The following is a 72,089-nucleotide window of genomic DNA, read 5'->3' on the forward strand; positions in this document are numbered from 1 at the left end:
CACAATTCTTGCTACATCTGGCAGTGATCTCCCTGCTTACCTCACATGTAATAATTTATTTAGGGCATATAGAGAGGATTCTTTGGCAATATCAGTCCCTTCATTGAACAGTTTAGTATCAGGAGATACTATTCCATTCCTTTGTAATGACATCCAGAGTTCGATTGAACTTTCAGTGACAGCTTGTGTTCAACAGTTGTATACTTCTTTCTATGAAGAACTGATGCAGTCCAAAGACCAGTTGTATAAGGCAACCACAGAGTTAGCCTCTGCTAAAGACACACTTGCAGATCTGTTTAAGCAGATGGAGCAGCAGACCCAACTGATTGAGACCCAGAGAGAAGAAATATATTCTTTGAAGATTCAGAAGCTCAGTCAGAGGTCACTAGAGTCTCGGAGGAGAAAGAGAGAATGTCCAAAGAAGCTCAAGAGTTTCAAACTCTTTTAGATGCAAAACTGTCAGCCTTACAGACTGCTCATAATACAGTGGAATCACAAGCTTCCCAAATTAAGCAGTTGCAAGACCAACTAGCACAGTCACAGTTCATTCCTCCAAGCCCCAATGTTCCTATTATTCCTTCTATCTCTCAGCAAGACTTAGCAGTTCTCCAGAGACAGACCACATTGTGTCCATTGTTTCAAGATAAAGTGGAAAGATTGCAGTCCAGGATGGATTTGTTATGGTCTACATTTGAGCACTTTTAGGAGTATGTTCCTCCAGACCATTCTTTCTTTTTCCACTATCAGTTTTGCAGAAGTTGGCCTTCTATATGAAGCTTTCAATGATGGATCTTCCTCTTCCAGAGGATGGTTGGAATGGGGCTTGGTCTCCTGACTTGCTGACAGAAGTGGTCCGTATAGTGTTTGAAGATTCTGTGACGAGGGATACCATGTTGTTATCTTACATGTATCTACGAGGTGATCTATTGATTTTAGATTATGTAGATCTGACCTGGTATGTGGGGGACGTGGTTTTGCAAGCTGTTTTGTATGTTAACTATTTGGAGTTGAGAATAGATGACATATTCCAGTGTTATTCCTAAAAAATGGCTACTTGCCCTGACAATTCATGGTATTCAATGATTGAGTCTGTGGTCCTGAATCAACGTCAGAATACAACTTCTACTTATGCGCAGAGCACTAACCAACTGAGGGTGGATCTCCTAGCTCATCTTTCCAAAAACCATCCATTTGATTCATCTTTTTTTAATGCCTATCAGAGAAGATTTGTCTTAGGTCCCTCTGTTCCTAGCCTATTGTACTATCAACAAATGGCTCATCGCTATGATACTTATCTTTCCCTTTATCAAACCAACTCAACAGCAATCTTACCTCTTCTCCTCAAATTCTTATATTTACCTATTGTTCTTTCATCAAAGATAGAGTTTTTTTCCCTTCTCCACCATACCCTTCACCATCTATCCATATACCTTCTACTTTTCATGTTTATCAATTGATACCTTTCCTAACTGATTCACTTAAATTTTAAGCCACTCCTTCTTTAGCTTATTCCTCCTTTTATGATTTTGCCTACCCATCTCTTCATCCTCTTTTACTTATTTCACTTCCATCTCTTACCACTTCTATTTGTCAACCCCCTCAGTTGGTTAGTGAGTATGAAGGATTTGATCAGCAGATTTCGAGAAGAAGAGAATGGAGCTCAACTGATTCTCTCACAGGACCATAGATTAACTGGCCATTAATTCCAGGGGACTGGACTACTGCTAGTCAAGCATACCAGAATTATCTCCATTTTGCTCACCAATATTCACAATCTCTAGATCCTTCAGTGAGATTGACAGCTCATTTTGCTTGGTATCTAGCATACATGCATAGGCATTTCCATAACGATCAAAAGGCCATTCCAAAGCTTTATATGAATGTCAATGTGAACATTGATTCCCAATAGTTGGATGTCCTATATTTTCATGCCCTATGTCTCCCTAGCAGATACCTTGTTTTGCTAGAAAGGATCTGCTACCTTCAGTTCTTTCAAAATCCTCCAAAAACATTTGTGGATGAGTCCTTCTCCATGGATCGTTTTCAAAACCACCAAGCCTTCAAAAGGGGTCACCTTCATTGATGCCTTTGCAATGTATTTTGGATGATTCTTAATGATATATATATCTCTTTTTGGAGGCGTCATTCAGATGATTGTGTTAGTGTTTTGAGTTTGTGTTGTAATAATTGTATGTGATGAGTTCGTGCTGGTTGAATAATTTGTTTGAGAGCTTTTTTCAAACTATTGATGGTGGAAGGAAAGCCTATGGTGGAAAGCTGAAGAAGAACTACTTGTATCCTTTACAAATTTGTTATGACTTTTTATTGATGATCAGATGAGTTAATAAATAATGAAAGTTTTCCTTTAGTAGTTTTTTCTAGAAATATAGGTAATAAATTGGGGTCGTGGTTTGAAGGGATAATTAAAGATCCTACAGAAGATCAAATTGAGTTTTTTAGTGAACTTATATTCTTCTTTTCCTTAGGTCGCGAGGACGCTTCCTTTCTAAGTGTGGAGATATGTTGAGAGTGGAAAAAGACTGAATTTTTGACTGATTTTTTTTGTTTTTGAGGTCTGAATGATTGATTTTTGATGGATTTAGAGTGATGTATGGTTATTAAAGGAAGTGTTTGAGAGTGTTTTGGATGATATTGATTATGTTTTGGAAGCTCATGATGATTCTCAATGGAAATATAAAGCTCTGTGATGTTCTGATAGGTTATGTTGAGGTTCTGATTGGTTATGTATACCTTCTATATAGCTTCTATTTTGTTCTGATTTTCTTCTGTATGAAGCATGGATTGATGATTGATGAAGATTGAGATATTTTGGAAGCTTATTGAATAGTTTTTCATAGTTTGGAATGGTTTTAGTATGAGTTATGAGGTTCTGATGACCTTCTGTAACCCTCTGTAAACCTTTTGTAAAGCCTTTGTCTCTGCTCTGTAACTGTTTTGTATCTGCTCTGGTCCTGTACTGTACTGTTTTGTAGATCTTATGTAAGTGTTCTGTAAAAAGTATGTGTAACTTTGGGAAAGTTTTCTAGCTTTTGGAAAGGATGAATCTAAGTTCAAAAGAGCTAAAATAAATGGATGAAACAACTGCTGAAGACTGAGTGACATTGACAGTAGTGAGCTATGAAGAGACACTATAGTGACTCTGGTGCCTCTTCATATCAGGCATACCTCTTGGGAGGTGCATCCACGGCCTAAGAAGAATTATTGAGAGTCATTATGAGAGTATTGTAGTGAGGAGATGATGTACTATTGATAGAGAGAGAGAGAGAGAGAGAGAGAGAGAGCCATAGATAGCCAATTCTATCAAAACATTGTAACTGTATATGAGAGATTGAGAGAGAACTATGAAGACATTGAAGATGAATACTATGAGATTGATTTCCATTCAAAGATGGTGTATTCTTTTATGTTCCTTGTTCTATTGAAGGATTCTATGAAGATGTTGAAGATTATGGTTAATTCTATCAAATCCGTGGGAGATATCTACTATGATACTGCGTGAAGAATTGTTGTTTTCTTTGTTTTGATCATCAAAAGAATGAAATAAAAGCTTATTGATGTTACAAGATAGATTTTCTTGCAGTAGAATCCCCTTTTCCTTGGTGTTCCTCTTGGGGCTCCAAAGAGCTTAGGGTAACTAAAAGAACTCTGAGTAGTTGAAAGATAGACTTTTGACGGTTTTAGAGGGGTCTTCCTTTTATAGCCCGAGAAGTAGTCTGGTCAACAAGTCTAACCATATTATAAACCTTCCCTAGTCAGCCAAGGAATATTTACTTTACCATTGGATTGGGGGCACTATCCCCAAACCCTCAACAAAGGGGCCACTAACCCCCTGAAATCCCCCAACCAAGGGCCGCTTCCATGACCCCCAGATTCCCAAATTGGGGCTCCTAATAACTCCCACATCTTGCAACTCAACTCATTGTGCCTCGAGTTGCTACCAGTATAACTACTCTATCTAACCCAAAGGCTTGCTTGATCCACAAAGATCACCTTTTTGCCATCTAGTCACATAGACCTCATTTGTTGAAATACAAGTCAAGACTGTGCTCACACATGACTTCTCCTCATGCTACTAGGGCCCTCACAACTTAGAACACCATGGATCATTGTTGGTGGTGCACCTTACGAGGGTGGGGTATTTAACATATCTAACATGAAATATACATGCTTAATCTCTCCAAAAAAATGTCTAAGCTCAACAAGTGGATTAAAATAAGAGATTAAGATAGAATTAATATACCTCTTTAGTGCTTGAAATAGATGGATGAAGCATGATCCAATGATCCAAGTTCTCCATTGAGTTAGCCCAAGTAAGCAAAGCACTCTAATGGGTACAATATTCATGAGCTCGGTACAATATTCATGAGCTCAGTGCTTCCTTTGATGGTGGTGCCTTCAATAATGAATCTTGAGCTTGCTCTTGAAGAACTAAAAGCTTGAAGTGGAGCTTTCGTGGCTACCCATAAGAAATCCTTGCATGCTAAGCTCCATGTCTTCAATTCGGGTAAGTGTGGCCAATAACGGTTGAAGGAGCTCTTAAACATTGAGATTTCAGAGGTTGGGTGTAAAATATCAAAATTCATGGGATTTTTTTTTTCTCTTCTCACCGTTGGCGACGATCATGCTGGAAGGGGAGAGGGAAATAGAAGGCCAGCAAGCTCCTTGCTGGAGCTTGCTCGGCCTCATGGCCATGCCAATTGGCACGTAAGGTGAGGAGGGACCTTATCCCCTCCCCTACAAATTTGAGGAGAGGGGGGCGCAGGCTGGAGTATAAAAAATAAGGAAGGAGGGAAGGCTGATATACGTGAGGATGAGGGGAGCAGGCTGCCACCGTGAGAGGAAGGAATTTTGCCTGTGAAGGAAGGAGAGGGGGACGCACTCGCCGCGCTTGCCGACTGGGCGGAGGATCACGACGCCATTGAGAGAGGGAGGAGCTGCTGCCGTTCCGCCCCGTCGACTGATGATCCCCCCCCCCCCCCCCCTTTAAAACCCCTTAAGCCCCCTTTCACCCCCCTTCTTGTGCCTCACCAAATTCTCCCTACTCCCCCCCCTCCCCCTCGTGTTTTAAAGGATCATAAGCCCCGTTTTCCCCTATGAAGAGTGGGCTTAAAGGTCCTATTGAAACCCCCTTTCCTACAAGTTTGACTTACAGGTCCTTCGACCTTACTTATAACCTTTACGGTTACTATATCCCCTTAGAGTTCTCTTCTGCACCTTGTGTTTTTTCCATCCCTTTTCGTCCTCGTTTGAACGAGTCATTAAAAGGCCATTAAACCTTCCCCATGGCTTCAATGGGTCTTAGTCATAGAAGACTCTGAAACACCCTTTCAAATTTCCTGGACTTCCAAGGAGGGAGCCTTCCAAAAAAAAAATTACTATCGACGGGCGATGCAAGGGAGCGACGGTGGAATTCCTAGGAGAAGTTGTAAAGCTGCTTCCACGTCCGAAAAACTACAATTGCGATGCCTCCTAAGAAAGTCCAAGGCACAACCGTGGGAGGGTCATCTCCCGGTATCCATGTGGATATCTCACCCCAAACCTAGGTTTTCCTTCTTAATTTTTATTTGATATTGTTAATTATTAAAAATAGAATATATTTCGTCCTAGTTGTTCACGACGAAGGAACTTAGTCATCAATACTTTTAAATGAAACATGCAAATGAAAAAAGCATAAACACATTTCTAATAAATAGCTTATGCATTGAAATAAATTATAATACTAGATTATTATCCATTAATATAGTATACTTCAGTTAAGCCTTGAAGTATAAACTGCGTCTCGTACTATTAACACATATCGCAATAAATCATTATGGAAAGTGCAAAGCATGAAACGATTCTTACGGTGCATAAACTCTATGAAATTATCATTGTCAATAGCATAAATTATCAAGTAAAAGGTTGCTTGTTTAGCATGAATTCTATTCGCAAAGTGTAGGAGGATTATTTAGAATTAACTTAACCTCAAATCGATAAAGGAAATGGTTTCCTTGCCTGTTTTCCAAACTGACAGGCTTCACATACCTTATGTATTTCTGCAACCTTGAATTTAGGCAATCTTGCAACAATATTTTGGGCTTGCATTGATTTAAGTCGCTGTACATTAACATGACCAATGCGTTTATGCCAGATATCAATATCTGCAACTACACCGGTCCCATGTGCAAACATTGCTGCACTCAATTCAGGCATGTCTGAATCCAACGTAAACATTCTGCCCTTCTTCTTTCCTTTTGCTATCAAGCGACCTTTATTTTTCATATCCTCAATAAAGCATCATGAGAATTAAATCTGACCTGCAAGCCCTGCTCAACCATTTGACCAACAGAAACCAAGTTCGTGGTTATATTCGGGACATGAAATATATCCGACAGGTATTTCTTTTTCCCATCCTGCATAGATAAAGGAATTTTTCCAATCTGCACAATAGGATGTGCAGTATCATCACCAGTCTCCACAAATCCTGGTTTTTCCATTTTCCTTGCATCCTGCATCTATTCTGCATGACCTGTCATGTGGTTTGATGCACCTGAGTCAACATACCACACATCGTTGCTTTCTTCTGCACTTGTCACAGAATTGATCATGTGCTGCACCATAAACAAATGCTCATTTCTGTCATCACCTTGTCTACTAGAAGATGCATAATTCCCTTGTTGCAATTTTCCATTCATGATGTCATTTTGCTTTTTATAGCAGTCTTTAACCATATGACCCATTTTACCACAGTAGTAGCATTCAACATTGTTGTTTGCATTTTGACATCTTTGCCATCCACCATGACCTCTTTGGCTCCCCCTGCCTCTAGAGTTACCACGTCCTCCTCCATACGACTGGTTTTCTTGAGTTTGTTGCATATTCTGATTTCTACCACGACCTCCAGATCGGCCTTCTCTACCTCTGCCTCTACCTCTTCCATCATTTGAGTAGAAGACAGCTTCTTTTGAAGTTCCTCCTGAAAAAGATGCACCACCATTTCTCTGTTCCTCAGAAATTAGAAGAGCAATCAACTCCTCAAAATCAGAAAATCTTTCACGGACGGAAATGGATGTTCGGAACTGTGCATAATCCTTTCCTAGACCATTCAAGGTCACAGAAACTAAATCATCATCTTCCACTAGTGACCCAATGGAAGCAAGTGCATCTGCAATCTTCTTCACCTTCATGTAGTAGTCATTGATGCTCATACTTTCTCTTTGCACATTGTGCAACTCTTGCTTCAGCTACATTTTTCTGGCTTGCATATTTGTGCTATACAGTTTTGACAAAGTATCCCATGCCTCCTTTGGCATACTTGCATCCTAAATATGCACAATCATAGAGTCTGAAATACTGATAGATAGCCAGTACATAACTTTTCTGGCTCTCTCATGCCATCCTTTAAATCCCTGCATTTGCTGTTGACTGGGAACATCAGGAATAAATGGTTCTTCATTTCCTGTAACAAATTCCAAATATCCTTTTTCCATAAGGAAATTCGTCATTCTAAACTTCCATGCTTGGAAGTTGTACTTGTCAAGCTTTTCAGTGACAATCTTTGAAAGAGAATCAAACGCCATTACAGAACACTGCAAAAAATTATGTCACTGCAAAAAACACAGCTTCAGCCTCACAAGGGCAAATCTGCAAAACTGAGAAAGTGGTATTTGACCACACAGTCACTTCCTAGTGACGATTTTGCATCAACAAGCAACAAGGATGATTCTGTAACTCCCAATGTCTCTGTGCACAGGCATACGATGCAATTTCTATAGTAACTTTTCACTGACCTGTAGAACAGTGGTCGCACAGCAAAAAACAATGCATTTTTCTGAGTGCATGCGGAAGACTTTCGCCTCCAAAACAGGCCCTTAAATGGCCTCAAATCTGAGACAATGCACTCTTGCACTTCCCAGCTGTGCTACCTGTAGAGACTTGCTTCCAAACAGAAAAATGAAAGCAACACTGGTCCTCTTACCAGAACACTGCGAACTTGGTTTGATTTCTTGAGCTCCTTACCACGAACAAGGCTCTGATACCATGTCAAGATTGTGGGAGAGAAGGAAGGAGTCTCACTTGTAGCTTTCTTGCTTGCAAAATGGGGGAATACACACACAGATGGAGGCTGAAAATAGTTTTCCTCTTCTTAGTTGTGTAAGCCAAAAGAACTCTAGTATAAAAGAAATAGAAGAACCCTATAAGTGGGTCTCAAACCAAACTCAACTAACTAAGGTGGCATACTAACTGAGCCACGAACCAAAAACAAAAGTTGGGAAAGGGGGAAATGTGGTGTGAATGAGGGCTGTGTGTGTGTGTGTGTGTGTGTGTGTAATTTATGGTTTTTGTGTGTGTTTGGAAAATTGAAGGGGAAGTATGTTGGTTTTTTGTGCCTTTGTGGTTATTGTCTTTGTTGTTTTTTTTTTTAAGGTTTGTTGTGTTTTTTTTAAAATGTACATTGAATGTAGGCATGTAAAGGGGGTGGATTGTATTTTTTTCTTCTTTCGTTGTTATTTTTTATTTTAATAATTATAAAATGGTGGCTTGCTTTTTTTAATGGTTTTTTTTAATAACAAAAGGGGGGGTTGGGCAGGTACCTCTAGTGGGTAGGAGAGGGGAGAGGACGAGGTGGTGGAGGAGGTCAAGGAAGAGGAGAGGATGCAGTGGAGACAAGTGGGACGACGGCGTTGTAAGGTGGGAAGGACAACATCAAGACGTCGACAATGGCCAGGTGCTTGTGGCGAGCAGCATAGCACCCAGCACTCCAGGTAGGCGACGAATCTTACGGCGACGAGTGGGCCGATGTCAAGGTGGTGAAGATGCAAGCACAACATGGCCAGGTGCTTGTGGTGAGCAGCATAGCGCCCAGCACTCCAGGCAGGCGACGAATCTGGCGGCGACGAGTGGGCTGGTATCAAGGTGGAGAAGATGCAAGCACAACATTGGCAACTGCGACGGGCTTCCAAGGGCGTGGGCAGATGCAATGGCAGTGATGGCTGGCAATCGTGACAGTGTCCTGCAGCAAGGTGCCGGCTGCATGCGAGGGAGGAGGTAGAGGGAGGAGGGGGAGGAATAGGAGGACTGAGGTAGGGAGGGAGGAGGGGTGGGGCATGCAAGGAGAAGGAGGAGGACGGAGGGAGGGAAGAGAGGGGGGAGGGTAGAGGGAGATAGGAAGAGAGGGAGGGTACGGGGAGAGAGAAAGAGGGGGGAAGGGAAAGAAAGAGAGAGAGAAGAAAGAATAAGAAGAGAGAGAGAGAGGGGCAAGGTGGGGGGAAGTTAGAATCGGGAGGTGAGAGGGGGTAGTTTTTTTTGTTGTTTTTTTTTTTCATAAAAATTATGATTTTTTTTAATTGATGGATTGTGATTAATGAAAAAAATGAAGTGTTTGAAAATAAGAAAGACACCCCTATGGGATGGGGGTAAAAAACTTTTGCATTGTGGGGAACAAGAGGACAGGCAAGAGCACAACGGAAAAGATGAACGCGGCTGTGGGCATCAGAAGACAAAAACGAGGGCATTCATGCGCAAACCCGCACGACGTCAGGATGCAAAATCATACGAAAACTAATTTCAAAAAATGTGTTCATCGGAATGAAGTGCAAAAAGACGAAAAAAGAGACAAAATGGCGTGTCGAACAATCAACCATCCCAATCACGACAATGCGCAGCTATTGTCTTATCAGAATCAAGCAGAGGATGCAATTGGTAACTTCGACTTGGCCATTGGCTCTAGGATAATAGGGTGTGGACTTACAATGGTGGATCTTGTACAACTCTATCAATTCTTCCATAATCTTATTAAGGAAGTGCATACCTCTGTCAATTACAAGCTCTAGGGGACTGCCAAAACAGGTGATGATGTTTTCGTACAGAAACAGGGCCACATTGTTGCCATCATCCTACTTCAGAGCTTTGGCTTCACACCACTTTGTCATGTAGCCTGTACAAACCAAGATGTATTTATTCTGTTTCCTTCTGGTTGGAGGATCAATGGGACCAATGAAGTCAATTTTCCACTTCTCAAACAGCTTTAGGGAAAGGATAGGTTGTAGGGGCATGGCGTTGGATTTGGGAGACTTTTCCATTCATCACTGACAAGCATCACACTGTTTATAGTAGTCATAGGCATCCTTGTGGAGAGTCAGCCACCAACATTCTACAAGCAAGGCCTTTCAGGCTATCGCTTCTCCCACGAACTGTCCACCACAGGGCTCGTCATGGCATGCTTTCAGCATGATTCCAATCTCCTCTCCTGCAACACATCTACTAAGACCTCATCTTTTTCTTTCTTGTACAGAGCACCACCTAATAGGGTGTAGGGGGATGATTCCAACAGAAGCTTCTTCTTCTCATGGCTCGAGATACCAAGGGAATATTGTTGGGTTCCCAGAAGGTTGGCTATGTCTATGTAACATGGGGTAACACTTTCAACTAGAAAGAGGGAAGCATCAAGGAGGTTTGGATCATCCTGCTCTTCTTCATCCTCGCTTTGAGAGATTCGCGACAGATGATCAGCCAAGACATGAGAGCGATCGGGTTTGGTAACCACTTCAAAATCAAACTCTTGAAATAGAAGGAGTCATCTCATCATTCTTCCCTTCACATTGGCCTTGTTCATCAAGAAGGATAGGGCTTCATGGTCCATGTAGAATTTGAAGTGCATCAACAACAGATAGTATCAAAACTTCTCCAAGGAAAACACCATTGCTAGGTACTCAAGCTCCGTCACACTGTGTAGTTTTGCTCTCTGTCAGTTACTTTCTGGCTTGAACAGTAGATAGGTTGATCTAACTTCAAGGGGCCCTTTTGGCATAAGACTGCACCTAGGCCTTCAACTGATGCATCAATGTGCACATGGAATGTTTTCCATCAAGCAAAGAAACTAAGTCCCATGTACAGTTGTTCTTGAATCAAACTTAGACTACATAGCCCTCTCCCCAAAATGAGAATCATCTCTTCACATAGCCTTCTCATAGGTAAGTGGCTCAATAGAGTTTGTCACCATGACATATTTCATAGAGACCTTATAGTAATTAGGAGGGCATGAAGCTCTAGCAAAGCACCTCAAAGCTAGTTGTGGAGCCTATTCGACATATCCTCTCTATCTAACAACATGATCTTGCACAATGAGAAAATTATGGGCCACTACATCATCAACAATTGTAGTAGGCTATCTCACTAGAGCTGGCTATGCATTAACATGAGGCTCCTCCTAAAAGATTTCCCTACATACCTCAACTACTTACTCAAGATGCTTATGCATCCTCTCTTCATCAAACATAACATAATAGCTACGAATAACCTTCCAAGCCTACAGATCCCAAAGGTGATAGCGCGTCTCGCCTGCATCCCCATATCCAAGAAATATGCATTTGACAAACTTTGGATCCAAGTTATTATACTTGTATTTGGAAATATGACAGAAAGTCTCAAATCCAAATATCCTCAAATGAGCATATGATAGAGGTTTTTCAAACCATACCTCCTTTGCAACCTAACAACCAAGAGCAATGCATGGAGATCTATTAATAAGATGCACAACAATAGTAATGGTCTTAGTGCAAAGGTACTATGGTAAGCCTATCTCACTAAGTACACTACAGACTCTTTCTTGAATAGTCCTGTTTATGTACTTTGCAATACCATTCTAGGGTGGGGTGTATGGGGTGATCAACTGACGCTTAATATCTCATTCATCACAAAATTACTCAAATGTCTTAGAGACATTTTCACCCCCATTGTTAGACCTTAGTTATTTCAACCTATATCTAGAGACTAGTTCTCAACAAGAGCAACAAAGTAGTTAAATATAGCCAAAATATCTAATTTATACCTCGAGGGGGAGAGAGGGGGTCACTCGTGAATATATGTAAATATAATGTGTGTTCAAAATAAGGGGTTTTAAAAACACAATTTTTATACATCTTTTTACATATATAAGGTGTCGTATGAAGGAGTTACTTACATATTGAATTAAAAAGGATTGTGAAAGAGAATGAGTCTACCATCTTTTTTCAAAGTGTGTTGCCATGCATAGAATTTGCTCCAAATCTAAGGAAATAATGGTATAAGCAGGTTTTCACTGCATGATCAAGTGCAAACAAGTTCTTCTTCATGATATGAATCAAAAATCATGGAAGTTGCAAACCATAATTACAACAATTTTGATTAAGAATGTATGGGCTATTAGGAACACCAAAGTGTATGGGCAACAAGGAATGGGAAGGATGGCATTGATAGTGCTTTTGGTTTCATGTGTTCTTTTAAATAATGCATAAATAATATTATGAGAAAATATTTACATTGCCATGTAGGCATTTTCTAAGCTGCACCTAAATGTGAATAATCAAGAGGTAGAAGATGCTATAAACAAGTAAGTACTTTCATTCCTTTCAAAGACATGTGCCAAAGACGATGATGCCATAAAGATACATGTGGTAAATCGGTATCATTCAATACATGGTCAATAAACCTAGCTATAAACAAAGGATAGAGGTTGCCAACCTTGGCACCTCAAGCAAAAAAAAGGCAACTATGAGTAATCTTACATGCAAACTAAAAGAACATGATATCTCACATCATCCAATTATCCATAGGCTTCTAGTCAAAGCCAATATATGATGTACATTATGCAAAACAAAAGAGCTGTCTAAAGCAAACTATAGTCTAACATTCCCAATGCCAATGATATCCAATATAGTGTCACTTCCCAATCTCAAAGAACATGTAATGTTGTGATAGGTACAAAATCAATCTCGATGCATGGCAACATGAAAAGCGGCCCCAAAATCAAGTACCCAACATTGAGAGTAATTAGATGAAGCATAGTCAACTAAGTAGCATCAAGAGATAAGGTAGCTAAGAGATAGTTTGTTGAGAAAACATGGATCTAGAGCTAGTTAGCTATGGTGGACACAAATCAAACACACGATACATTATCAGAATGAGAGATTGTAACTCAAGTGAATTAGGTTCCAAGATAGATTAGCTTGGACTCATAAAAACAATCTTGAGTAACTCAAACAGATAGTTCCATATATTGAAATGAGTGTCAAGTACGTGCCTTTATAGTTTTTTGGATAGTACCACTTTTCTTCATTGTGCTTATGGGATTCTGGGCATCTCTCATAGAGCTTCTAGAGCATACATCTTTTCTCTATCTTCCATACTATAACAAAGCTGCCTCTTTTGGACACACATCTAGCCTCTACAAGCATTCATGTTAAGCATCATTTGCTATTCTCAACACCCCCCCGCAAATGATGAATCTCTACCCTTGTCGGCTTTTGCCCCCCTGCATGTAAACATGGACCAGGAGACTAGCTCTTTGGCAGCCTAGTCAAGTTAAGGCTTGAAACTTTACATCTTGGTAGGGTTTGTTATATCCACTATGGGAAGCAAATCCACTAAGGGAAAACAAGATCCATGATGGAAATTTTTTGAAAAACATTTTGTTTGTAGCAGAGGAAAGTATCTTCTTCTTCATGCTTCTTTGGCAACCTCTTGGTTTTCATGCCCTCGTCCCTTTGTTGATGCATGGTACTTTTTCTTATGCTCCGGTCTTCTTGGTGTAATCCTTTTGTTCAGTGAGTTTCAGATGGATACAAATGGGTACATTGCCTTGGCTTGTCGGACCCTTTTTGACATTCATGGTCTTTGAATGCATGATTTTTTTGGAATTTTGGCTTTGACTTACTAAAGGGAATGGCATTGAATTTTCTCTTGACATTGGATTCTTGAGCAAATTGCAAGCAAACCATCTCAAATGCGAGTATTCTTGGACAATGTCTAATCCCTTTTACAAATAATATTTGTGATCACTAATATTGAAATGACACACAACAATGCTAGTGTCAAAAGACACTTGATAGAGTAGAGTGAAGGAGATTGGAAGCATTAAGGTTTTAAAACTGAGATCAATGTGAATGGCTTGAGAAGGCTGCTTTGAGAGAGAGGGCTTAAGTGTGAAAAAGGTTTTTAGTGGAGGAGGCTTTTAACCTTAATGCTTAAGGTTTAAGGAAAGAGAGGGATAGTGTGATGCTGGCCGCTTTTCATCCTCACCTTTGAGTATGCAGTCATTGGTGCCAATTCAGCAGATTGTGTTTTCAACCTTCGAATCATCTACGTAGCTACTCGTCTACTACTGGCCTCCCTCAGAGAGTCCAACCCGGCCTCACAAACCCTAACAGAGTCCGCCTTCTCAAGGAGGCTGCATCATAGGAAGGCCTTGGCCCCGTCATCTACTGGATGTCGCATGAACAATGCTCGGGTGACAACTAGGCCCTGTTGTATGCTGTAGAGCAAGCTAGGAAGAAAATGCCCATGGCCTTCAAGTTGCCCTCAACAATGCAAAGCCCATGAAGCATAAAACTCAAGTGCCGAGCCTTGGCTTCAAGGAAGTGGTTGACGAGGTTGAACACGATAGCAAGGGGGGAGCTTTTCTTCTTCTTAATGGCTGCAATCCTGGCAACTTCCTGTAGACCTGTTTGTCTCTATTTCTGGATGCAACGCTTACATGTTGGCTATCTGCAAAATTTTCTCTGTTTGTTATTTTTCATTTTGTAAGCGGCTATATGTGGATAGCTATGGCAGTTATCGATTCTTCATCTCCCCTTCTTCACCATGCCCATTAGCAATAGATCCGATCTGGCTAAGTACTCTAGTAAGATTGCAAATTGAATCAGGTCGTGAAGAGCAACTAATGATGTAACAATATTCTTCTTCTTTTTGGTAGGTGCCAAACAATAGGGACCCAACCCCTACGCACTAGTTAGCACTAGTTAACTTGAGTGTATCCACAAAAGCGGTTCAGCTTAAATGGTGTTTTTGACTTGGTTCAACCAACCGGTACCATTCAATTGAAAAATAGAGCTCTAAGCTCTCTACAACACCCACTTCTTCTTTCTTTTCTCTATCAAACCAAAGAGCACACCCTTTCCTTTTTCCTCAAGGCAAAGCTCTTGCTTGCAATTGAAAGCAAGCCCTCAGCTTGGCCTTAAGCAGGCCCCTTTTCTTCTTCTTCTAAATGCTAGCTTCTGAAATGGGAAATGAACCTTAATACCTCTAATGTGAACTCCAAACCGAGCTTCTTGAGCAGCACCGAAACACCTTCTTTCTTGAGCTTCTTCACCTTGTACACAACATTGGATGTTGGCTTGAAAATTTGGAATAGAGACAGGAGTGTACAAGGAGAAGAACGAGATGGAATGGGTTTAGAATATGCAAGGAAGAAGGGAATGTTAAGAAGCTATGCTCACTAGCTATCTAGCTCATCCATGGCCTTGATACCATGTTGAGAAAACATGGATTTAGAGCTAGTTAGCCATGGTGGACGCAAATCAAACACGCGATATATATCAAATTGAAAGATTAACTAAAGTGAATTAGGTTCCAAGATAGATTAGCTTGGACTCATAGAGATAGTCTTGAGTAACTCAAACTGATAGTTCCATGCATTGAAATGAGTGTCAAGTACATGCCTTTATAGCTTTTTGGATAGTACTGATTTTCTTCACTGTGCTTATGGGATTCTGGGCATCTCTCGTAGAGCTTCTAGATCATACATCTTTTCTCTATCTTCCATATAAAGCCTCTTGTGTTGAGAAATGTCCAATCACATCCACCATAGCCTCTTTGTATGGGACAAACAAGGCAAAGAAACATATAGAAAATAAAGCCTTAGACTAGGTCATATATACACGATTTGTTAAAACCATAGTTGTTGAATACCATGGTCCCTTTCCACCTATCTCCACCTACCAATACCAACTACTGTAAGCCTATAAAAGGCACTCATCCCCACACTCATTCCATCAGACATTATCAATCAGTTGTACTTGCATTATGTTTGAATAATATTAGTTGTTCTTCTTTATCGATGCTTCTGCCTCATTATAATTGTCTATTTGCTCATCAATGAGGCATGCATTCTCAATATTTTAACATGATATCAAAGCAGGTTTTAAGTCAGTGAATCATCAAGACACTAATTGAGTCATTCCAGTTTGAATTTCTGACTCCCTCCACTTTTCCATGAATCTCTCCCCTACCTCTGTAGCTACCCACCTTCAGTGGAGGGCTTGAATCTCTCAAACCGGGCCATTTCAGCACTTACTTTCTTCTGGAGAACTCTTTCTTTTCTCTAGGAGCTCCTCCCTATCACTTCAAAGCCCAACATTGCTGCCTCTCTACTCCAGCATTGTGCCTGCAACAGCACACTGTCCAGATTGCGCCTTCTGTTGTTCATACGTTGAATTCTGCATGTATATGTCGCGATGATGACAAGCATCATAGGGCTTTGATAGCCTACTTCCTAATCTTCATTTCTATCAAGAAAGTTTTGGAAATGATCAAGTATTCAGTTCACAAGAGGTGAAAAACTACGTTGCCCCGAGAAACCCTAATGCAGACTCCATAGCCATCAACTTCAAAGCTCAATTTTTTCTTCATTTTCCTACTTCCTTTGGCTCAATAATGTCACTGACCCTTTGATCTACTACAACACTAATTTCCCAGCTAAGTCACCACTTTGAATCAGCAACAAGAAGAAGATTCAACATCAAGTGCCAACTACATTGCATCTCTTAATACTAGTGTTGATTAACACTAATCCTCTTGTGTCCTTTGACACACTCAAATTTAACACTTTTGCTGGACCATTCTTAGTTTTTTTTTGCAACTCCAGCATCAAATCAAGGAGGGGAAGACTCAAACTTACAAGATCTTGAAGATTCCAAATTCAAGGGCATCATAGTCACCAAATCACCTAGTATCTCTTGATACTAATCACCTAGTGCTTTGTGCTCAACTAAATTTTGAATTGTTTGGAGCTTATTTGCTATTCATCTTGCAATCTCAAAATGGGAAAGGACTCACTGACATCCCGATTCAATGGTGTTGGATTCCATACATTGGCAAACTAGGATCAAACTGATCCTAATGAAGAAAGGCTTGTGGTCAATCACAAGTGGTCAAGAGAAGAAACCAAGGGAAGTTGCACTTTTAGTCATACGAGATAAAAATGGTGATAAGGCTCAAGCTATTATCAAGCTCGAACTTGATGATAGCTACATTCATCATGTTGATGATTGTGAAACCTCTTACGCGACATGGGATTGATTAGAAACCCTATTTGGAGCTCATTCCAAATCCTCAAAATATGGTTTACTAATTTAATTTTTTAGGCTCGACATGCCAAGTAATATCTCACTTGCAACTCATTTGAATTATATGGAAAGCTTGTTGACACAACTTGCAGGAATCAACTTGAAGATGGATGAAGACATTTGCATTGAAGTGCTTCTTAAAAGTCTGCCACCTGAGTTTGGTCATGTGTCTACCACATTAATCAACATGCCAAATCCAAAACTTGTGGACATCAAAGCCTCTCTCCTGGAAGAGGAAAAGAAGATCAAGAACAAAGGAGAAACAAGAATCCCAAGAGGAGACCAACAACTCCTCTATGTGAAAGGGAAGAAGAGCGTAGTCTGTGACTTTTGTAAGAAATCTGGGCATATTGAGAAATTTTGCTATACTGAGAAAAAATCTCAAAGAGCATATCTTGCTATAGTCAAAGAAGATGAAGACAACATTGAAGAAGAAGGAGAAGAAGAACCCCAAGAACAAAAGGATAGGACTCACCAGTCCCTCTTTTGTAGCTCATTTTTTTATGATAGACTTTTTTAAAGTTTAACATGTGGACTTGCCTTATGTTCCCACCATAAGCTCCTAAACTCCTCATGTAGCCTCTACACACACTGCAACCTCTACACACTTAGTGAGGCCTTATAACAGCCTCTAGCTTTGTATGGTTGTTTCTTCTTACATGTCTACACTTAGCAAGGTTCTACTTATGATAGCCTCTATATACTCATTTTTTGGTTGTGATTGAGGAGGGGTGTTAACGTAGTAACGGGTTAGGCATGAAGATTGAGACAGTCAATAGTTACGCACAGTGAGGGATAGAGAGAGTGAGAGAGAGCAGAGCAGAGAGTGAGCACATTTTTAGGTACAATGACGAGTGTACCACTTTAGGTTTTTAGATAGATACGTAAGTACAAGTGCTAAGGGTGTGTTCACACCCGAGCACATTTAAAGGCACGAGGCCTTTATTCCCAACAACCTCCCATCTAAAGGCAATGTGCCTTAAGAGGAGAAAAGAATCAGCTAAGTCTAGGTATGTCATATAAAGCCGAAATACATATATCTATCCAACTCCCATTATTTGTCGACAATGAGAAAACCCCTCTACTGGAAGACCCTTCGTGAGAAGGTCTATAGGGTTATCATCTGTATGCACTTTGACAAGCTCAATGCTCTTAGTGTCAAGTACATCTCTAATGAAGTGATACTTCACCTGTATGTGCTTTTGTCTTTGCATGAAAGACAGGATTCTGTGCTAGCATGATAGCACTCTGACTATCACAGTGGAGAACAGGTAACTCTGTGATGCCAAGCTCTCCCACCAGATGTGAAAGCCATAAAGCTTCCTTTCATGCCTCAGGCAGCTACATACCCTGCCTCTGTAGTAGACAATGCAACACACTTTTGTAGTCTGGAGATCCAAGAGACTGCTCCTCCTGTGAAAGTAAACACATACCCAGAAGTGGACTTCCTACAATCCGCATGACCAGCATAGTTTGCATCCGTAAAGCCAACAACAGATGCCTTTTGCTTCCCAAAGTAGATGCACAACTCCTTTGTGCCTTTGAGGTATCTCATAATACCTTTCACTGCATCTCAATGCTTCTTGCCAAGGGTTGCCATGTATCTGCTGACCACTCCCATTGCAAAGGCAATGTCAGGATGTGTAGCAACCATAGCATACATCAAACTACAAACAATTGAAGCATAGGGTATCTTGGTCATTTCAGCCTTCTCATCATCAAATGTAGGGTTGTCCTCTGCACTAAGTTTCACATATGGAGGCAATGGAACCCCAATCATTTTCCCCCCTCCATATTGAAACAATGCAAAACCTTGGAGATATACTCCTGCTGAGATAGATAGAGTAAGCCTTTTGATCTATCTCTGAGTATTCATATTCCAATAATGTCATTTGCATCACCAAGATCTTTCATGTCAAAGCTGCTATGAAGAATTTGCTTCAGTGAATCCAAGGCATGAGTATCCCTGCTAGCAATCAGCATGTCATAAACATACAAAACTAAGATAATCCGGCTACCATCTATCTACCTTCTTGGTGTACAAGCAGTGATCCACTTGACTTCTATGAAAGCCTTAAGACTGCATGAATGTACCAAACTTATGATTCCATTCTCTTGGTGCTTGTTTCAGCCCATACAAACTCCTTTTGAGTTTACATACCATCTTCTCTTTCCCTTTTTCCACAAACCCTTCAAGTTGTTGCATATCTATGTCTTCATGCAGACCACCATGTAAAAATGAAGTCTTTACATCCATCTGTAAGAGTTCCATATCCTCAACTGCAACCAAGCCCAAAATGGTTCTCAATGTAGTCATCTTAACTACATGAGAGAAAATTTCATCAAAGTCAATTCCATGCTCCTATTGTACCCCTTTGCAACCAATCTTTCTTTGTACTTTGGTGAGGAACCAGAAGTGACCTTCATCTTGTAAATCCATTTGCATGGAAGGGTTTTCTGCCCTTTAGGCAATTGCACCAAGTCCCAAGTGCCATTTTTCTCAAGAGATTCCATCTCTGACAACATGGCTTTATACCATTTCTTGTTGTCCTGTCTGTCCATTGCTTCCTTGAAGAAAGACGGTTCACCACAGTCTGTCAACATAACATAATCAGCCACATTATTTGCATCAAGAACAAATTTGTCAGGTTGTCTAGTAGCCCTAGATGATCTCCTAACCCAATGATCATTGTTTGCTAGCTATTCTTGCAAATTTTCATTTTTAGCATGCTGTCCTGGAATTTTAGCCTGCAAATCAGCATTAATAGCTTGTTGTCCAGGCTGTTCCTGCACATGTAGTGGCTTTATCATGGGCAATAGCTGGTTGATCATTTCCAGCACCATTTTTTGCATTTACAGGTTCATTTACAGCAGGTATTTGCTGATGTACAGTGGGCACATTTTGCTGTCCAAAAGGTATTTCTTCCCACAATACAATCCTACGGACCTCCTCAGTCTTTTCGGGCTATTTATGCATGCGATCTTCCCAAAAGATAACGTCATTGCTGCGTACTAATTTCCTTTCTTGGGATCCCACAATTTATACCCCATTTCACCCTCATCACCATATCCTAGGAAAATGCATTTACAGGACTTTGACTCAAGTTTTTTGCATTCTTCTCTACAAATGTGCACGAAGTCCTCACATCCAAACACTTTCAGGTGAGCATGTGAAGGTGGCTTGCCCAACCACGCTTCTTGGGGAACTCCCCCCACCAAAGACCTATTTGGTGACCGCTTAATTAAGTGAATGGTTGTCATAACAACCTCTGCCCAAAAACCATGGGGTAATGCAGTATGAGACAGCATAGTATGGACCTTATCCTATATGGTCTGATTCATACGCTCTACAACTCCATTTTGGGGTGGATTATGAGGGGCAGTGAGCTTCCTCTTTATCCCTTTGTTATCACAAAATGCCTGAAAGGCATTGGACACATATTCCCCACCATTGTCACAGCGAAGACACTTAAGTGTCTTATCAATCTAATTTTCAACCAATGCCAAGAATATTTTGAACTTGTCAAGCACTTCATCCTTGCTACGAATAGGATAAACCCATACCTTTCATGTAGCATCATCAACAAAGGTGACAAAATATTTCTTTCCCCCTAAAGTTAATCCTAGCATCTGACATAAATCTTAATGTACTAACTCTAGAGGAGAAGATTTCAAAGATAGAGACTTTTTATGAGGCGTTTGTGCATGTTTACCATAAAATTAGTATAACAAAGATAAGGCAAGTAACCCAAACGAGAAAGCACTTTCATTCCTGTTTGACTCATATGTCCCAACTGGCCATGCCACAAAGAAACACTTGGTTGCTCAATCTCGGCAACAACATGGTCACGCACACTAGATACATGAAGTGGATGCAAAGTATCACTCTTGCAACCTCTGGAAATCACTCTAGATCCCTTACAGATCTTCCATTTTCCATCACCAAAGGTGGTATGAAAACCATCATCATCTAGCTCCCTTGTGCTATTCAAGCTCTTCTTAAGCTAAGGTACATATTATATATGTCGAAGTGTAAAGAGAGAGCCATGCAAACTGTAACTGCACACTGTCAATACATGCAATCTCACATCCATAGTTGTCCCCAAGATGAACAACACCATGCCAACCCCCTGTATAGGTGAAGAACCACTCACAATGAGGGGTGACATGAAAGGAAGCACCTGAATCGAGAATCCAGGTATGCATGTCATCATCTGTATCTGCAAGTAAAGCATGTGCACCAAAGTGTGAAGAGACAAAGAGTGTGCCACTCCCACTATCACTATCATGAGTGACTACATTCACCTCTTCAATTTTTACACTGCTCCTCTTAGGCTGACTATCCTTCTTCACTTCCTTGCTATCATCTATCTTCTTGCCTTTTTCTTTCTCTTTCTTCCATTTGTAGCAGTCACGTTAAAAGTGACCCTTCTTGTCACAATGATGGCATTCAACATCTTTGCCATGTGATTTACTACGTCCCTTACTATCATATTTGTCTTTCTACTGTGATCTACCTCTACTATGCAAAGCACTGGAAGACTTACTGGATGCATTGTTCTGTTGATTCATTTCTTCCACGAGTAGCGCACTTTCTACATCAGCATACAAAAGAATCACATTAGAACTACTCATAGCAGTCCTGAATGTATCCCAACTATCTAATAGAGTGCAAAGCAAGAAAGTAGCCTTAAATTCCTCATCAATCATGAATTTCAAGGCAATCAGCTGGCTGAAAATGGAGTTAAACTCACTCAAGTGAGTGGACATTGATGTACCATCTTTCATATGCAAATCCATAAGCTTTTTCAGCCAATAAACTTTGCTTGCAGTACTCTTTTGTGCATACAGTTCTTCCAGTCTAGTCCATATAGCATATGCAAAATCTAAACCTTCAATGTTGAATAGCAAGGCATCAAAAATCGATAGCTCTATGGTTGAGCATGCAAGCTCATTTAACTCATTCCAATCATCATGTTCCACGTCTGCGGCCTTTGCCCCTTTGGTTTTGATCGGCTTTGCTTGCTTCTTTTGCAACAGGATATTGTAGCACTGCTTTTGCCAAACTGCAAAGTTATGTGCGCCTTCAAGCTTCTTTATGTGCATCAGATTATTGTATCATTGTTGCCAGCCATGATTTTCAGTCCAAATGTGACAAAAAAACAACAAATATATGCCCAAAACTGTCACCCAAGTGACCAAGGTACAAACAAGTACCAACCAGCAATAAATAACCACGTAGAAGCACAGATTTCAGATCTGTAAATAAATTTTCAGAAGCACCAAATCATGTGCTACAACATTCCACAACTAATTACAGCTGTTCCAAGGGCATATGCATCACATTACATGAGAAATCCCAAATTTTAGCTACAATTTCTGTTGTACATGTACCCACGGGCATAAAATTTGACACACACGATCAAAAGCCCCAAAATTTTTGTGCTCAAATCATCAACCACACATCTACATTTTCTCTGTCATGCATAGGACATGCCAATTTTGCCGAAATAGAGTAATTTCAGCAAAACCCCCAAATATTACCAAGTGTTGATGTCCAAATTGCATGGAATTTAACCTGCATGTACATACACTACCCAGATGCTGCATAAATTTTGCCCAAACTGCAAAAGCCCCAAATTACACGGGGTCCAATGTGCATCAATGTTGAGAAATTGGGTAAATTTCAGCCCAATTTGTGCATGTACATAAAAAGCCCCAAATATTGGGGACAAAATGTCACAAATTCCTGCAATTTCTAAGACCTGTCACTATTGCATCTTGCCCGCACCAAATTTGGACAAATCCCCAAATTTTCCAAGTCCTTGTGCACTAATTTCAGTGAAATTAAAAGAATTTCACTAAAATGTGAAAAGCCCCAAAATTTCTGAGCAAATGTGCACCGACTTTGCAATTTCTGAGTCAGATTGTCCGATTCTGCATTGAGATCTTCAAATTCAGTAAAAGCCCCAAATTTCTGGCTCAATTTTGCACAGATCTGAGATTTTGTGCTTGCGTGTGCGAACCTTAGTTAGAGGGGGGAAATTTCAAAAGATTTTGAAGAGAAAAAAAAAATTGATGACGGGTCCGTTGACTCATCAGTCATGCACCGTGAGCCCTGCTGCAATTCCAGTCCGTCGCGTATCCGTCGTCCCGCGCTGTCAGCGCCCACTCATCCTGCCCCACTGGTCATCAGTTGCTTCCCGTCAGGCACCAGCTGCTGCCTCCGTCGACCCGCGTGGTGGATGCCAACGACTGTTGTTGGCGCTGTTAGTCTTCTACTCGACCTACTCACTTGGCACCGCTTGTCCTCTACACAACTACCTGTTGGTCTTCTGCACGACCTATGCTACACATGTCGTTTGCACGTGACCCACTCTGCCTCACTTGTCGAGTGGACTTCTGTCAGTCCTACGACCTGACACTCCTTGGAAATGTGAACCTTGTAACCACTGCTATGATACTAGTTTGTAGTGATGGGGAAAGGCATGAAGATCGAGATAGTCAGTAGTTACGAACAGCGAGAGACAGAGAGAGTGAGAGAGAGTAGAGGAGAGAGTGAGCACGTTTCTAGGTACAATGACGAGTGTACCACTTTAGGTTTTTAGATAGATATATATATGTATAAGTACAAGTGCTAAGGGTGTGTTCACACCCGAGCACATTTAAAGGCACAAGGCATTAACATCTTAATATGAACACTTCATATTAAATACCAACTAATGTTTTTTAAAGAAGAGCTTATAAGAATTGTAAATGCTGATTATTAAATGGTCTTAGTAGAAGCGGACACGTGACATCTATCTCCCTTGTTGGCTCATCTTAATATGGATTGAGTGTAATAGTTTTTATTCACTTATGTTTCAATTAGAAGAGCTTGTAATAATATAAAACTTTGAATAATGTTAAATGGTCTTTGAAGAAGCATTCGTGTGACATCTATCTCCCTTCTTGGCTTATTATTGAGAGTATTAAAGAAGAATATAGAAGGGTCATCTCCCAAAATTTTCCATTAATATGCTCTTAGTGTGTCATATTGATGTACTAAACTACACAATGTTGGAAGCATGGTCAATACCGCTTAGTACTTCCAAGAAGCCTATCATCACCTGATCCTACCGAAGGCAAGTGGTGTGCCACCAAGCCAAGTGCTTCGATATTTACTGAAGCACAGGCCAAAGACCCCCCGACCAGTGGATGACCCATCACAATCAGAATCATGGTGTTTCGCAGCAACACACAATCTTCATAAGGCTCCAACTACTATCAACTCTGATTGTATGATGCAAGAGAAGTAAAACCCACACTGAGGCGAGCCATCAAGCATGCTTTGGTGGATTGGGGCAACGATTGTAGCCATCAAATATGAGGAATCGTGGAGGAAACATCAGTAATACATTATAGCGAAAGTGGAGACCTGTACTCTCGGGTAGATGGATGCCATCACTGCTCCATCAAGCGTTCAGCTTGCTCATCTTTGTGACTATTGCAGCTTGCAAGGTAGTAGTGATGGAGCTGTGATGGATGCCATCACTGCTTCATCAAGCGTTCAGCTTGCTCATCTTTGTGACTGTTGCATCACTGCTCCATCAAGCGTTCAGCTTGCTCATCTTTGTGACTGTTGCAGCTTGCAAGGTAGTAGTGATGGAGCTGTGATGGATGCCATCACTGCTCCATCAAGCGTTCAGCTTGCTCATCTTTGTCACTGTTGCAGCTTGCAAGGTAGTAAAAGTATTGCCGGATACAGGAAATCCCAGTTGGATATATTACTCCTCGATAGTAAGATTACTCATCCACCCACACTTGTTGCAATATGCTTGCCCACAAAGATTGACTCTAATGCCTAGGAGTAATGGGATATTATGCTTAAATTCAAGACTCATGTGTCAATATATGTATCTAATGGGTATCAATGAATGTACATACATGTGTGTAACTATGTGTAAATGTGTAAAAAAATAATCATGAACAAGTTACATTCCTGCTTTCATGTCCAAAATCACCTATTTTCAGTATGTGTGTCAGCTCAAAGGTGTAAAGGGCATGCTAGTAGGGCGAGGTTGGTAGCCCGAAAATCTAACAAGCTTAGTGTGAGCACCCACATATGTAAATAGTAAAAAGACAATTCAAAATGTGTATAAGAGGAGCAAGATAGAGAGAGAGAGAGAGAGTGTGTGTGTGTGTGTGTGTGTGTGTGTTTTTCAACTCGTCTTATTTGAAGCATTCAATCTTTCAGGGTTATATGCAGCAATTGATTGATAGATTTTTATTGGACTTCTCTCAGGGCAATGCTTCTTTTGAACGATTGCTCTCTAATGTGCAGCGGGTTGTTCGGCAGTATGGGATTCATCATGTCTCTCTTTGTCGGCGGCGTCGACAAGCAGCGGAGGAATTATTGGCTTTGGTTCGTTCTCTACTGGTGGAGACTCCAGATGATGTATTTCTGCTGCCATTGGCTATGCGTTTGGCTGATCTTATTAAAGAGTTTCAGTTGAAATCTTATCAGCACGCCAAATTGTAAAATTTGACTGAGAATTTGCAAGGCAATGCTTGTTAGACTCATAAGTTCTTTCGAGCTCTCCATGCATCTCCTGCTCGAGAGAATATGACTAGACTCCAGGATGCAGAAGGTCAAATGGTCATTGATCCTCAGACTATTGTGAATATGTGCAGGAATTATTTTCTAGACCTTCTTGGTTCTACTCCTTCACCTTCTAACCAAATTACTGATGCCCGCTCAGTTTTCTATGATTTGGTCCGCAATCAGGTTCCACATAACATGCAAACTACTTTGGAGACAGATATTCGTGAGGCGGAGGTTATGGATGTTTTGTTACACTTGCCCAAGGATAAAAGTCCTGGTTGGGATGGTCTCACCAATGAATTATTTGAGGTTTTTGCTACCCAACTGGTGAAACCATTGACGGCTATGTTTCAGCAAGCTTGGAAAACAGGGTTCATGCCTTCCTCATGGAAAGAAGGACTTATCAAACTGCTTCCAAAAGTTATGTCGTTATCTATGTTGAAACATTGGCGACCAATTTCTTTGATGGGTTCTATGTATAAAATCTTTTCCCAAGTAATGGCGAATCGGCTCCATAAGCATCTTCCTGCCATTGTGCATCCTCTTCAATATGGTTTCATTAAGGGCCGAAACATTCTGCATAATGTCTTAAATGTGCAAATGGCTATTGACTATGCAAGGCACTCTAATTAGGAGGTGGTATTGATTCAATTGGACCTGGAAAAGGCTTTTGATTATTTAGATTGGTCTTTCATTGCAGAACTTATGTCTACTATGGGCTTTGGTACTCGGATGTCTCGTTTGATCTACACCATTAGTGTTGAGGCTTCTTCGCGAGTTATGCTGAATGGTGGTGTTACCGAGCCATTTGTCCTTGCATGCTCTGTGAGACAAGGTTGCCCTTTGAGTCCTCTCTTTTTTGCTCTTGCGACTCATCCGGTTCTTTCGATGTTATCTCATATGGCAGCTTCTACTCAGTTAGCGGGAGTGTCTCTTCCTTTTGGACAGCACTTCATTAGTCAATCCTTGGCTGATGATAGCTTTATGATTTTGCGTGCGGACAAGAATAATCTTCGCAAAGCATTGGATGTTTGGACTCTTTTTGGTCATGCTTCTGGTCTTTGTATCAATGCTTTGAAATCAGCCATTCTCAATTGCACAGAGTCAGATTTACAGTCATTGGACTGGCAGGAAATGATTGTTCCCCTTGGTTCCATTGTCAGGCACCTTGGGTACCCGTTGGGTGTTGATGTTCAGCCAAAGCAACTACTTCAGTGGATTTCACAGAAACTCGCAGCTAAGTTTCTGTATTAGAAGTCGCAGGCTTGGCCCTTCCATGTTCGTCTCAAAGTGGCTCAAACAATTATGTTGCCAATGCTCACATATTTCCTGCCACTACTGCCTTGGACTACTACTACATTGAATGCTCTGACTCAGTACATTCGTTTCATGTTATGGAAGAAGGACTCCTTGCATGCAGGCATTTCATGGATTTCTTGGTCGCATGCATGTACCCCCAATCGCATGGGTGGTGGGGCTATTTTGGATGCCCAAACTCATATGCTGGCACTCTGTTGGTCTCTTTTTCGTACCATGTGCTTGGATCATCACCCCTGGGTCTTTATAGCTCGTTATTTTCTTGAGGATCACGAACTTGTGCATGGTAATACCCAAATTCGGAGCTCTTTGTGGCATGTTCTTAATGCAGACTCGCGGTTTTCTAGTCCTTCATCATCCCTGCTTGCTCATTTGGTATATTCCTGAAAATTGGTTCTCCAGAAGGCTCAGTGGCAGCCAGCGGAGGATTGCTTCGCTACTAACTCTTTCCAACTAGAATTGTTGGCAGCCTCGCGATTACTTTCTTGGGAAGGTAAACATAAGCTCATACCAAAATTTAACCGCGTGGCACGTTTGGGCTTGACTTTAGTTGCACATGCCACCCTTGCCAACTGCAATGTGTTCATATCATTTCGTACAGCCAGGAGGCTTTTCAGGATCCCTCGTGGATACCGTGATTTGTGGGGTCAGCTTTTGATGGTGCTCCAGAGCAGACAACCCTTTCCTGCCCTTGCTTTGGATCGTCCTTGGCAGGACTGGGACCTTGTAGGCCGGCTGAATTTGGAAAAGGCCTTAGCTAACCAGGTGTATCATCTTCTGCTTAAAAATCATCAATGGCTGCTTACTAAAGCTAATACTATATGGGGATTGCGTAAATCTCAGTCATGGTGGAAGGTAACTGTGATGGAGGGTTGGTTGAACAAGGCACCTTTCAAATGCAAGGTCTTTCTTTGGAGGGTGATGATTGGTAGTCTTCCTCTTGCTTCAGTCCTTTCCAAGTGTCGAATCTCCAACGGCAATTGTTTCTTTTGCACCACCAGTGTGGAATCGGCCCGTCATCGATTTATTTCTTGCCCTCTTGCTAAGAAAATCTGGTCACTCTTGTCGGCAGTTTGACGAGCAAAGGTTGATTTCTCGTTAAGTCCTTTTGACTGGATTTTTGCACGGCCCAAATACCCCCCACCGGCTCAGTCGCATATGAAGATCTTATTTCACTTTCTTAGATACTGGGGCTGTTGGCACAATTGGACCATTCGGAATGCTTTTCTTTTTTATTCAGCCTATAATGTTCAGGGACATATTGCTAGGCTTAAAGGCCTTTTGCATTGGCAGATAGATCTCATTCGGCACTCTGACTTACTTCCTCAGGAGAACTTACTTCCCTGGCATATGGCAATTTTCTCTGTGTCTTTGCCATGACTTTTTATAACTCTTTTGTCGTTTAGTACTTTAGAGAGAGTATGAGATTTTACACACGATGGCTTAGAGTCATCGTGTACCTTGTAATCATGCAAAATTGTACATTTTTGTAATTAATACAATTACCTTTAACAAAAGAGAGAGAGAGAGAGAGAGAGAGAGAGTGTGTGTGTGTGTGTGTGTGTGTATGTAACCACATAATCATATAAAGATATGGGTGTTAAAAACTAGGAATGACCATGTAACATGTTTCACGGTAGGGTTAGGATTTACAAAAAATACTAGAACGTATCTTTTAAAATTCTCAAAGAAAGAGTCAAGTAAAGGTTCAAAGGGTGCTTTGTGTGTGTATGTGTGTGTGTGTGAACACAAAGCATCACACGGGGAAATGCATAACATATTAAGTCGATAACCTTAGACAATATTATTTTTTGTGGTTAAGTAAACATTTTCAAAAAAAATAACTAGTTTATACAATGAGGATCATTGTCATAACACTTGCCAAAGAAAGAGCGCCCTCCATCTTTTCATAATCAAAGCAACATAGTAACTCATATAACAACCAATGTTTAATTACAAAGAGCAAGTTACATCAAGAATCCCAACGTGGAATGCCACAATAGGAGTAGGAGACGTGTCTCTTACCTTGCTGGAATACACAACTATCACTAGCTCGTGTTTGTCGTAGGCAAGTGTTGTCAATAGATGGTTGTTGAGGTATCTTCTCAAGAGAAAAAAGCAAAAGACATTTAAGTTTCTCGTGGCAAGTGGGAGGTATTTATACATGTGTACTACCTAGGGTTGGGAGTATTGATAAATGGAGATGTATCCTGTAACCCTAATGGATGTGTGTGTGAACACACGTGTATGTGTGTGTGTGTGTGTGTGTGTGTGTGTGTGCGCACTTGTGTAAGTCAATGTTGGATTAGTTTGATAATAGCATGTGTATATGTATATGTGTCTATTGGAAATAATAAATGGGGAGAGAGAGAGAGAGAGAGAGAGAGAGAGTGTGTGTGTGTGTGTGTGTGCGCGCGCGCGCGCGCGTGCGTGCGTGTGCGTGTGCACGAGCGCGAGCCCTATGTGCAAATGCATAGAGTTTTCTGCAAAGCAAGGTACTATTATATATCTGTGTGTGTGTGAGCTCTGTGTGCAAATGCGTAGAGAACAAGCAAGGCACCATTATATATCTATGTGTGTGCGCGTGCATGCTATGTGAGTGGAGAATTTTGAAAGGAAAGGTTGCATCATAGAAGCTAAAAATGCACAAACTCATGAGTGAAGCCACGCACACACACATGGAGACAAATTGATGGAACTTAAGGCCATATGGGAAGAAAGAAAAGAGAATGAATATCTCTTTTGAGCACAAACTCAAATCCTCAAGCAAGAATTATAGCTTAGAGATACAGCTCGTTTTCACCCTCTTTGTCAGCATTGCCCTTTAGGGCATATGCTTATACCAAGGTGCGATGACAAGGTGGTGCAAGTCCCAAAAAAGTTACCGACTGTTAACTTCTGTTAAGTGGTACACTTAGCCTTGGAATATGTGGATATCTTGGTTTTCAAGAAAAAAGAGTTTATTTTAGAAAATTAAAGAAAAATATTCTCTCTCTCTCTCTCTCTCTCTCTCTCTCTCTCTCTCTCTCTCTCTCTCTCTCTCTCTCTCTCTCTCTCTCTCTTTGTACACCCCAAAATATGTGCACATGCATGGTGGGCAGGCAGCGAGCGTGTGAGTGTTTGTTCTTGCCGTGACATTTTGAGTTTGTGCATTTTCAGCTTCTATGACAGCATTGCTCTCTTCTGACTAGGAAGGATCCGATAGCCCATCATCCCTGAGCACTGGCCAAAACAATCTCAGCCCTACCTAGTGCTTCACCTCCTGGCTAAATGAATTCATGACATGTAACTTTACCTGAACTAGACAGATTGAGAGAGTGCTTCACTGTAACTCCATCACAACAGCTTCCTCTAGATAAGCAAGGGTGCAATCCACTGCTCTGCTTGGCAGGCAAGAGATTACTGCAGAGTCTCAAGAAATCCACTGAACAGAGCAGCTGGCTATCAGTTCGGATTAAGGGCCTGAACCGAAGCCCACAAGACTTGTGCCATTTTGATAAATGCTCCTAAAGCTGAGCAGCATGGCTGCAACAAATCTTTGGAGGTTAAGCTATAGCCCCCTACAGATAATATGGCAATGCCATCTATACACACTGAATCCAGAATCTCCTCAAGGGAAATTGGTAGTCAAAGCCTCTGATCCAACATCTTACCTCATCAGAAATGCTACCCATAGCCTAACCACAAAGCAAACTTCAAGGCTGTAAGGCAGGCTTAATTTTGAAACTAACTTTTTAATTTGGTAAGTAACTGTCTTCTATTTTATTAAGCTGTAATGCAATGTCTCTATAGACTTGTACATTGAGCTTCATGTCATATTCCATGAACTACTATTGCCATACTATGGCTATTTTTAAAGCTGAAATGACCTGGGCAATTTCGCTGTGTGCATCTTTCAGAAACCACTCTCATAATATCAAGTATTCAAACAATGAGGAGAAAGTGGCAACAATACATCACAAATACAGCATCATGGCTTCAACTATTAAAACTCCCTTGTATAAGTTTTAATGGCAGGGAAGTCTGTCCTTCTGAAAAGCAAAGGGAGAGCAATTGAATTGATTGCTTTATATTCTGTTTTGCAGACTGTTTTGCAGAGCATTCAGAGTTGTGAGAGACTACTATTGAATTGATTGCTTTATATTCTGTATCTCAGAGCATTCAGAGCTATGAGCGAGACTACTATAAAGAGAAATGGAACTTGAAGACAGGTGGTCTCACACCACTGCAGCAGCATTCTATCTTCAATCCACTGGCTCTTTGACATATATAAATGGACTACTTTACATGACTTACATAATCAGCTCAAATATGATGTATATTTTATATCCATTCACACCTTGAAATACTTGCCATGAAGAGCATCCAGTAGTGTGACTGGGATAATCGGCACCATGTAAACTTTCACCTCTTCCATTCATTCACCACCTGATAACACAACTTACAGTCAGTTAATTCAAGCGTCAAATACACATCAACTTTATCAATACTCTTTCCTTGTAGGTTACCTTCAAGGTTAAAAGAACAAGCTGACTGATTGGAATCCATTGTGGAGCAATGACCACTTTCCCACTGACCACACCTCCAGAGGCACCTTTTGTAGCAAGGCCTCTGTCAAAATTGATGGATTCCTGAACAGATGAAGTGCATTGGTTACTTCACAGAATGGTTAGAGCTTTTGGGCCAATAGCCAAGGCAACATTACAATCACTATTACCTGCACATCCCCCTGTTGTTGCCCCTGAATCACATGCTGTTTATCACGATGAGATAAGTGTGTTTTGTTGTCAGAATATAAGCAAATATTTCCTGTTTGTGAGCAATACTAAAGATCATTGCATAAGACAGACATGAACTGTACTGTAAAGTTGCATATCATCAGTTGCCAGCAGTCTTGAAGCTTCATTGTCAACTACCTTCAAAATCTGCAGTGTTGTGTATATCTGTAAAGCAACCAAACAAGTTAGACTACAAAATGGCATCAAGGCTTCATAGCCAGAGTAAAAATCCCAAAATGTCACCAAGATTGCTGGAATCATAAATTTGATGTCATATTAGAATATAAATGTGACGTTATCACATGAAATATCTTGATTATTTTATGGATAATGAAAGATGGTCAAGGCATAGCCGACAAATAATAAACAAAAGAGTGAAACTTGCAAAGAATTGGCATTGAAAGATAAAACGTTAATATCAAAGGTACAACATGTCTTATTAGGTGAAAGAGCTACCGTAGCCAACCATTTAGAACGATAATACTCCTCTGTAGCTGTTAAGGTGGACCCAGCTGTCCCCAACTCAAACTCATCCATACCTGTCGACCCAAACTGTACACCAACATGCCCAAGTAAAGATCAGTGAAATCCAGCGTGCAAGCAATAACAGTGACAGACCCCTCACTCAACAGCTGTAGTTTCTCACCGTAATTTGTAAAGTAACCTGCTCCCGCGTATAACCATTCACAAATGCCTCCACTGTTGTAGTTACAAACTCATGCAAGGCTAACCCTGCTGGCCGGCCTTGGTTATGCACACAGACCTGCCAACCCCAACGTTTTGCCAGTATACCAACAAATAATAATCAATTTTCTAGAGAGTCGATAATAAACCCAACAGAAAATTAGGAGTAAACTTAAGCTGAATAAAGGCAATATCCAATTAATGGATAAGCCCAGATTCAAAACAGGATATAAACCCCCCCTTCCCCCCCAAAAAAAAAGTTTGGGCACTAAAAAGCAGCCACATACATGAAATTAAATACTGAATGCACAGCAGATTTTGTAGAGCTAAAGAGTGCATATATAATTGTGACTGCAGTAGAACAATAAACATTTCATTCTTCACTCATGAGATCAGAGAAATATAGCACAATATTAATTTAGAATGATTGACAGCATATCAAATTTTCCAAAACCATTGCCTTATGAAATGCACGTACTCATCATCACTCTGATTCATGTGCAGGTTCAAACAATAAAATCTATGAGAAACATAGAATGATCAACAGCATATAAAACCCTCAAGATTTTCAAAAATAGCATGTGCCTTTTGAAATGCACGTACCCATCATCATTCTGATTCATGTACAGGTTCAAAATGTCGAATATATGAGAAATGAAGCAGAAGTTAGAAAATAGTGCAAGGATCTTCCTTGCAAAATGGTTGCAAGGATGAAGAACTAGATAAATGGTGCTCAAATCCAAAGGTAAACAGAAATATAGCCTGTAGAATGATCGGCAGGGATCATCAAACTGTACCTTCTTCGGCACGACCGGCGGCACTTCCTTCGTCATCAAACATTTCAGAGTCCGTGATCCATGAGTTTTTGGATTCCCTATCTACTTCAGAGGGGGATTCGGAGGGGGATGTTATTTCTTTGCCCTCAAAGGGGGCATCTACTTCTTCAACTTCAGCGAGGGCCCCTCCACCTCCCACCTCATAGAAGGAACCTACTCCACATGAAGTTCTTCACCCATCCTCTACTTTCTTAGGGTGGCTGCCCAGGATCTTCAGGTACCACCTAGATCGGGACCTCGGAGGTTCAACCGCGACTTGGTGACGAGGCCTTCGTATTCCTTCCAGCATGGATGCACGGAGCTAGTGGCTTCTCTCCCGAGGTGGAGTTTCACGCCCTCCAATTCACTCTGTCTACTGTTCTTTACTACACGTTACCTTTCACGTGGAAATCTTGGATCTTAGGGATCCTCTACATCTTCCTCCTCCTCTGCATTGCATATTTTCATCATCTTTGTACTAGGGCACTTGGGCAAGTGAACAATTTTCCCACGAGGGACACTGTCCAAGTGGCACCTGCTGCATGAACATTCTTCAGCATATAGCATTGCATCTCCATCTCTCTCTTTACTTGTTCCCCTTTTTGGGCCTGAGAGGGGGTGTTCAGAAACCCTTCACCCGCAGTTTGTGTTTTTGCGTTTCTGCGTTTTGCGTTTAGGGTTTGCAGCCCCAAAAAGAGGCGCCATCCTAGGCTGACTGTGCCTATTTATAGGCCACTCTCTCATTCATTCCTCACGGCTGATTCATTCAGTCCATCACCTCTCCTCTCCAACCTCTCCACTGCCCTCACACCCCTTCAGGAGGACATTGCAGTTCGTGGTTCGTGGTTGTCTTCATCATCTTCCTTGTGCTACGGCACTCTTGTTCCCTTGTATCACATTCACTCCATGATTCAGAACTTCATCATTCCATTCATCTAAGTTTCTTCTCTCTTCTCTTCTCCTCTCCATGTTTGCCGAGTTCACCCCCTGCCAACCCTACTGTCTCGCTGGTACGTCATCTTTTGACACCCTAGTCAACTATTCTAAGATAATAGTGCCCTTCAAACAATTGTACATTCAATGTTTATAGAGAATAGTGCCCCTGGAACCATTGACAACTGAACAATAGTATGTGCATAAAACATCGTATTTTTGTACCCCGAATTGGGAGCTCTTTAGTGAGATAAAAAAAACACTAAAAGAAGCACTAAGGTCCGGAGTGAACAGGTGTCATCATGTGTGGAAACATTTTGGTTTCGCTTTTTGTAAGGCACTAGGTCCAAATCTGCACAACTCAAACAAAAGATTGAGGGAATTGGACAAGAGATGGGTCCTTCCAAGCTTCTTGAAGCTGATAACCTACAAGAGGAAGATCCTCGATTCATGAGCTTTTTAAACTCCTTAAAGGAGATCAACAAAGGCAAGAAGGGAAAATCGCCTTCAAGAGCTTCAACACAAACAAGATGTACTGAACAAAGAGCCAATGCAACAGCATGATGTTCCAAATGTGGGTGCATAAGCAAATGATGCCAATGAGGCAATTAATGCATATACAAGGCCAACTTAGAAGTGCTAACCAAATGGTTTGTGGATAGCAAGGCATACATGCTAATGTGGATCACCCGGGGTACTTTGGTGAAGGTTCGGTTTTCCAAGCAATGGCTGGTAATGCTTTAGCCATGGGAATGCAAGGACCACATGTATTTGGTATATGCAGCCACCTATGTATGGTATGCGAGGCCCAATGTATCTAGGTATGGCAAGTGGAATGCAAAACCCTTTGGAAAGTAATATTTGCATGATGCCCTGGGCACAAGGTAGTATGTTTGGCAATGCATATGTGCAGCCTAGCGTATTTGAGACTCGTGGTATTAATGTTGGTCATGTGAACGCTCCGTATAGTGCTACCCGTCATAAGGGAAACGTCGCCAATGAACCATTTTTGGTAGAAATATGAAAGTTCCAAGGATCAATGTGGTCCAAAGAGACAAAGGCCTAGAACTTGGTTTCGAGGCAAGTGTAAGTTAGAGGTAAAGCTTCCTTGTGCTACTCGGTAAAATTTTAGTATTATGTGACCTATCAATACATGCAAATGGATGGAGGAGAGAGAATTATTGTAATCTTCCAACCGTTGCTGATCAACCTAGCCATTGGAGACTATCACAGAGCTGCCCCTAGTTGATCAAGAAGCCATTGGAAGCAAGTGACAACATGTTGGGGCCTACAAGGGCAGGTGACTGCATGTGGTGGGCTACAGTGAATCACCATTTATAGAAGGGCAACATTAAATTTCAGCCAATTTTGCCGATGAAACTCTGAAATTTCTATCTCCCCAACTTCCTCTCTATTCTCTCAGCCAATTCACATATTCTCTCAAGGGATCTCAAAAAAATTCAGGGCAACAAGATGCAATTGAATAATTTCTATTGGTAAACCTAATTTACAGTAAAAATAGGGTTTACCAACCACTCTCAAAAGAGTGCTTAGAATTTAGGGCCTAGTATTTAAAATTCAAGAGCTGAAATTTGGGGATTTCATAGAATTTCAAGGAGTCACCAATCAACATGAAGTTTGGTGCAAAATTTGTCATCGAAGGAGCAAAATTGAAGGCCAATCCCCAAGCAAACCAAGGAGCAAATTAGTTTGAAGGCTTGTCGGTTGCCATGCATAGCACGATAGTCAATGCACATACGCCATGACCCATCCTTCTTCTACACTAGAAGTACTAGAGAGAAAAATGGAGATGAACTGGGCTAAATCAACCCTTTCTCTAACAGCTCATTTACTTGGCTCATAATCTCCTCTTGTTGGGCTGCACTAACTTTATAAGGTGGCTTATTATGTGGGCTATTGCCAAGGATCAAATCTATGTTATGATCCTCAGGCCTTTCAGGTGGCAAGTGTCCCGAAAGTGACTGAGAAAAGCAATCAGCATACATTTGCAAAAATGACATGCAATCTTTATCCAAAGTAGTCACATTCCCAACATTTCCATTATCGCTTTTATCCACTAAGTAAGCTGAAAGATGATTTTTCATTACTTTGGAAATAGCAAAAGCAGATCAACAGGGACATATTCCCCTTTCAATTTTACATCCAAAGTATGAACTTTGCCTCTATGGAAGAGGGTCACAATCTTATCATGAGTATCAATTATTGCATGCATACGATGACACCAAGGCATACCAAGCAAGACATCACATCCTTCCAATGGAGCAATAAAGAGCTCTTCGCTGTCCACATAACTTTGAATGTGCAAATGAAGCTTTCCAATGATAGGAGTGACCAGCTCTGCATGTCTCTTGCATGCCATACTAATCTCACCCATGGGCCCCATCTCATCCTCTCTGATGCCTAAACGGGCTGCCATATCAAGAGAGATGAAATTTGACCGTGCCCCTGGATCAAGAAAAATCAATCCATGTTGATCTTTGATTTTGCCCCATGTCCTGCAAAGTTCAGTACTATATTGATTAGGCTGATCTGCCACTACATCAAGCACTAAACCAGCATTGGTTTTGTCTTTCTTTCCCTTATTATCATCCTTTTCAGCTTACTGTGTATTAAGACAACTGCGTGCCATATGCCCTTCTTGTTCACAAATATAGCATTTATTTGCAACCATCAACTCTTTACGTCATGCATCACTTTTCCCACTCTTTCTTTGCGATTTGTTCCTCTTTCCAGCCCTATTTTCAAATCTGTCCTAATTTTCAGCTTTATTTTCAGATTTACCCTTTTTCTCAACATTTGCCTATTTGACATGTGACTTGGCATCATCATCGTGGAATCCTGCATCCTTTGCACGCAGCAATGTGTCAGATGTAGTAGCAATTTCTATCAGCTGAGACATGCTGGAAATAGTGGACTTCATGCAAAAATCCCGAAAACCCTTTGGCAAACCACAAATATACTACCAAGTACCACGGGCCCACCAATTCAAAGGATTTGATTGTATCCCAGCAATGGACCATGAAACCAACCTTCCTTCCGTGGATGGGTGGTAAATCCCTGATTACAACTTAATTACAGCAACAAACAATAAATACAAAGAAGGCTTAGGCATTTCCTTCGGTTCTTGTGGCTGTCCTGAAGCTGTAGAAGGTGTCTTCTTCTCTTTGCCTTTGTTGTCCTTCTTTGGGACATTCAAGAATCAAGTAAACTAGGGATCCTTTGCCGATTTAGTAAAAAGATTTGCTGTTGTACGAATTCGATCCTTGACGCTATCATCAAATTCTTCAGCCCCTTGCTAGTCATTAGCCTCTTTATAAATTGAAGTGCCAACATTTGGGTCATTTCCCACATTTTCAGCATGTTTTCCATGCTGAGAACCATGCCCAACATCAATCATTGCATTTCCCCCTTCATCATGTGATTGACCAAGGAGTGATGCATCCTCTCTACTTGATCCCAAATCACCATGTGAAGACATGCTTGCTGTAATTTACTACTGAGAACAATTTCAGCAATAATGCAATAGTCCCAAGTTGCAACCAAGTACCAGGGGCCCACCAATTCAAAGGATTTGATCGTATCCCAACAATGGACCATGAAACCAACCTTCCTTCCGTGGATGGGTGGTAAATCCCTAATTACAACTTAATTACAGCAACAAACAATAAATACAAATTACCTACTGATCTTGGACAACGCACACCCAATTGGCCCCACCATTGGCGCCCCTTTTGGTATTTCTTTAACTTTATTGAAGAAGAAGTTGATTTACAATGGGATTCTCCCGATCCCCTTCGCAATCCAAACTCCCCTTGCTGTGCAAAGTGACCAACAAGTCTTCAATCTGTTTTGTCCCTTTATTCGGGCACTTAATTGGCCTTCACCCACTTCATAAACCATGGGAATGCCCCAAATTCAATGGTTGGCTAGTCCTCCACCTGAATTTACCTGAAATTCACCTTCAGCCCTGAAAATTCCAAGTCTTGGAGCTTCCAATTTTTGGCACACTTCCTGAGGCTGCTGCTAAACCCTAGGGTTTACAGCAGAGAAATTTGCAATTTCTCAACCTCCAAGGGTCCAAATGTTGAGATCTTCGACGCAAGGCTATGAAATGACTGGGAGATGAGAAAGAAAGCTGTAGAGAGAGAAAATTCAGAGTTTTGTCATAAAGAATGACTAAAAATCAGTCAAATGCAGCTGCTGCCCTGCCACAACGACATTAAATGATGTCGACTGTAGCTGAGACATCCAAATCAGATGCCACCTTGTACCTAGATGCAATCGCCCAGCTGTGGAGGGTCTGAATCTACAATCGCCTCCTCAAAACTTACTCGTGGCTGGTTGCCATGGCTGAAAATAGGCTAGCCATGGCTGCTTATAGCTCTTCCGCCTTTGCTACAGCAAGAATCATCTCGTTTTTCCTCTTCTTCAGCCTTTTAGCACCTTGTTTGGCCAAGTTTGCCAAGTGGCAGCCTTCCCAAATGGTCTTTCCGACATTATCCATCATTAAATGTTAATTTTCAGCCTTTAATTAATGAAAATTAATCTAATAATTATTTCGGTGCCCAAAAAAATAATCTAACTGGCCAATAATTAAATTGGATTGGCATCTTTCACTCCCAAGTTTCTCTGTGCCATCTTTGACCATTAGATCAACATTAGGTATCATTAAACGCCACATCTCTAGTGTCACCATCTCACACTTACCAAATGAATGACCTAGACCAACAATTGACACTAGATACCACCAAGTACCTATGCAACATAACTTATAGCAACTTTTGCCTTTGACATCCCGTGATTTTCTCGGGTCTCAGGCTCATAAATTTACACGCTAATTGCACTTCACATGTACAATATTTACTTAATCATGTGATTAAAAATTAATCCACATGTTAAGTGAGGTTTCAAAAATACATGTTCTCATGACAGTGTCCTTGCTTTCTAGTATCTATTAATGCTATCTTAAGTATCCACCATGACCAGATACATACTATCTAGCGATTTAGAGTACTCCATCCATGTGACATTAATAACCAAATGCTGCAACGAATCCCCTAAAAAAGAAACACCAATTGAAAACCACCCAATTGGCAAACCACCTCTACATCTTGTTAAGGTCAACTCAAAAATAGATAACTACAACTTTGAACAAGAATCTCACCTCCAAGGCACACACTTAATCCTCTTGTTAACACTCCATGGAAGACAACCAAATCCTAGTAGTTTCCCCTACTAGGGCTAAGCATAACCAAAATGCAAATGTTGACCTACTAATCAACAAGATGCAAGTTGGAGAATGTCAATATAACTGAGATTCTCTGGTCTTCTCTACTAATCCAAGTGCCTCTTGTTGTCATAAATGGCCAGCAATCTTCAAATCATTTTGCCCCTTGGTTTGCTTAGGGATTGGCCTTCACTTTGCCCCTTGCAAGATAAATTTAGCCCCAAATTTGATATTACTGGCCTCTTGAATCTTCCTGAAAGTATTCAATTTCAATTGTAGGAATCCAAGTCCTAGGACTCAATTCCAAGCACATATCCTAAGGTGGCTATCAAAACTTTAATTTATGTTGTAAATTAGGGCTTACAGCAGAGATTGACTAAAATCTCTCTCTCCGATGACTCAAATTGTTGAAAAATACTGAGAAGAGCTGAGAAATGACTAGAGCATGAGAGAATATGTTAAAGAGAGAGAAATTTCGAAGTTTCATCTCGCAATAAAGGGCTTGCATCTGATGTTGCTATCAGGGGAAGTGAATTTTTAAGATGCTTTAATCTTGTTGATAACATTTGATTAAGTTATTAATCAAATGTGCAAGGTTGTTTAGCACATGTGATGCACATGGTAGTTATTTCATAGTAACACGCCAAGTATCCCATGATGCAATGGGCATCAAAGGCAAAAGCTATGACAAGTTATGCCACTTGGGCTTTGGTGGTCAGTTGGTGTCAATTTTCACCCTAGGACAGTTGTTTGGCCGATAAGTATCGATGATGACACTAGGAACTAGCATTAATTAATTAATTAATTAATTAATGCCACTCTAAGGGTTATCAAAGGTTGGGTTCCACTTCAAATTGCAAATGGCCAACCCAATTTAATTATGGATAGGCATATTTAATTTCGGGCCGGGTCAAAAGAACTAAAATTAATTTTTAAAGTTATTTAATTTTGAAAATTAATTTAATGGTTGGATAATGTTAAATAATGGGTTTAAAAGACTATCACTTGGCACAAATACCCATGCAAACTGAGAAAACGTTTTTGGGCTTGGTTTCAGCCATTCAAATCAGTCTACAACTTGGGAGAGAGAGAGAGTTGTTGCTAGTCAGATTTCAAACATGTTCTCAGTCTTTAGAGACAGTAGATAGCAAAAGCTAAGAGGTCATGATCAGTATGCAACAACAATTGTGGCACCAAAAACTATTGGCAACATCATTTAATGCAGGCGATAGCAAATTGGAGGACTCCAAGCAGCAGGCAATAGCATTAAATGCTGTGCAGGCTGTAGACAGATTTAGGGGTTTTCTGCATGGAAACTCTAAATTTTCTCTCTTGTATTGCTGGTCTAATTTCAAACATGTTTTCAACGATTGGAGATAGTAGACAGCAGCAGGAGGTCAGAAGCAGTAGGCGACAGCAATTGTGGCATCACAAACTGTCGGCGACACCATTTAATGCAGGCGACGGTAGATTGGAGGGATTCATGCAGTAGGCAACAGCATTAAATGCTGATTGGTGCATGCTGCAAGCAGAAATTTAGGGGTTTTTCCACATGGAAACTCTAAATTTTCTCTCTCTGGCATTCTCTTACCTATTTCAGCCCATTCTAAAGAGATCTCAGCTTATCTCAGCATTTGGAGCAAATCTCACCCAAATTTGGTAGACAACTGAAGAATTTCTGCTATAAACCTTAATTTACAATAGTAATTAGGATTTAACAACCACCGCGAGACCCATGCCAATAGGAGAAGGCATCATACGCTGAAACTAGCACCTGGAATTTGTGAATTTATTAGGGATTTCAAATGCTAAGCCATCGATTGTAAATTTGCAACAGCATTTAGCTAGTTGGGGTCCATTTAGAGCAAGTCTTGGGGGAAAATCAAGGGGCAAATTGCCCAATTTGTTTGCTGATTGTTGGAGTAGCAAGGGGCTTTTGGATCAGCCAAGAAGATTATGGAATCTCAGCTTGCAATCAATCCATTAGCAATTGAAGATAAAGCAATACCGAAAGGGGTGCCAATTTTGGGGCCAACAAGGTGTCCATTGTCTAAGAATTTTGAAGGTAAAGTGTGCATTTCAATTTATGTTTATTTGTTGATTATTGTAATGAAGTGCTTGATCAAGAAATTACAAACCTATCCAAGAAGGAAGGCTAGTTTCATGATTCCATTGCCGGAATACCACTTAATCCCTTGATTCAGTGGGCTCGAGGCACTTGATTGCAAGACAAAGCTTCGTGCTAGTGCTTTTTTTTGCTCTCAGCCAAGAAATTACAGCAATATGTCTTCGTAGGAATCAAGCAGTGATGATGCCTCTCAGTATGGACAATCACATGGGGAAGAAGAAAACGCAATGTCTGATCTTGGACAAGGCTCAGACCATGGACAGCAAGCCGAAAATGCTAATGTCGGGCAAGAGGCAAGGCCTTCAAGGCATAATGAGGCTGATGACCAACAAAGTGAAGAGAAATTTGATGATCAATTTAAGAATCAGATGAGGACAACAACAAATCTCTTTGCTGAATTGGCAAAGGATCCTTAGTTCACCCAATTTTTTAATGCTCTAAAGAAGGACAGTGAGGGCAAGAAGAAGTCATCTTCTACACCTTTGGGACAGCATGGTGCATCAAAGGTAATGCCAAAGCCATCACTTCAAACTCTCTAAGAGGCCAATGAAGCAAAACAATTGGTACCTATGGGGCAAGAAATGCAAATGCAAGGCCAGCATGAAAGTGCTAATCCAATGGATTTTGGATAGCTAGGCATGCATGCCATGATGGGGTAGCCAGGATACTTGGTGAAAGCATGATTTTTCATGCTATGGTTAAACAAGGACCACATATAGGAATGTATGGCACAAATCCCTATGGTATGCAGCAGCCAAGGCATGGTATGCAAGACCCAATGTATTCAGGTATGGCTAGAAATGTGTATAACCCTATATACGGCAGCATTGGTTTGATGCCTAGGACACAAAGTGACATGTTTGGTAATGCATCTACACCTCCAAATGCTTATGGGGCTCAAGGAATGAGTGTTGATCATGCAAATGCTCCATTTGGTGTTGGTTTTGATGTAAATTCAGCAAATGCACCCTTTTGCAGCAACCAGTGTATGACAACTTGATACCCAAAAGGGCAACAAAGGACTATGATAAGGGTGGAAAAGCAGTGAAGTTTGAGTCCTTCAGTGGTGCACAAGATAGGCTGATAGCTTTAACTTTCATTTAGCAGTTTAAAGCAATCTATTTAGGGAGAAACTTCACCGAATGCTCAAAGATTTATAAGGCGGTCACTTTCTTGAAGGGAAATGCATTGCAGTGGTTGTCCATACTCTTATGCAAGGAAGAGCATCGTCAACATGGATACAATTCAAGCAAATGTTTGCATCAAATTGGCTAACAAGTACTTTTGAGATGGACATCATGACAACTTGGAATAAGCTTGATACAAGGAATGCAAGAATTTAGAGCAATACAATTAGAAGTTTTGGGACGCATTGCTACTCATCACTTCTTATCGCCCCATACCCCTTCATAAGCAAGTGGAAAAATATGTTTGTGGGCTACCTACAGGAATTAGGGATTTTTTCATTAAATCCACCATGTCTAGCATGTCTTAGCTCATAGAGAATGCTACTATAACAAATGCTTTGATGCATGGGAAGGATTTAGGCTTCCTAGAGAGTGGGGAAAGCCGAATAAAAAGTTGTTTAAGATTGAGAAAATGGCAGATCTAAAATCGGCCTAAAAAGAGGCCAAAACAACAAAGAAAGGGCTCAAAAACATTAATACATCATAGGGAATTGATGGCTGCAAATAAATGTTTTATTTGTGAGTAGGAGGGTCACATTGCAAGGGACTATCCCGATAGGCAACAAGCTAGAAAATAAGAAAGTTAGGGAGATTCCAAGGGAAAAAAGCCCAAAACATCAGTAGGATTGCTGCCCAATGTTGTTAGTGATCAACCCAATGATGATGCTACTAAGTTATGCAGAGTATGAGGCAAAATTAGAGAACAACATGTAGTGATATTCTTTGTGCAAAAGAGACACTATTCAACGTAAGGAAAGGACACTCACACTTGATGCAAAGTTAAAAGGGGAATCTGCCCTTATTATATCTACAGCTGCCGTTTCTAAAGTAATGAAAAATCATTTTTCAGCGTATTTGCTTTTTACTAAGGATAAAAATGATAGTAAGAATGTTAGGAATATATCTAAGTTAGAGAAGGATTGCATGTCATTTCTAAAAATGTATAGTGATTGCTTCTCTTAGACACTTCTAGGGCGGTTGCCACCTAAAAGGCCTAAAGATCATGGCATAGATCTTATCCTTGGAAGTAGCCCACCTAATAAGCCACCCTACAGAGTTAGTGCAACCAAACAGGAGGAGATTATGAGTCAAGTAAATGAGCTATTAGAAAAAGGGCTGATTCAGCCCAACTCATCTCCTTTTTGTTTTCCAATACTTTTGGTGCAAAAAAAGGATGGTTCATAGCATATGTGCATTGACCATCGTGCTTTGAATAAAATCACAATAAAGAATCAGTTTTCGATCCCTCAGATCAATGATATTATGGATGCATTGTACCAGGTATCCTTTTTCAACCATATAGATTTGAAAAGTGGATATCATCAAATACGCATTAGACCAGAGGATGTGCCTAAGCTTTCAAAACATCTTTTGGGTTGTATGAATTTCTTGTCATGCCTTTTGGACTCACGAATGCTCCTACTACTTTCAATCCAATGATGAATTGCATCTTCAAGCCACATAGAGCATGTTTAGGAAGTTTCTTTGATGACATAGTTGTCTAATCAAAGGTACATAAGCATAGGTTAGATATCAATGACAAGAAAAGTGAATTCTTTTTACATGAAATCCACTTTTTGAGATACATTGTATTGCTTGAATGGTATTCGTATGGACCCTGCAAAGGTTGAGGCAATACGATCATGGCCACCTTGTACATGAGATCCTTAGATTCTTGGATTTATGTTCTTACTACAAGAATAATATACAAGGGTTTGCTGAAATCACATCTCCATTACATGCTTTACAAAAGAAATATGTGCCATTTAAATAGACAGCAATGGAAATTTTAGCATTTAAAAAGTTGAAGGATAAAATGACTTCAAATCCTATACTTGTGTTGCCTCATCTAAGGAAGTCATTTGTGGTTCACTGTGATATATGTGGTAAGAACATTAGGGTTGTTCTTATGCAGGATGGCTTATGAGAGCCAAATTCTCCACGGTGCAAAGAAGAATTTGCAGGTCTATGAGAAAGAGCTCTTGGCTATAATTCATGCACTATCTACGTGGAAACACTACTTGTTGGAGGCTAATTTTACACCACAAACAGGCCATCAAACTTTGAGGTACTTTCTATGAAGACAAAGTTATCAAAGAAACATATGAGATGGGCAAATTTTCTCTCTATGTGCCATTTTTAGATTATATATATTGATGGTAAAAAGAATGTTGAGTCCGATGCACTGTCACATAAGCCACAAATTTCAACTATTTGCACGATTTATCACACTGAGTTGGATGCTATGAAAAAGCAATATGCTGTCGATTCAAACTTTGCTAATGTTTATGATCAACTTTGCAATGGCCAAAGGCATAAGTACTTTGTGCTTAAAGATGGATTTCTGTTGATGCATGGACGACTGTGTGTCATAAAGCAATTGAGACCTAGAGTAATCACCAAACATCACACTTCTTTATATGCAAGACACTGAGGTATTGATGCCATAATCAAGGCTTTCTTTTATTGGACAACTTCAAGGCATAATGTAGAGCAGATTGTCAAATAATGCATCATATGTCAGAAGGTAAAGCATGATAGGTAAAAGATGACGAGCTTGTTATAGCCCTTGCCTATTCCAAATAGGCCTTAGCAGAGCATTCAGATTTTACTTTTGAACTTCCTAGGACACCTACAAGGAATGATAGCATATGGCCTATCATTTGCAAGTTTAGCAAACAGGTCCATTTCATTCCGCTGAGAAAGAAAATAAAGGATGATCATATGGCACAATCATTTTTGCAACACATCTTTAAGTATCATGGTGATGGCATATGGACTATCATTTGCAAGTTTAGCAAACATGTCCATTTTCCTCAAGCAACAATTCTTGTGTGCAGGTGACACATTTCATTACCGGTCTTGTGTTGCAACTTTCTGGGTGATTGCACATTTGGAAGATGTCTTACCAGTTTCAAGACTTTGATGACTCAAACAAGGAGCTTATCTCACACCACTCGTCAATGTGGTGACGTGATTATCAGGAGTTTCGTGATTACCGACGACGAGAGAAGTCTCTTCAAACCCATCCTTCTACTCATCTATCACAGCAAGCCCATCTAAAGTGAAGATGCCTTTCTTGATACCCTCTATTTAGATGCTTGTCCTCCCTTCTATATCCAAAGAAAACAAACTAGATGGTTCCAACTATTCCTTGTGGTCCTGCAAGGTGGAGTGTATACTCAACACCTTTGATCTTTGGGAGCTTATTTCTTCACCTATTCCTTGTTCCTAGGAGGATTCAGCTGTGGGCTCTCTATGGACTGTGATGCCTTATGGAATCGGCTCAATTCTCGAGTCAGATCCTCTCTTTATGAGTCTGCAGGACTCTTTAGAATATGCACATGCATCGTCTCAATCCCATGTAAGCACAGCTTCCTCGTGGTTGTTCTCATCAAAATCCTCAGTAAGAGGAAAAGGACGCTGAGACAGGGGAATAGCTCCACATGCAATGTACCAAATCCACTTCTACACAAACCAAGCCTTCATCACAACACTCCATGTAAGATAGTCAGGTCCATGCAACTTATCATTTGGAGAAGTGCACAAAGGAGCTATTAGGAGAGGATAAGAAGAGAAGATAGACACTAGAAGGTATATAAAAAGAGAATAGAGCCAAACTAACAACAAAGACTTCACAAAATGAGAGTTTACATGCAGTGTAACTAAAAACCTAATCAAAAACGAAGGCCGACTCTTGCAAAATGAAGAAAAACTAGTCAAATACTGCCAAAAACAACGAAAAACGTCTTGTACAAACAATCACCTAGTCACAATTAGGGCAGCAAATGAAAAATATAAGCTGGTGGAGCATTGAAAGCAACAAACTGACGATTGCAAGCTGGAATCCAGGCGTGGGCTTAAAACGCAGGTTGCTAGTCTAAAAAATGCATGCCTAATCAACAAGGGGAAGAAAGACATGTAATCAATAGAAAAATCTCAGCAAAAACCTAGATCCTACAATCTAATACCATGTTAGATGTCGTCCAGCAATGGAAGCATAGACAAGTGCTGAAATAAACTGTTGAGCACAAGACAAAAGAGAGAGAAAACAAAAAAACACTAGAAAAGAAGAGAACTCAAAGATGTGCTCGAGAAATGGAATCCATATACCAAATATACGAGAATGATGCATATAACAAAGTCTCTGGCTCCTAGGCACTAGCACCGACTCCCTCTCTCCACAAAACCTATAGGTGATGATGTCACTGAATGAGGAGGGAGCCAACTATATAAAGAAGAAAATAATGCTAAAATAGGGGCAGGTCTATCAGCATTTAATGCTGGTCAGCCAGCATAAAATGCCCCAAATTTTCATCCTAATCTTCTCATTGACAGCTATATCAACATAGGCAAATAAGCCCGAGGCACATGAATCGGCCTTAAATTCCAAGGCACATGCGGCACTATAAAAATGACCATGGGAGCAACAACAATTGGATCAACACAACCAATTTCAGCAAGCTGAAATGCAAAAGCCTTTCCATGCTTTGTCAACATCTTCATGAACATTCTCTCTCCAGGTAAAAGAAGCCCATCACACCCAACTTTCAATTCCAACGTAGAAACAATAAATTTATGCCCAACTCCTATCCAATCCATGTAAGTTTTGCATATTACCAAACCCAATCTTCAAGGAAAAACTCTTCTCTAAGAGCTTTCTTATTAAAGACAATCCAATCCGGATTCTTTCTATACAAATTTGCAAGTTGCTCTTTCAATGCCTATACAGCAAGATGAGCAAAAATACCAGCTCCATGCATATTTGGGAACCCCATAAAAATTCCTTTTTTTTGCATATTCCTATACATAAGCTGATACATTTTGCCCATTAAATTACTTCATCTCTTGTTCAACTACCTACAAAGCATTCATAGCTGCAGTCTCAAGCTTCTCAAAATCCTACCTTCTTTGTTATTGTTGCCACTACTACTGTTGTTGTTGATATTGTTGTTGCTATATCTAATACAATAGAGTCAAATGTTAAGCCACTTGCTGCCATACATCACCCACACCTAATCCAAAAGCTCTTGAAGAATCACGCTCTTCCACTAACCTTCATGTTGGGTTCACCAAAGTCGGAGCATGTAAGATAAAAGGTCTACCACAGGGGTAAGAAACAAAAGGATTTAGAGAGAGTGAGATAGGAAACAGGAAGAAAGAAAGAAAGAAAGAGTATTAAGTGTTCAGATGAAGTGTAAGGCAATGATAGAGGCACAATCCAATGATTCTATTCCATGCAAGGTCCAACAATGCAACTCAATACATCCATGTAGGATGCCTGGATCATAAGCATGCAAGCACACTTGGGACAAATGCCCAACACACAATCTAAGATTATAGCTTAGAAAACCTCTTAACATGCAACAAGAGCTCTGCTGTACATAGACCAAAATCAAAGACATGCACCTCATAAATCCATACATATAGCCAATTTTCTATAATGATGATAGGTATTAATACCAGGAAGTGATATCAAGCATCAGAATCCATCAAGACCACTCTTTATCCATTATGGGGTTTCAAAAACCACTTCAGCCCTCTGACAGTTTTATTACAGCAAGAAGGAAACACTCCTTGTTGCCCATAAATCCAATGAAAACTCAATCCTTAATGTCTATACAATGCCTCCCAATGGTAGAGAGCAAGAATCAAACACTTGGGAATCCCTATTTGAGCATGCTCAGTTCATAAACAGCTTGCTGCCCTGTTTTTCCCTGCTATATATAGTCAAAACAGCCCATAAACTCTTATCTTCTCTCCTCAATGCATGAACCACAATACCTCATGCTATCCCTGGATGTTGTAGCACCTTTCCCCTCTTGCTTTCTTCACTTGCATGCCTCTCACCTCTAGCAAACAGGGCACGAATAGCAGCAGTCCAGTCAGCATAGATGGCGCTGAAAAATGCACTGGCTGCCCTCTCCTACACCACCACTTCATTCCCCCTTCATTAGCCACTTAAGTGCCTCCGCAAGTCTTTATCCCAGGTCCCACACCAAGATGACTTCCCAAACTCCATCTTGCTCAACCTACAAAACTCCTCTCCAGCAGGCCTAGAAGCAAGTAATCAACTAAGTTCTCAAGAAGACCAACACCACCTGCCCTGTAGTATATTTAGGTACAACTACTGTGCTAAACAAACCAAAACATATAGAAGTGACGCTAACTTTATTCTTCCAACAAACATCCTCCTTCCACTATTTTCCAAGAGTGAACTTGCAACAACACAACACCGGCACTCAAATCAAAGGCAAACTAAGTTTTTGGTTGCTAGTTATAGAGAACAAGAAATAGTTTCAGAATTGTGTGGGATTGAACTTGATTTATTGAGGATTGGGGAGCTTTAGTGGTAGAAACTTAGACATATTCCTTGAGATCTCAGCTGAAGGAGCTTAGACATATTCCTTGGCGATTTCCCAAAGTTTCAACCTTTAAATTTGTACAGTATTTCTAAAATTAATGTGACAATAAATATTGCAAGAGGCGCCAACATTTTTGGGGCTAATCAGTGTCTGCTCATCCCAATTTCTTGAGGGCAATCTAACCAGAAAGTGATAAACTGCTGAATTTTCAAGTTATTATTTGTATTATAGATTGATTGCTTGTTTTAATAAATGTAATTCAAGGTTCCACCACCCTTTCTGAAACAGGAAGGCTGATTTCAAGTACAGTTTTACATCTTGTAATCTTCTATGTCATATTCTTATGATACGGCCTTGTAAAGGTTATTTTGTTCTTTCTTGGTTTGTTTTCATCTTAATTTTGGGTTTCCCACCTAGGGATAAAGAGTATTACCAAAAAATGTGTTTGTCTGTGTGTGTGTAGACAGTTAGATTTATCATGTAATGCTTCAGTTGCAAAAAGCCCCATATTTAGGAATATTTCAGCCTGAAACGCCTAGTGGGAATTCCTTCAATTTGGGACAATTCCCTGATACTTTCCAGCAGCGAAAACAGTCCAAACTTTGGGGGCGATTCCAGCAAAATAGTTGGTGTCCAACAACAATAAAATTGTGAGCAGAAGATGGACATGACTGGAACATTCACAAGGGGGCTGAAATACTGATATTTCAGCCTCAGAATCCCTGCTAGAAATGCACCGATTTGGGATAATTCCCTGATATTTCCAGCACAAGAAATAGCCATACACACGGGGGCAATTCAGAAAAATAGTTGATGTGCAGAAGCAAAGGACTTTGCGCACGACACCTCAGGAGAAAATCTCCCAGGCTAGAATTTTAACAAGTGTACAGAAAGGGGGCCAATTTTCACATTATTCCCCAAAACTTCAAACGGCCTGTTCCAGACTGGGAATGAGGATAGGAACAGTATGGAACATGGGAACGGGAATGGATCAGGCCTGAAACATTCCATGCCCATTTCTTAGCCACAAGGAATGTATGAAGCCATTCCTATAGTCCAGAACAACCATTCGCTATTTCTGTGTGTGTGAAACCTTGCACAGCCTTGCTTGGCAAATGATGTTAAGCAGCAAGAACTGGTAAATGATGGCAAATTTTGTTGCCTTGATGACAATGATGCCTCTTGATACTTGTTACAAATCATGGAGTGGCTTTTAGCTTGCCTATACTTCTTCTCAATCTAACCAAGCACTCGTTGATCTACCAAGAGAACAAATGTATGCCATCTAGATTCGAGATGTACAGAGCTCACCTACTCACCTATCACATTGTAGTCCTCATTGCTCGAAGTAGAGAGCTCACCTACCCACTTAGATTTGAGATGTAGAGAGCTCACCTACTCACCTCACATTGTAGCCCTCATTGCTCGATGGTTCACAAGTGGCTCCATGGTCCAAGTGATGCTCTTCATGATCTGCTATTCCATGGCTTCAAACTTGACCCACGAACACTCTATCTGGTTGTGAATGGAGAGAAGAAGAAGATGGCACAAGAGTTGGAGAAGAGTTTCTCCAAATGGTTGCCCAAAAACACACACACACACACATAAAAAGCAAGGACCAAATGAAGCCTCATTCAAACTGCATTTTTGGAAGCTGTGTGATTGAGTCACTTCTACAGACGTAAAATTTGTGTCGTTTTCAAAGAAGAGGCTTTTTGAAACCCTCAATATCTAACTTGCAAAACTGAATTATCAAAAGAAAAAAAAAAATTAAAATGGCTTCCGTCGGACTCAACTGCAATACCCAAACAGCAAAACTTGGTCTAGGTCCTCATTAAAGGATTTGATTTGGATGTTATAGAAAACCCTATGCAACGAAATTCCAGCAATGTCCACACCTAAATAGCATCACACAAAGAAAAAGATTGTGTGGTGCATATGAAGGCTTATAAATGAATGCACATTGCAACCAAGCTTGTTTGCAATCAACATCTTAATTGTTAGCCAAGTCCAACCTGGATCCAATATCCAAGTCCAAATTCAACATCACGTGCTCAACTCCGCAAACCATTTAAGCCACTCAGGATCAATCCAAGCTCATCTACTTCATCTCAAATGCTAAGGTGACAGGGTTGTTTGTTCCATCCATGAAGGCTCTCCGATGGTTTGTAATGGATACCGAAATATATATAGATGGAAATTTGTTAGTGATGATACATACCATTACTAAAGCTCTGCAGTCCACTAACGTACCAAAAAAGCTATCTTTCTTTGCCCCAAAAGCACAAGCAAACAAAGTCGTAAACGATTAGACGTCACCCTTTGATTACCCTATTTCCTAATGAGGACAGAAATAACTCTGGTGCACACTGGGATGGCACTTTCATGTAAAGTGTAATGATATTCTTAGACTGACACTTAACTGAAGCATCTCTCTCTCTCTCTCTCTCTCTCTCTCTCTCTCTCTCTCTCTCTCTCTCTCTCTCTCTCTCTCTCTCTCATAACATTGTTCATACTAATAATAATAAACGTGAATTGAAATTAAGGAAGAAGATCTTACTTCAAAGAAGGAAAGTTCGAGGACATGACAGAGCTGGGCAAGAGGAGGCCTCGCTTCTGATGGAGAATCAGCCTGACCCCTTCCTTTGACACGTGCAACAACAGTGATTCCTCGACTGCCCGGCTTGAAACGTATGACGCGAAGGTGGTTATGAGGAAAGGGCGAGTGATTAAGGGGTGCTTTGTCCCTCTGGATATGGAGGATTGCGAAAGTTGCGAACGGGGCAGCAGCCATAGTCGTCCTTTAACTAGGTAGTCTTTAGGCTTGGGGCTTGGGGTGTATCCGGTACCAGTAGGAGCGTTATCATCATCATCATCATAATCATTTTGTTTATCCGTTGTCGTGACTTGTTCTGCAACTAGACGCAACAAATATGGAGGTCTCACCCTCTTAAGAAAAGGAAGTGTTTGAACACAAGTTTGAAAAGAAATCATTCCCATTGCCTCCTCTTTTACAAGCCAACGACACAATTGCCAAAGTGTCATTGCACAACCAATCAGAGACAAGCAATACCATTCACCCTACTGCCTCCCAGTTAGCACCTGCATTTGAGCAGGTGCTAGTAGGGCAAAGTGGGGGTTAATGAAACCCCACTCCTGCTGGAAGCATAGGGTGCAACCCAGGGTCAAGAGGGGGAGTGGTTGTTACACCACTCCCTTTAACCCTAAGTGCAACATGGCTCTAATGTAATGCACACATTGGGCACTCTAGAATCTCCAAGCACTTCACCCCTTTGTTCTTTCAATGCTTTGCACCGAGGTTTGAAAGTACCTTTCGTGTGGCAAAGAGTTCATGGGAGGTTTATATAAGAAATATAATCTGAACTTCAAAGGCTTTGGTAACTTAGACTAATACAATGTTGAATGCATGAAAATGCAATATATAGGGATGTGGCACTAGTATATAGGGAGTGGAAGACCACATTATTAGGATCGAGCGTAAACTATATCTCCAAAAAACCCTTATGAGTATTCCTTAACGTTTCTTAAAGACAAACACATTTAGTGGTGATTAGCTTAATTAGTTAGATAGGCAATCCTTTTCTTAGACCTTGTGCAATGCATGAGACTTTAGCCAACTCAATCTTTGGCTTATCGTCTTCACCTTCTATAATTACTTGATTTCACTTCAAATTTTGGAATGAGACTTGGCCTTTTCTGCAAACAGATATGGGTATTGTTGGGAATTAACCAATCCATTCCTGATAAGCACTCATAAGAATCCAAGTTCATGACCCGAAACCTCGTACTAATGGGCTCATTCCCAAAATCAAATTGCACCTTTTTAGTCTAAATTCTTTCCCATTAGTTAGTTTCACTAAAAGCTTGGATGCGGGTGCAATTTCTATCCCTAGCTTCTTTGCACATTTTGGAAAAATAAAAAAATAAGTACTTCCACTGTCTATCAAAACCTTGAAGGGTTTACCTTAATGGCTCGTAAGTATTTGATGAAAACTAGTAGTCTGTTCCTCTCTTATTGAGGGTAGCATGGACCATTCCTCTTTCCATCTCAGCTTTCATCATGGATTCTTTCTCTTCTTCTTCTTTTCTATAAGCAGTTATGATAACCTTCCATTTCCTTTAGTCATTGTCTCTCTATTCTACCGAGACGAAATGGCCCTTGGTGAAAGGTTTGATTTAGCTTCCAAGCATTGTCTTTTAAAGTACATTGGTTCATTGCAATGGTAACACCTTAAGTGTCGTTGCTTCTATTTGTCAAGACAAAATTCCCAATCGTATTGGCCTTAGCTTTCTACCTTAGGCCAAAGACCTAGGTTCTATTTATAAAGGCACACACTCTCTTATTTAAAGTACCTTGCCCTCAATATATTTTACCTCTAGATCTAGATTGGATGCCTTAGTAAAGGGGTTTTGCATGTAGCAATGCATCTTGAAGATCCGTGGGTTGCATCGCCTCCAATCAAGTGTCCAATGGAAAGCAACCCTTTATAAAACTTGGCTACCTACTAAGTGGTGTCCCATGGATGGGGTATACTTTTGGAGTGTTACGAACCAAGAGTAGTAGACTTTCAAGCTTAACCCCATCTAATGTAGAGCAAAAAACTTGTTTATGTTGATACTACAATAAGATGGTCGGAGGTATCTTCCATACACGACTTTTCTTAATTGCTCCCATGTGGCAACCCACTCAGATGTCCCATTGGCTCGACACCAATGCTTTCACCATAGCCGAGCTTTCCTTGTCAACTTGAGCTTGGTTATCATGGCCTAATTTGAATTATTGGTTCCAATGAGGAAATAATCCTCCATTGTCTCAATCAATACCTTGACATTTGTTTCTACGTCTTTCTTCTTACTATCAAAATTAGTGTGGCTCGACTTGCTTAAGGATAAATTTATTCTCTTGATCCTTGGTAGGGTTATGGATAGGTGCAACACTATGGATTACAATGCACATAGTTAGTTTTGCATATTTTGTCCAAGATTCCATTAAAACTTTTGTACATTTAAAACACATAAACTTTTTGCACACTCACAATGTAAGACTCAAAGAAACATTGATCTTGTACAAATGGAAGGGAAAGTAAAAATATCCTTTTATTCGCCATTGCAATAGCCAACATATGATACATCATAATAGATATTTTTTTGTTACAAGGCTTATCCGTGAAATTCAGATCAATGGTTGTATAAACTAGAGGCTCATAAAAAATATCTAGAGTTTTGTACTTAGAAGGTTAGGGAAACGTAATAATTGTTATGCCAAGAGTGGCCTAGAATAGCGACAAGCTCGGCCAAAATAACATGAGTTACTTGTTCATAGATGTAGTGGTTATGTCAAATCCATAGTTTATGTATGTGGAGGGTAGGATTTCCTCAAAAATAAAGAAGTTAACAATCTTGAGATTTTCTACCCATTTGATTTGCTCGAGGTTGCTTTGGATATAGATGAGATGTAGGCGAGACAATCAGTATTAATGATATAATATATACCATTCCATGTATCCAATGCTATTCTCGGTACAATGGAGAAGGATTGTAGATACATTCCAAGATCCACATAGATCAATCTCTCCAATTGAAATCTAGAGAGGTGGTAGAATTTAATATAGCTTGGAACACTAGGAAATGATGCCAAGCTTCATCATTTTGGAAAATCCATAACTGTTTAGTGGTAAACCATTTCACACAAAGTCACCAATTTAATCATAACTCATACAAGTTTGGAAGCAAATCTACCTAAGTTTTATAAACTACCAATCTTTCTTTTGCTATAGTACCATGTGTGATGTACCTATCTAACGAATCCTTGACAACATGATTTTAATAGTCTATCGAGAGATATGTCTAGGCGACTCCATCTAGAACTCCATGGAATAATTGAACTTTGTGGCCTAGGGTTGCTTGAGTCTACCCTCGTAGAGAAAGCTCCACTCCATTTCCAAGAGGATCAACAAGTTGTTCCTAATTGTCTTCTAAGGTCACCTAACAAGTTTCTAGCATTAGTTATGTGAAGTTGCTTAAGCAAAACAACCTAGACTGAAGTGGACCTATATCATACTTGGTTCAAAGAGAGTGAGAAATGAGGGGGAGCTAAATACATTGATCCCTAAAAGGGAGTAAAGAGATGATAATGAGGAGAGATGGCTAAGAAATTAGGAGGGTACACTCCCCAATGTATGTGTTTGTGATTTTAGATTATCTTCTTGCCCACAATACATGTTAAACCTCACTTTTAGGCTCTTGCTTTGCACGAATCCTTTTTCTAAAAAATATGGTCTTAGCAATAGCAATCTCTATCTTATTCTCTATAATGAAGAGGACTGGAGAGGGAAAAGAGAAGAGAGAGAATACTGCAAAAAGGAGAGAGAAAGAGAAAGGGAAAGAAAGCAACGAAGAGAGAGAAATAGAGAAGGGAAGCTATGAAAGTTGAAGAGAAGGTGAAGAGACTTGATTATTCATTAATTGATATCCTAACCATGTCTCTTTACACCTTATATACCCCATTGGTGTGTGACTTGGTATATTTCCTCATGTTAACCTCTAATTCCCACTTATTACATTACATCCCCACTTGGATGTTTTTGTCCTCAAAAATAGAAGATAGGACTTGTTATAGGGTTTTTTCCAAGTGGTAGATATGACTTATTATAGGGCATGGTACTACTCTGTTTAGACAAGATTAAAGACTCTTGTGTCTTCAATAATGGACATGGAAGTTGAAAAATGATAAGTTAAGGACCAAATGCCACGTATATATATCAAGGCAAAGCCATAAAATAAAATATTGGTCAACAACTCTTTAGTTAACAGCTCTTGCAATTGACAGTGACTATGTTGTCTGCTGCAACCCTACTATACTAATTATGCAATATCTTTTGATAGATTGATTGAACCAGGGCATGTGATAGCTTTAAATGAAGCTCTCATTTAGCACTTTTAGCCATATAATTGTGCACCTCTATCATTAGATCAACAACAAATGTGGTCCAAAATAGAGAGCTATCTTATGAAAAACTATGGTCATATAGAGCTCATGAACTAATATCATCTTTCTTCGATTAAGTCCCTTGGAGATGTTGAGTGAGTCTAGGGTAAGCATAGGTCTAAATAGAGCTTTTCCTTTTCAAAGTGATACTCTAACCCCTAGGATGAAAGGAAAATCTACTAAGAGCATTGCCATACAATGGGCCATGGTACATAATCTTAGTATCAAGTGGGGTTGAAATGATGATTGTCCCATATAGTAAATCCGCAATGACCAACATATGATTATTGTAGGCCTTTCCATAGAGGCATTGGGGAGTAGATTGTACTATATATAAGCAGAGAAAATCAATGTATCATCTTGAATATGCACTATATCATGTGCTTCCATGGATCTGTAAGCATCCGCATTAGTCTTGGGGAGTCCGCCTTATAGAACATGTAAGATACCACGTGAATTCAAAGGAAAAGATATTTTATTTAGTACAATTTATAGGATTATATTTACAAATGGTATTTTTAAATTATAATTTGAAAAGAATCGATAAGTCTAGTAAAGCAAAAGGGGTCATTTTATGGCCTTATAACATGTAAAGAAAGAGTATTTCTTAATACCCTTTGAACACATGTTATATAGATGATTTCTTATAGGTACATTCCCAGGGGCATTAGTTTAGCCCCCTTGATCAATGATTTGAGCATGAACTTCTTCATCCTCTACATCATAGTCTTCGAAGCACAATTGTATGTGTACACTGCATTTTCCTTTATGATCAAAGGATATTGGCTTGCCACATCTGTAGCATAATCCTTGCATATATAGTTTCCTTATTATTTCACTAGCTAGGTATCTTCCATGAGGAGTGGCACGATGCTCATAAGGATGCTCATGCTACCCATAGTGATGATCAAGTTGCTAATCATATTGATCACACCATTGTTGATAATTATGTATCTCCCCATGTACATACTCATTTACATTTGCATGTTGCTATCCATGTACATACACAATTATATTTGTATGCTACTGCCCATGTATATAATGTTGTCTAGACGGCTGCTTATGCCCATGACCATAATGTGGCTCGTGAGAATGTGCATAAACATCAAATACATGCTTCTTCTCTCATAGTATGCACAACCAGCATATGTATGCTGAACATAAGTGTGCACATGCTGCTACCTTTTCTCATTGTACCTATACTAATGGTCATGTTGTTCATAATGCCCATGAGAATGCTCATGCTTTGCTCATAATCGTGCTGACCATTTTATCCATTATGAGATTGATATCTACTAAAGAGTGGGGATTGACCTCTCACACTGGGAAAACTCATAGCATGAATAGGAAAAGCATTCATCACCACTCTTCATTTTTATTAGAAGACTCACCCACTTCAAAGCTGCTAATGGGGATACCTTTACTCCCAATGATACTAGGTTGAAAATTTGCACTAGGGGGCAGGGTGGGCTACCTTAAATCATGTCGAGAATTTACATTAGGGGGTAAAGTGGGCTACCTTGACTCCGTTCTATATCTAGTCTCTTTGTCTTGCGAGTGTTTTGTGGCCAATTGAGAGATAAGTGTTGTAAGCCTATCTAAGGTTTCTTGAGTTTACATTTGTGCAAGTGCAACTTGTTTATTGGAAAAGGGCAATTCTTCATCAATAAGTCCATCTTGGAGTGGCTATCCTTGTGGGCCATATGATCGATTAGCTAATACAATTTAGATACCACTTCATTGTTCTTGGAGACTATATCATTATGCCTTAGTGCATGGCATGTTTCATGTATAGCATAGGGTTTGGTTGAATGCACTGAAAGTTTCCCGATTGGGTAACCCTTCCTCATAAGCATCCCCATGTTTATCTTTAGCCATAGACTCTCTAGTATCAATGATTTTCCTTTGTAGGTCACCTTAGGCCTTGCTTTTGCCTTTATTTCTTCCCATCGTGGGTGAAGTCCATTGGATCTTCCATCAAGTAAATTTGTCATAACTTTTGATAGCAACATACAAATGGGGTGCTTTGTAATTCAAATCCCTAGGGGGTGCACCTTATAGAACATGTAAGATACCATATGAGTTCAAAAGATAGGGTATTTTATTTAGTAGCATGTACATGATTATATTTACAAAAGGTGTTCTTAATTACAATTTTTAAAAAATCCGTAAGTTTAGGAATATAAAAGGGCTCATCTTATGGCCTTATAGCATGTAAACAAAGGGTATTTCTTAATATCCTTTGAATGCATGTTATATAGATGATTTCTTATAGGTGCACCCCCCCTCTCAAGTTCAAATTGAATAGGACAATGCATGTAAAGAAAGGGTATTTATTAATACCCTTTGAATGCATGTTATATAGATGATTTCTTATAAGTGCATCCGCCGAGTTCAAATTGAAGAGGACAATGCCCTCTTTGAGATGAGCTATTAATCTTTGTGATAGAAAATCTTCAAAATTTCATGTGATTCAATATTTTGACTCCAAGAGTATGCAATAAGCTCAATACCTAGATACTCTATGTAAAGGTCAGAGTAACATACATCCATATTTACTACATACCCTACAAGCTCAATACCTAGATGCATTTGTCAATACATTTGTCTCATGTCTAGCATTGTTATTCAAGATTTGTATCCACTGAATATGCTTGCATGTACATGCATACAAGTATTGGGCTTTGGATCACCTAGAGGTGGGCAAAGTTTCCCTTGGGTCGGGTTGCACATCCCTTTAGGCTCTTAAGTGGTAAGGGAGGGCCATCTGACCATTACTGTAGACCAAGCAAACTTGGAGCGAGCAATACAAGAAAGTGAGCATGAATGGACCGATTATACACATGAATTGATGCAATATAGACTATTTTCATATTATCATGTTATTAAGAAGAGTGCATTTACTCTTTCGATACCTACCGGTACCAAACACATAAGCCACAGTTGATTAAAAAATATCTAGGCCGCAATTAGAAGGGACAATGACATGGCCAAAATTAAGAAGAGACTATCCTGGCCTACTCAACCATAACTCACATCCAAACAAATTTGATGTAGTGTTGACTATTTCTATACTACAATTTTATTAAGTAATAACTAAGAAATATTTACGCACAATTAGGAGGACGCCATCCTTTTCAAATTTAGGAAGAGACTATCCTCGCCCACCAAGTCAAAGTTCATATCCAAATGTTAGTAGTATAAAAATGAAACACAAAGTAATATAGTATTGGCTTTCCCTTCAAAATCAAAGAGCAAGCCCAACAAGACCAAAATGTGGAATACATAATCATAGCCATCAAACCCAAATTTCACTTCCAAATACACACCATCACCTAAACACCACTCATAGATGCTACATTGCGACATTCTGATAGTACCAACTAGTGTCAAAGCTAATTGATGCATAAATTTATGCATCTAGTGTTTTGATATAATGACGCTAATGAATAGAGAATATAAATGATCACAAGACAGGCAGGTCTCCTCCAATCCTTGTAGAGAAAAATATGTGGGCTAGAGCCCCTTGCAAACTCACATAGATTCATAACAAAGGTGATTCTTGTCTTCTTTGATTTCACTATTGTAACCTAAAATATGTGGGATTCACCATTTTCCCTTACAAAAGACAAGTATTGTCATTATACTAACTATTTTTCTTGCATAGTTTTCCTCTCCATGTGATAACATAGCCATCTCTTCTACTTGTGGGGTGCACATTGCGAGGAGTTGTCTGAACATTCAACATCTTCTTTGCTTGTTGGGTGCATATCACAAGGAGTTGTCTAAACATTTGACACCCTATGCTCCAATATATCCTCTAAAAGAAATCCTAAGGAAACAAGTTTAGATGTCTCTTTTGTAGTTAAACATGTACCCTTGGTTAGCTTCCACACAAGTGGTGTTGGTGCACAAAAGCTGTTAATTTTCTTAGAAATCCCACATGAGTAGATATACAATAATAATATTTTCCAACTTTCCTTATCCTTGTATTGGATTCAATCCTTGAAGCGTGGTGGAGGCACAAACCCTTAACCCTCCCACCTCTGCCTCATAAACAAAGACCCCCATAGCATTGTGATTTTCCCTCCAATACTCCCAAACATGTGGATTGACAATTTGCTAGTATCGAATGAATAGCCCATTATTTGACATCAACATCAATCTCTTTAGGGATGCTTTGGATCTCCCTAGACCTTGGATATTGAAAAATGATATGCTTATACTATGGCCTATGATTATCATTATCTAGCACAATAATCCCACTGCGCATTTCTCCTCTTTCCTATTATAGTTTGATATTTAGTACCACTATGTAGGTTATCTCTCAATTAGCTATACTCCTTTAGTAGGTTGATGTTAGATCTACCTAATACTTTCTAGTCAACACTCTCTCATTCCCTCTTATAAAGATAATGTGTATATTTCTACGACCCAATCCAATGGACCTCCAAATCTCGTTTGATTAGCTAGGTACTCCACTAAGAGGACCAATAGTAGATATATTGGAAACATGTGGTTTCTTTGCATGGATCAATCGATTCATAAATAAGATGTTGTCAAAGTAAGGTTGATGTTTATTTGTTTTATCCTTTAACTCTAACAATTCTCCAAGTCTTGAGGCTAACCCTTTTGTATTTTTCCTAGCTATATCCATGATACTTTGAATCTAAGAGAATTAGAAAGTTAGAACAATATTCAATTTCATGATGAATGGAAACCTCTACAAAAACATCTAGCTTTTTGTTGAATAAGATGAGTGACTTTCTCTAGCAGATTCTCTACACCACACTTTCTATGATATTGGAACAATGATGACACACGAAAGCCCTATTTCCTTACCTTAGAATCCTAATAGAGGACACTTAACTTCAACCTTCCCTTCCATTGTATTCGATTGTATTTCTTTGTACATCCATAATAGGAGCACTCCAAGTTAAAACATCTCAAATGTCTTGTATAAGAGGTATGATGGACCACACCTTAAAGTTATCTTTGGTGCAAGGTTTGTACTCCATACAAACATGGCCATCATATCTTTCCTCCATTTACATTCCTCTCTCAGGATGTAGGTAGTCAAAGACTTTGTCTCCATCATACTAATAATGTAGTTTCTATTTTTGTAGACAAGATAACTCACATTTATGTGACACTCATGTTGATAGATTGTGTCCTTCTAAAAGAGATAACATGCGATAGTTGAAAGGTGAGAAGGATCGAAGCTTGCACGCGAGCTATGGCGGGAGAGCAAGAGCAAGAAAGAGAGAGACAAGAAATGGGAACTCCAACAGTCACAATGTGTGACCGGGCCTTCCTTTATTCAAACTGTCACTAAAAGAATAAAGAATAAAGTGACATGACGGGCACCCGTCACCTGCAGTGTGCAGTGGCGGGTACTGTCAGTGTAGTAATACACGGGGCGGCATGACAGAGGCGCCTTTACCCCCAACAACCTCCCACTTAAAGGTGAATCTGCCCTAGTGAGAGAGAAAATAAAAAGAAAAGACAGTACAAATGTACATAGGTACAAGGGATGAGGAAAGGCGACATCTCATCCAACGCCCATCAACCTCCTAAGGAAGGCAAAGCGCTCAGTAGTGAGGCTCTTCGTGAGCATATCTGCAGGATTCTCGTCAGTGGAGATCTTGACAAGGTCAACAGACCTGTCCTCCACGACACCACGTATGAAGTGATACCTCACCTCAATGTGTTTCGTCTTCGCATGGAAGACCGGATTCTTAGCCAACTGAATAGCACTCATAGAATCCGAATGCAGTGTAGGTGTAGCATCAATCCCAAGGTCAGCAACTAGACGGCCTAACCATATGGCCTCCTTGCAAGCCTTAGTGGCTGCAACATACTCGGCCTCAGTGGTAGACAAAGCCGTACACTTCTGAACCCTGGACATCCAAGAGACAGCCCCTCCAGCATAGGTGAATACATAGCCAGAAGTGGACTTCCTACTATCTGCATGTCCTGCATAATCGGAGTCAGTGTATCCCACGACCCCTGTATCCTGGCTGCCATAGCAAATACACATATCTGTTGTGCCCTTCAGGTACCTCATGATACCCTTCACGGCATCCCAATGTCTGCTGTCAGGTGTAGCCATATAGCGTGCCACAACACCAACTGCATGCGCAATATCTCGACGAGTGGCTATCATGGAATACATCAAACTGCCCACAGCTGAAGCATAAGGGATCTTGGCCATCTCGGCCCTCTGCTCATCTGTCTGCGGACAATCGGCCTGTGATACCTTCACATAAGAAGGTAATGGACAGCCAATAGGCTTTACGTCCTGCATGCAGAAGCGCTCAAGGACTTTATGAATGTACTCCCGCTGTGAGAGATACAAAAGCCCCTGATGCCTATCGCGCTTAATGCGCATCCCAAGTATATGTGAGGCATGTCCCAAATCCTTCATCTCAAAGCTCTTCTTCAGCTGAGATTTAAGAGCATCTAGCTCATCATGAGCTTTCCCTGCTATCAGCATATCATCAACATAGAGTACCAAGATAAGCAAACTGCCATCACGGGCTGTCTTCGTGTAAAGACACGGATCCATAGCACTCCTGCTGTAGCCCTGTGACTGCATAAAGGCATCAAACTTATGATACCATTCCCTAGGTGCCTGCTTCAAGACATACAAGCTCTTCTTCAACTTGCACACTAGGTGCTCCCTGCCAGGTTCTGCAAAGCCCTTAGGCTGATCCATATAGATCTCATCATGCAAGTCCCCATGTAGAAAAGCCGTCTTGACATCCATCTGATATAGATCTAAGTCAAGCTGTGCAACCAAAGCCAAGACTAAGCGCAGGGTGGTCATCTTAACCACAGGAGAGAAGACCTCATCAAAGTCCACACCATATTCCTGCTTAAAACCCTTTGCTACCAATCTAGCCTTGTATGCTGGCTTGGGGTGTCCAGGGGTACTTTTCAGCTTGTACACCCACTTGCATGGCAAAGCCTTCTTGCCCTTAGGCAAGGCAACCAAATCCCAAGTCTCATTCTTATGCAGGGAGTCTATCTCAGACTGCATAGCCCTCTCCCAGGAGTGACTGTCACCCCTGCGCATAGCCTCATCATAAGTGAAAGACTCTCCTGCATCTGTAACCAAAACATAATGCATAGAGGGCTGAAATATGTCAGGTGGACGTCTGTCTCAAGCAGACCGTCTCACCGCAGGCTCTGCTGCCTGTCTAACTGCCTGTCCAACACCCTGGCCTTGTGGAGGAACTGCTATAGGCTGTACTACTGGCTGTGCTAGAGCTCTAGGCTCCTCCTGAAAGATCACTCTGCGGATCTCAACCACCTTCTCAGGCTGCCTGTGCATCTTGTCTTCATGGAAGATGACATCATGGTTGCGTACTATTTTCCGCGCCTGCGGATCCCATAGGCGATAGCCCATCTCTCCTGACTCACCATAGCCAAGGAATATGCATTTAATGCTCTTTGGATCCAATTTACTCCTCTTGTCCTTGGGCACATGGCAGAATGCCTCACATCCAAAGACACGGAGATGCGCATAAGAGGGTGGCTTACCAGCCCAAACTTCCTCTGCAACCTGGAAATCCAATCCACTGGAAGGCGATCGGTTTATGACATGCACTGCCGTACTAACTGCCTCAGCCCAAAAACTTTGGGGTAGGCCTGCATGGCTAAACATAGAGCGCACACGTTCCTGAATAGTCCTGTTCATGCGCTCAGCCAAACCATTCTGGGGTGGGGTATAAGGGGCGGTCAACTGACGCTTAATACCCCTGTCATCACAAAACTGCTCAAAAGCACGTGAGACATATTCTCCCCCATTGTCAGTCCTAAGGCATTTCAGCCTATACCCAGTCTGGTTCTCAACAAGAGCAAGCCAATGCTGAAAGACTGCCAAAACATCAGACTTTTGCTTTATGGGATAAGCCCACACTTTCCTAGAAAAATCATCAATGAAGGTAACAAAGTACTTCGCACCACCCATAGACATGCAAGGCATAGGCCCACAAACATCGGAATGCACCAATGCCAAGGGCTCACTCATGCGTGGCCTACCCGATTTCTTATGCGTAGACCTATTCTCCTTACCATAAAGACAATGATCACACGAGTCAAAACGTGCATAGTCCAAAGGCGGAAGATACTGCAAACCAGATAACATTTTCATTCCCTTCAAAGACATATGGCCCAAACGGGCATGCCAAAGTGATACATGTGGGATAGAACCCACTGCCAAAACATAGTCGATAGCCATCAAAATATAGTTTAGGATATTACCTCCACACGAATAGAGACTCCAAGAACTAGCATTTAGATGAGAGTCTAGTGATCAACATTGTGATCAACATGGCATAGGAGATAGCTCTTTTGACTCCAAGCACTGGTGCTTCTATGCATAGGAGAGGGCTCTTCCAACTTGAAAGGCTAGTGTATCAAAAATTAGTGTTAACACTAGTCTTGCAATTTTCCACAAAAGTGGTTACAAGCCACTTTAGTGCCTCGGGTCCTCTTTCACTATATTTGCAATCACATGTGCATATGATACCAAAATTGGATGAGACTTTGCTAATTTTGTAAGACAGTAGAATAAAATATTTGCAACAAGTTTTCAAGTAGAAATTCATTTTCTGCAAAAAATTGGATTTTCAAAAGTGCATGAAATAGCATTGAGTGATGTTATTTAAAACTCTAAAAAAGCTACAAGTTTTAATCTAATTGCAATTCTTACTCGGATTGTATACTATACATATCAAAATATTTCTCATGAAATTTTTAGCTTGATAAAAATTGCTTTGAGATATTTTAATGAAAAGTACTAAAAGGTTTTGGTTTGTTACAAAAATGGTCTCAAAGGTGGACATAAAAATATACACTTTCTATCTTGTTTTGACACTTTCCATTTTGTTTTCAACTACTATCTTCTACTTATCACATTTCTCCAAAGCCATTTCTTAGTCTTTCTCTCATTGATGATAAATAAATTTTTTTATAGAATGTCAAAATTGCCACAAAAGTGTTTTTTCTACTACAAGTCTACTGTTAAATTTTGTTCACATTATGAGGAAAATGAGGAGTTCCTATCCTAAGAAAAAGGTGAAGGGCAATGGAATGAAGTACTACTCTTTATCATCAAGCTAAAATGAAAGGAGGATACCAAAAGTACTTAACTATTGTTGGGGGTAAAGGCGCCTCTGCCGTGCCGCCCCGTGTATCACTACACTGACAGTACTCGCCACTGCACACTGCAAGTGGCGGGCGCCCATCACGTCACTTTATTCTTTATTCTTTTAGTGACAGTTTGAATAAAGGAAGGCCCGGTCACACATTGTGACTGTTGGAGTTCCCATTTCTTGTCTCTCTCTTTCTTGCTCTTGCTCTCCCGCCATAGCTCGCGTGCAAGCTTCGATCCTTCTCACCTTTCAACTGGTATCAGAGCTTGGCATTCTCTTGCTCGAGCTCGACTCGGTGCTTCCCGACCTTTGCATCGACTCGCTTCATGCATTGGGTCTCCATCCCGGCAGCCATAGCCGACCTCTTGAGCTCCCGACTCTCCCCGGCTTCTCGAGCTCCATCCCGGCCTTCTTGAGCTTCATCAGGGCCTTGCCCTTGAGGTATTGCTTCAGCATTTGCAGGCATTTGAGTGTATTCTCAGTTTGAAACAGGGCAGGAACAAAGGGCAGCCACTCTTCTTGAGCTCCATAGCTCATATCTTCTCTCCCCTTTGCATTGGGCCTTCATGGCTTGGTATGTGCCTACCTTGGGCCATCATTGAGCCCCCCCACACTCAACATTCAGCCACGTGATTAAAGCAGCACTCCAGGCCTCAACATGCTGAATATGGCACCCATTTTCAGACTTTGACCTCCACGTTTTACAGCTGAATGCTTTGTTGCTCATGGAGCACTCATCATTGGCCTATTTGGAGGGCATTTGAGCCATTTTTGGATGTCATTTTGATGCTTTGGCTTGACATTGAGGTTGGGAGCTAATCATTCTCAGTTTTGAAATTGTCATTCACTGCATAACAGTACTGGAAACAGGGCAGCACCCCTGACATTGACATTTGTTGCTTATGCCTCATTCCATTGGAGCTATTTGATGCCCGTATGCGGTCTACTTCCTACCCGAATGTATTGGGGATATATGCATTTGGTTTGACCATGATTTTGGCTTGAATTCGGGGCTGAAATCTACTGTTTAGAATAGTAAATACATGCTGGAATAACAGTGGGCTGAAGGTACTTTACATGCTTTGGCACTTACCTACCGATACCGGATGTATGCTTTGAGCTTTGGCATGATGTCTCTGACATTTGGGGACAACTTGGAGCGATTTTGCTAGAATACGGGGCTGAAATCTACTGTTTAGAACAGTAAATACATGCTGGAATAACAGTGGGCTGAAGGTACTTTACATGCTTTGGCACTTACCTATCGATACCGGATGTATGCTTTGAGCTTTGGCATGATGTCTTTGACATTTGGGGACGACTTGGAGCATATGTATGAGATTATGGGATGCTTTTGAGCTTCGCATTAGCTCCGTCTTCACTAGCATTTGGACCGACTTGGCATGCTCATGGACCGCCTATGCCTCATGTCTCTGCTTGACAGTTAGGCTTTTGCATTACATGCTTTGGTTCGTGACATATGCTATTTGGTTCGTGTATGCCATACCGACATTTGGAGCTTGGATTTGGATGTATTTGAGCATTCCCGGCTTACTTGATCACTGATCTTGGTTGCTATTTGGATGTCATTGTGTTGACCGAGAGCTTATTTGGGCTTATGTATTGCCTCATGGTTAATATGACCGGTGCTTCATGTATGTCATGCTCTCTTGGATGCACTTGATGCATTGACAGGGTCACTTATCACTGGTGCTTTCTCTTGGGTTGTTTGAGCTTCTGAGCTCGCTTTGTACGCCTTTTGTGCCAGTGGGAGCATTTTACATGCTTCCTTAACCTTTGACACTTGCATGCTATTGGAGCACTTACATGTATTTGGAGTAGTTTATGTCTTGAGCAGCTACATACGCATTGAGACTTTGGGATCATACTCCGAACTTTATGGATATGCATTGATGTACTCTTGGTTCACAGGATGCTTATGAGCTAAGTCTCATATTTGGATCTTTCTTTTTGAGCAGACACCTGTTTGTGTCAGGTTTTGGCAATTACAGGAACACTTTGCCTAGAGTGTCTGGGGGTGTGCCTTTCACTGGCAGATGTTATTTTGACATGCTTCGGTGTTGAGCTCATGTTCTTTTCACTGTCATTGGCCTTGCTTATGTCCGTTTCATGCCGGCTTTGGACCTAGCATTGTTTGCTTGACATTGGATCCTATTTTGGGACAGTTTGCTCTCTAGACTGCATACCTGCATTTATTACAGCAAGCAGTTATTGGCGGACTGAGGTGTACTTTTCATGCTGAAATATCCTGATTTGGTATACCGCACCTAGTACTAAGTGGGCAGCAACTTTTGGCACACTTTGCTCGCCCTTTGGACCTCGTTTTGGTTATTTTTGGAGTTTCTGCAGTAAAACAGCAAGCAGTTTTGGATTGTTTGGGCATTTCTAGCCTGCATAATGGCGTCATCTTCGCATGATAGTGCCATCTTTAACATTACAAAGTTGGATGGTACCAACTACTCTTACTGGAAGAGTCAAATATGGCAGGTTTTGGTACAGAAATCTCAGATTAAGCCACTTCGGTTGAGTGGGGAGCAGCCTGAAACTATGGACAATGACGAGACTGGCTTGAACTTGATGAGCTATGCAAGTCCATGATTGTATTGTCTCTCACTGAACAGGTACATTATAATGTATTTGAGGAAGCACAGAGTGCATGGGATCTATGGAATAAGATCAAGAATCTTTATGATAAGAAAAGTCCGGCGAGTCAGATGTACTGGTTGAAGCAGCTTATGGATCTGCTCATGAAGGATAATGCGACTATGTCTGCTCACTTGAGCCAGTTCCATGCTATACTGAAGAACCTGACTTTGCAGGATATCACCTTTGGAGAGGAAGTAACTCCTCTTTTCTTGCTTGGGACTCTAAATGAGTCATGGGATGTATTGCGCACTGCTCTTTGTGCCTCTAGTGCTACTCTAAAACTGGCAGATGTTGAGAGTGCTCTTCTTCAGGAAGAGGTGAATCGAAAAAACTTGGATGCCTCTCGTGGTAGTCATGCTTTGACAGTTAGAGGCAGGAATGACAGGTATGACCGTGGTAATGGCCGAGGCCGTGACTCGCAGAAGGGTCGGTCTAAATCTCGTGGCAAGTCGCGTAGTAAGTCGCGTGGGCGCAATGCAAATGTCACTTGTCATCATTGTGGGAAAAAGGGCCATATTAGACCACAGTGTCATGAGTTGCGCAATGAGAAGTGCAAGGATAAGGGGAAAGATAAAGTGCAGGAGAAGTCCTCTGATCGCAGCATAGTACCTGCGAAGTCCAGCGTCAAGATTGAGGAAATTAATGTCACGCAGACTGAGGAGTCCGATGGTGGTGATGAGTTTATACTTGCAGCTAGTTCTTCTGATGCTTCACACTTGATTGAGACATCTAGTATGTATGCACAATGCTGGTTATTGGATTCAGGTGCGTCCTTCCATGTGACGCCTTACCGTGAGTGGTTTCACTCTTACCATACTGTATCTCGATTAGTCAGACTTGGAGATGACAGGTCTCTTGATATTGTGGGCTGTGGAGATATTCAATTGCAGTTTTCCACTGGCAGTTCCTTTTTGCGCAGGGATGTACGTCATGTACCTGCGCTTACGCGTAGTCTTATGTCTACAGGACAGTTGGATGATGCAGGGTTTCATGCCTGTTTTGGGGATTCTGCTTGGAAAATTACCAAAGGCAGACTTGTGCTTGCTAGAGGCGCCAAGGCTGGCAGCCTCTATCCTCTTGTTGTATCTCGGCACTTGGTGTTTGTGAATGCATCAATGCTTTATATCTCCTATGCCTTGTCACTAACTTGATATCTTGATTGCTAGGACTTGATCAAAGCACCATCACTTAAAGTCCCCCATGCCATCTTGATTTGATGTATATTGTTGATCACTATTCTTGGATCTCATTGACCCAAGGTTAGTTTTTCATACATTTTATGTAGGAGATAAGTGGAAAGCTAGCTTAGGAGATTAGTCATAGTATCACTAATCAAGTCAACAATTCTAAGGATGGTCAAATCCATGGAGGACCATCAATATTGCATGGATTGATACATAGAAATACCATTGTATAAGCATTCAAGAGGATATTCATTGAACAAGTTGCAAAGATCTTCATCTAGATTTTAATATATGTTAACACAATGCCCCCACTAGTTTTAGACATAGGTTTTGTTCCAAGTGGTGGTAAATTTATAAAGTTTTGAGATATTTGATTCTATTTAAGATGGTGCTTGAATGTATGATTGTATAGTCCATGCTAAAAGTTGGAGCATTTTTTTTCCAAGTTGCTCTAATTAGATTTGTGTGGCCATAAGTAGAAGTAGAAGCAAAAGGTAACAATCCACCATGCTCTAATCATATCAAGCGCTAGTGCTTTCCAATTTTGCATGCTCTCTAAGTATCCAAGTACCAGTGCATTGAGTCATCCAAGTTTGCAATTTGTGGGTTCAAGTCTTCAAGCGCTGGTGCTTGATGTTTTAGGTAGAGATAGAGAATACTTGTTATTATTGTAGTTTGCATGTTTGATTCTTCAAGAACCAATAGTTGGAGTCCCAACTAGAGATAGAGAGCATGGTAGTCAATTAGGCTTTCTCTTTGTGCAATGAGAATAAGATTAGTCTTTCATATTCTTGTCACTCCAAGCACCCGCACTTTGCATTGTCTATAGCACTAGTGAAATGCCAAGCACTAGCGCTTGGCTTATTTCTTGAGTGCCAGTTGGCATTGTCGTCTTTCTCTAAACCTTGCACAATTTTTGGAGATGGGGCATGGTTTTTTAGAAAGAACCATCAATGTAACTACAAGCACTAGCGCTTGACATTTCCAACACCATTAGTGAAATGCCAAGTGCAAGTGCATGGCATTTCTCATGCATTTCTTGACTGCCACCTGACGCCCTCATGGTGGTAGGGGGGCTCATCCATGTGTTTCACCCCAATGTGTCCACTTTTTCGTCATCATATATCAACATAGTGGCCCACTTCCTATTAGTGTGGGATAACAGCAACAATAGAATCACAAGCGACTCATGATGGAGGACGAAGAGGAGGATGAGTAATGACAACAACAGGGGTAGCAAAGTCTCCTAGCAGTGATGTACCATGACATAATGATGGCGGTATTAATTGCGATGCAAGAGGAGGAAGGAGAAGAGAACAATAGCAATACTGTGAGAATATAAGTATGAGGTGCACTATCTAGCTAGGCACATGGATAGACTCTGTAACATACATGCCTTTATCACGTGACGAGTACCATTTTAGTAGTCACCTAGAGTTTATCTTCTAGCCGTCGCCATCCGTACTCTAACTAGAATGATCGGATTTTGTTCGCCTCTATAACCCTAGGTCTACCTCATAGGGAAGCTCATAGGGGAAGCGTCCTGTCGTTACCCACGGAAGACTGACCTAAAGGTTCCTAATTGACCTAGCACTCACCTATCAACAACTAGCTCACATCTGGAGGTGTCCTTCAAGAGGCTTCTTGTGCGAAAGGAGCGACTGCCGTTACCCCTAGTTCATGGAATACAACCCTTTTTTCCAGTAGCAGACTAAGGATTTATGAAATCCCTCGCAATGCTCTGGCGGCATAGTCGACGTACCTTTCCCCTACGATAATTTACAGTTCACGTTTTGAGACCAGTGTATCGCCCCTTCCTAGAGTTTCTTCCTAGCATTTGTTTTTGGGGAAACCTCTCGGCTAACTGAGACTGGATTCGTCGAGAATCCATCCACCCGCTTCCCTCTCTATGGAAGTTCTTAGTTATCTAATTATCTACCACATTACGTGAAACATATAAAAATAGCTTCATTAATTAAAAATAATCATTTTATGCACATTTGTTTGTTTGCGTAATTTATTCACGGATATACAATTAGAATACAACAAATTAATTGATTATGTTCCATAATGTGTGTTCTCCTGTCCATATGGGAGAGAAATTACAATTTCACGTGTTTCCTCATCTAGCGCATCCGCACGTTACCAATATCAAATCCACCTATAGCTAGCGTTTTTAGGTGTCCCAAGTAGAACTCGGGCCATACAGGGGACCAAGTAGTTCCTAGGTGCATAAAGGATTTACTAGCCAAAGCCCTCTTGCCACCTTAACCACCTTCTACTTAATATGATCCCTGTTGGGAGACCTCTCACCATCGTAGTTGGTCCATGCTTCGTGGCGGTAAAAACATCCCCTCTTGGTATGGGGATTCAGCACCTATCCTTGGGGGAGGCATAGGGCTCCTCAATTTATACATGTTTCAATACTTAATTCAATCGAGATCTAATCTAGAAAATCACAAACAAGATTGATGTCTTCAAGAAATTATGACTTCAAACACTCACGTAACTTTCAAGTGATGATTAATCTCGTAGCAATTGACCTTTGAAATTCACGTAGTGAGCTCTTCCCCTAGGGTATCTAGATTTTGGGGTCTCTAACCTCTTAAATTAAGGTTTATAATGACATTCTTGTAACCAAGTTTCTTGGCCTTAAGTCCATTTCTTCAACTTAGAGATATTTTCGATCTTAAAATCTTCTATCAAAGCTTCTAGATTAAACTATATCCTTGACTAATTTCTTCGAGGTTCGTTCTTAATAAATCCATCTTGAAAAATTCCTCATGATTTCTTTGAAGTTTTAGAATTTCGTAGTTTCCCTAATAATTTCTAGCTTATAAGATGTTCTAATAATTTACCAAGTGAAT

At 40.6% G+C, this 72,089-nt stretch overlaps 1 protein-coding gene across 1 annotated transcript; it reads right to left on the reverse strand.

Annotated features, from left to right (window-relative positions):
- Window positions 1-31,440: 31,440 nt before the first annotated feature.
- On the reverse strand, window positions 31,441-52,149 carry LOC148031896 (uncharacterized). Its single transcript, XM_087683996.1, has 7 exons — window positions 51,762-52,149; window positions 32,488-32,604; window positions 32,298-32,393; window positions 31,914-32,006; window positions 31,781-31,816; window positions 31,572-31,694; window positions 31,441-31,491 (listed from the first exon to the last, which is right to left on the reverse strand). Exons 1-7 carry the CDS (start codon window positions 51,993-51,995, stop codon window positions 31,468-31,470), a joined length of 723 nt encoding a protein of 240 aa, XP_087540122.1. The 5' UTR covers window positions 51,996-52,149; the 3' UTR covers window positions 31,441-31,467.
- Between the last annotated feature and the right edge of the window lie 19,940 nt (window positions 52,150-72,089).

Source organism: Lygodium microphyllum, chromosome 8 (genome assembly GCF_053477565.2).
Source record: "Lygodium microphyllum isolate KBCC chromosome 8, Lygodium_microphyllum_v1.1.10, whole genome shotgun sequence".
Taxonomy (NCBI): Eukaryota; Viridiplantae; Streptophyta; class Polypodiopsida; order Schizaeales; family Lygodiaceae; genus Lygodium; species Lygodium microphyllum.

What these genes read in the sequence shown, in the direction of transcription:
- LOC148031896 (XM_087683996.1), bottom strand. Translation starts at nt 51,995, where the DNA reads ATGGCTGCTGCCCCGTTCGCAACTTTCGCAATCCTCCATATCCAGAGG. An exon ending in TCGAACTTTCCTTCTTTGAA is followed by an intron (nt 32,605 to 51,761) that starts GTAAGATCTTCT and finishes TGGGGTTGGCAG; the next exon opens with GTCTGTGTGCATAACCAAGG. An exon ending in AGGTTACTTTACAAATTACG is followed by an intron (nt 32,394 to 32,487) that starts GTGAGAAACTAC and finishes GTTGGTGTACAG; the next exon opens with TTTGGGTCGACAGGTATGGA.